Here is a 72,089-nt window from a genome sequence, read left to right as displayed (position 1 = left end):
AATTGACTTAGTCACCTAAAATTCGATATTTTTGTTGTATATATTCTATCCATCTATATTTTTGTTGTCTATATTCTATCCCTCGATATTTTTTTGTCTATATTCTGTCCCTCGATATTTCTGTTGTCTATATTCTGTCCATTCGATATTCTGTCCATTTTATATTTTTGATTCGATATTATTGTCCTTCTATTTGATATTTTTGTAGTCTATATTCTGTCTTATCTATATTCTGTCTACTCGATATTTTAAACTCGATATTTAACTACCTCGATATTTTTGTTGTCGATATTATGTCTGTATACCAATGTATGCAAGGGGGCGTATTGACGCAAGGAAGGGTCGTAGAAGTGACACAGTGAAATCTGTGAGATTTCCCTGCGTCACTTTTAGGACGCCGTTGCATCAAAATCTTGCGCCTGCCTCACAGCAGGCATAAGACTGACGCAGGCCCTTACACATGGGGCTTGCCCCATGTGAAAGGACGCCTTGCTGGAGTTGGGTCACTTTTGTGACACACTCCAGCAATGCGTCACTTTTGCACTTACAGATTCATCAGAAATACTGACGTATCTGTAACTCCTTGCGACATGATGTGTCATACATTAAATATGACGCATCAGGAATGTCACAAGGAGTGCGCAGCGATGCGTCATTTCTCATAAATAAGAACCTAGAAGTAGAAAAACCAAAGCAAATTTCAGAGATTGTGAATCAGGCCATCACGTTGTGCTCAGTATTGTGAATATACAAGTCTCCTTCTTAGGTTTAGCTTACATGGCCCTCTTATCCCAGAGGTACCTGCTTTCCTGCTCCCACTGTGGTCACAGCCCAGCCCACCGACATATGTGTTTACTGTTCTTTCAATGGCAAAGAGAATCGACTTGTTCTCAATGCAAAGTATGTTTCATGCAGGTTAGTACAGGCAAATGCCAAGGCACATATCCTGTTATTCTCTATGGGAAACATGCACCCCCTCTCTATTCTTCTTGGTCCAGCTCTTTAGAGAATAATGCAGCCTCTTTCTATTTCACTCTTTTCGTGTTCTATGGGGGATACTTTAGTGCTCTACTTTCCCAACATTTTGCTGCACTGGAGGGAATAATGCAGCCTCTTCTGTGAAACAGAAATAGATCATAGGAAAAAATCTTGGTATTGGCTCTGTTAAGCTATTCTTCATTTGTAAATATGATAGAAAAAACGAATCTAGTAATGTAACATCCCTTTAATATCTGCTCACAGTGTCTACCATTTATTTCAACTCAGTTAAAATCAACATCTATATAAGACCCATCATAATTATCGCTATGTTGGCTTAGCACCAATATTTTTATCGACGAGCTGCGGCGATTTTTATCGCTTAGGAACCTTGCTATTATCAAGGTTTATCTACTAAGCGATAAAAATCGGTCAAAATGCATAAATATCGCTGAAAAGTCAGAGATATTCATGCATTACCGAGCTAATGCTCCTAGCCATGTTATCCACCTACCATTGGATAACATGGCTAAGAACTGCTATGGGGCAGGTGTTAGCTTTTGGAGATATTCGCGCTTAGCGCGAATATCTCCAAAAGTTGGTAATAGGAGATAGCGATGTTAGCGACTGTTTCCAGTCGCTAACATCTTGGCACGCCCACTTTGCATGTCATTAGTGATAAATGTCACTGACATGCAAAGCGGGGCCCAAGATGGTCGCTATCTCCTACTAGCTGTCGCTAACTGGTGTTAGCGACAGCTAGGTAATGGGGAGATAATTTTATCTCCGCTTTCTTGGCTTTTAGAGCCAAAAAAGCGGAGATAAACCCCCTTGATAATATGCCCCTTAGATATTATCACTTGCATGGATAAAAACATATTTTATATCTGGATGTTTCATCATATCTTCATCGGTATAGAGCATACCTGGCATGGGCTAAAAAGAAGCAAGATACATTTAATGTCAATTTATTCTTACAGCTCACGGCCGAATGAAGAGAGGATATCGCAAAAGTAATCCGGTTAGTTGTAAAGTGGGCTTAAACAGTTTAACAAGTGGCAGAGCATTTGTGACAAAGATAATGAATCAGAACTGGTTAGAAAATCTTGGTCAGGAGAGAGAGCAGCTACATCGTCAGTAGACGGTAATTCATTGGGAGTATAAGAAGGAATCTGTGTACTGCAAAAGTAGTGCATAGAATAGGAAGAAGCTTTGGAAGTAGAAGGAAGGCACAAATTGAAAATGGATTAAATAAGATGGGAGAGAATTAAAGCAGGTGATATCGCAAATGCAATCAGGAAGAATGTTAAATCCAGTGTGCCCCTTGGATATGAGTAAGGGAAGAGAGTAATAAAGTCAGTTCAGGAGATTCAGTAAGAATTCAGAAAGGGAACATAGAGGCATCCTCAGTGAGATGGAGATTATCATAACTAAGAAAAAATAGAAGTATTGAGGAGATATATGATAACTGTAAGAAAGTGGGCTATAGGTTGAGGGAGTTGGAAGCCCCACTCAGGCAATAACCACAATTCTTGTTGGGGTGAACCAAAAAATGCACTATATTAACCTGTGTTTACACTGTGGTAGCTCAACGCAAAAGCAGTCTGGCTTAACTTATAGGCAAAATGTGAAATATTTATCCAGCACACCAACAATAATAAAGTGGAGATACATCAAATAAAAGCATAAATGAATTTTAAAAAATAGAGAACATTTTAATTTAAAAAAATGATACCAGAGCGACAAAAATCCAATTAGTAGAACCAGAGGTATGCAATTTCTGATTTTTAGGTAAATAAAGCATCTAAAAGCACAAAGTGCCAATTGCTATCATCTGGTCAGGCTAGATCAGGGGAAAGGCACAAGTTCAGGCCGCTTACAACAGGGAGCTAAGGGGATAAGGAACAGGTCGTTCTCCTCTCACCGTATCATATACAACTCGGGTCCTGTTCCTGCGGTGAATATACACCTCCTAATCCTTGCCAACGAATAACGTTATATAGATCGAGCGGCGGCTATTGAATTGCCGTCTCACTTTACTGGATCTGGGTCACCATTTCGCAAAAGGGATGCATTAAAAAACGGTTGCGCTGTTATCCAATATGATTCATCCTCTTCTCAACCCTCCCTTCCCTCAAAGAGTGACCTTAAGTGCTTGGAGAGGAAAAATAGGAAGAAAAAAGTGTGGAAGAGGAGTGGTGGAGCCTCACGGGAGTAACACCATGGAGGCTGGCAGGATGGTACTAGCCTGCTGCCTAGGTTCTCATCATCAGCGTCCACTACTCCAAACAAAAAAAGTGTGATAGCGCACAAAAGAATGAAAAGAGAAATGTGTGGTGCTAGAGTGTCAGATCCTGCCTGTACAACAATCTTGGTGTACCGCAGGTCTGGACCCAAACAAAGAAAGGGGGAATAATGTACCGGACCTTATGGCATATTTATCCCGTGTTATAAAACCGAGCTAGACCACACTGGCCCAAAAATCTTTATTCTGTGCTGTGTGTCTGCTCACTTTAAAAAGCCGACATGTTTTGTTGCCCCTAGATAACTTACGGCAACTTCTTCAGGGCATGGGTCTATCCCTCCACCCTGCACCAATTCTCATTTATGAACCTGTGAACAACATAAAAGGAAAACAACGCAACCTTGTCAGTGGGCACAAGTTCAGACCAACCATGATGGAGCCTGGGCCAGGTACAGGGACCAGGTTAGTCCTGCTGAAAAATTTACCTTCTCAAAGTTCGTTAGAGGAGGCTGCAATGTGGACCGAAGGCATCTTGGATGGTTGTATCTGTAGCGCAAAGAGCAAGCCAGGTGTTGTAGATGATCGTCTTTATAGTACAAAGATCCCGTCTGGCATTGAAGACAGTCATTTCTGTCACATTAGTGATGTTTGTTTTTTAATTAACAGCCCCGTTTAGGTCCTAAAGGATGAAACGTGGTGGCTGGGCTGAATGGAAAAAGTTGTTTTTGAAATCATAAATGAATAAAAGTTGGATTCTGAACTCATAGACAAGACTCCTGAAAATTGAATGTCTTCGAACTATCCATATTCGATATATTTTTGGACATTATAATGCTTTAACCTTGTCTGGAAAAAGTGTAAAAAAACCTTTGTGAAACAGTTGACGCTCCTTAACAATATGAATATTAATGATACACTAGTGCAACATTAGGACCCACACTGCTGTTGCTGTTTTTTGTACATGTAAAACCTAAACCCACATCCCCTACGTATTAAATACCATGCACCCTGCCCTTTAAGCCTATTGGACCTACCTTAGCGGAGGCTAATATGTATTCAAATAGAAGTTTAGACCTGGCAAACGGTTTCTTTTATCAGGTGAAAATGGCAAATTAAAACTGCTCTACAGGCAGCAAGGTCAGGACTGAGACATGTTTTTAAAAACTACTTCAGTGGGTGGTAAAATAAATGGTGCAGGCCCAAAGGTAGCATTTAATCAACAGGTTCTGGGTACATGTAGTACCATTTACTAGGAACTTACAATTAACCTCTTCGCCGCTAATGACAAGGGTAACTCGTCATGGACTTTCCATTGATTTCAATGGAAATTACATAAAAGAAGGAAAATAGCCTTAGCAGTAAAGGGGTTAAATTAAACTTGGCAGTTTAGTTTAGGTCAAACAGTAATGTGTTCAGGATCCTCAAAGAGTGAAGTACAAGGGTGATAAACAATTAAGAAAGAAAGTGGATAAAGTATGCTACAGTAGACAAACTGAAATACGGAAAAAAAGCTATACTTTTCTGACCATTTCTGATTCCAGAGTGTAAGGTCATAAGGGAAGATACAAAATAAGTCCAATATCTCTTCAAGTGTGAAAAAGACGAGGCACGTGAACAAAGGAGGAAGCTAAGGAATTAGGAGCAGCAACAACTGTGAGGTTCCTGGGGAAAAACAGGTTTCAGTAATGCAGAGACACTGTTGATTAGGAGACAGAAGTGTGTCAAGTGTGGTTAATGAGTTATTTTCATAAGGGTCTAGCATTCCATAAACTAAGAGAAAATAAAAAGGAAGAAGACCTACTAAACTTAGAAGAACAGAATGAAGAGACACAGTATCCTTGTTGCGATACATGAAATTACAACATTTAACATGATACTATGTATGCAGGGGATGTTCATAATAACAAACAGAAGAAAAAGTACTAAATAAAACATCACAAAGTAACTCATGACTGAGGGTTCACATAAGGAAATTTGTCAAATTAAATTAATGGACAGAGTTACAAGTCCTTGCCCAGATCTCACAGGAGCAGATAAGATATTACCCTTGTCTTGTGCCCTTTGCTAGGAAGCCTAGGCGAGATTGCCTTAGTGAGATACAAAAATGACAGAGCACATGCCACTGTGCAAGCACAGATCACCCCTGGGCTGCACTAGCAAGGGGGAGAATGCATCATAGACCAAACATGTAGAGATAGGCTGTGAGGCGGCACTGCAATGCAGGAGCGGGATGCAAACGTTCAATCTGGATTGATCAGTGGAAAAATCACATGGCCAGGAGTTTAAACCATTGGTTTAACACAGCACCCACAGACAATAAAATGTAGCCATCTGTGTGTTATTATTGAACATTTGATACTCATAATCAGATTAATTTATTAGCACATTATTAACACCTTTTCTGGGTAGTTTTGTTATAGCATGTGGTTTTACTTTCTGCAATCTTGTAAATTATGTTTTAATTTGATTTCTACGATTTTGTTTATCCATGGTACCATCTCTAAAAGAGTTCTAATCAGTCTCACTTATTTTTATAATATTCTGAGTGAAAACAGGCCTGAAATTCGATCCATTCTCCTTAATTTACTTTGGATCAATATCTCATTTTATTGCTTTTTTGAGAAGTGTTTTTTTTTCTTTGTTGGGAGAGCATACTTGTTTTATTCACTTTCAATAAATATTCTATGTTAAGACAAGAATGATCAGGCAACTTGGGCATTAGTTATTTGTTTGTAAAACATATGCAGTTTTCGGGCCTAATTCACAAATGGCCTTATCAGTCACAGCAGAGGCCTTGCAAGTCATGGCAGGGGTCATTTACTCGTGGCAGAACCTCGATATAGCAGTTTCCCATTGCGGAGGTACCGCCACGAGTGCGGGACCCCCACCGTGACTGCGAGTCCTCCACCATGGCTGTGGAGGCCACTTGTGAATTAGGCCCTCAGTATTTTACATTTGAATAGCTAAATGACGTTATAACCAAAAAACAGGCAGTGTTTGGAGGATATGACATGAAGAGTGGAGAGAGGTGGGAGCTGTTTTATTATAAACATAGAGGGGGGAGTAGTCAATCAGTGATCAAAAAAATACATTAGACTGGCAACAGGAGGCAAAAGTAATGTGGAAGGGTCAGGCAGGCCGGCATGCTAGAATAATGATGGCTGATGGTGGTTTTGTAAAGGCCATAACAATTAGCCTGCGGCAAAAACAATGCGAAAGGATTAAAAAACGGTAATTTCCAGGTGTAGTAGTTAGCTGCTTCCTAAAGACTGGGTATACATATCGGTGCCACAAATGTTTCTCCCTTCGTTTTGGTGTGGACTTTTCCTGGAGCTATGCTATATTTTGACAGTTTTTTTTGTTATTGTGTGTACGAAAGTGAATATTAATTGAAGTGGATGGAAGTCCACCACAAGTAATAAACAAAGGGGCATATTATTAAGGGGGGGCGATAGGCAATTTTCGCTGCTTTGTCGGCCGTTTTTGCCCGCTAAGCTGCGATAATACTATTGCCCTATTAGCAAGATGTCGCTAACGGCTGTTAGCGACAGCTTGTAGGCGATAGCGAGCGGTTTGGGGCCCGCTTTGCATGTCACCGATATTTATCGCTAATGACATGCAAAGTGGGTGTACCCAACCTGTTAGCGACTGAAAGCAGTCGCTAACATCGCTATCGCCTATTAGCAACACAGGCGTAGTGATGAAAATATTTGCGCTAAGCTCGAATATCTCCAAAAACTAACAACTGCTCAGACCAGTTCTTAGCCATTATATCCAATGGGAGGTTGATATAATGTCTAAGACCCTGTTAGCAATAATGCGTGAATATTGCTGTATTCTCAGCGATATTCATGGATTTTGCCGCTATCGCCGGGGATTGTATCGCTTTTGAGATAAACGTTGCTAATAGCACGTTATCTCAGCAATAAAATTCTGTGATGTGCGGCGATAAAAAAATTGCCGCTAACCCTACTTAGCTATAAATATTGCTATTTGTTGATAATATGCCCCAAAATTACAAAAACAGCACAAAAAAACACAAAGCACCAACTATGGTTATCTAGTTGTGCTAGACTAGGGCAAAGTAACAAGTTCAAGCCAACTGCGATGGAGTAGGGGCCAGTTGCAGGGACCCAGTTAGGCCAGATGAAAAAAGTACCTTAAATCTTGCCTGCAAAGCGATGCGGAGTTCCATGTCGAGAACCCATTTCACAGCAGAGGCACTGCTAGGTGCTTGCGTAGAGATGTGTTGTGCAGCGGTGGTTCTGGGAAGCTGCAATGGCAATACAATGTCTTTATATGGAGCTGCATCATGCAGTATCAGTTCCAATGTGCTGCGAGGCAGTCATGTGAGGTCTTAACTCGCAAAGTGGCTGTTCTGATGGTCTCCAGGGCTGCAAAGCGAAGTCCTGTGTTTGGGATGCATTGTGCAGCTGTTCCAAAGTATAGTTTTGCAATGTGATGTGTCTTCCAGTGTCGGTTCTGCTGGGACCACAGGGTGCAAGCATAGCAAATTCACGCCCACTTTCAAGGGTCCAGGACTGGGTGGCTCCAACTGGGAAGGCATGACTCACAATTGGCAGAGTACAGGTGCTGGGTTCAAGGTTGTTGGAGCATGGTTATTCCCTGAGGCTCTGATGAGGAGGTCAGTCAACTTGCCCTTGGAGTCATTCTGGTAGTTTTGGGTCCATGATGCAGGTCCAGTCCTTCTCACTCCGGCAGGAGGGCAGCAGGGAAACACAGCAAGCCAGCAGAGTGGCAGACCTTCTTTCAGCAAAACAGCTCAGTAGTCCCTCCTCTAATTCTTCCACAGGTCCAGATGTGGACTGAAGAGTTGGGTCTAAGGGTTTATTATTTATTTCTGGTGTCCACTTTAAAGTAGGAGAAGGCTCTGAAGGTTACCCCAATCCCTTTGTGTCAGGCATCACCTTCCTCCCTCACCTGGTTCCAGTTTGTCCGGGGACACACAAATTATGGATTCAACTCAGATCTGTGACTAGGGGTGAATGTTTTATTTGTTCAGCATTCTGGCCGTCATCTGTTCTTTTTGTATTTATCGCCCTAAGTGAGATTGGTATGCCCAGACGTGGGTTCTACGCTCGATATGCCATCGTATTCAAGCTAGCCTAGCTGATGAGGTGTGATGGCCCGAAACTGGCCCTAGGATGCTTGTTTCTGGTCTAGGGAGGATCTGGCCTGGCAGTTCGAGCTAGACTGTGTGAACAGGGTCAAGACTGAATTGCATATGGCTGAGTCTAAACTGAAATAACATGGCAGCAAAGCAAATGGATTTAACCCAGATCTGTGACCGGTGTTGATTGTTTGATTTATTCAACATTTCATCCTTCATGTGATTTTTGTGCATTTGCCACCCTAAGTGGGAAGGGTATGCCCCGAAGTGTGTCCTGTGCTCGTTGTGTCATGGGTTTCAAACTAGCCTGGCAGATGAGGGGTAATACTCAGAAACTGGTCCCAGTATGATTGTTTCTGGTCCAGGGAGGATCTGGCCTGGCAGTTCTGCTTGACTGTTCCCATAGGGAACACGATCAAGACTGATTTGCATATGACTGAGTCCAAACTGGATTGGCATGGCATGCAAACAAATATGGATATAACCCAGATCTGTGACTGGGGTTGAATATTTGATTTGTTCAGCCTTCCGTCCATCATATGCTCTTTTTGCAAATTTCTAAAAATGACATTTTCTGATTTGTAATCTATAATCGGTCTTCACCATAAATTGTGATTTTAAATTGTGATCCCAGAGACACCAAACTTGAATCAGTTATATATTTGAAAATTACTCATAAAATCAGGTAATCTCAATGTTATCCTATGTGTTGGATTGGGCACTTTCTTCGGGATTATCCTAAAAAAATTAGACTTCCTCCTCCCTTTCTTCTGACCTTCTTTTTATTGGCTTTAGGACTCTGAGCACTCTATCACTGCTAACCAGTTCTAATGTGCATGTGATCACTCACCTAAACTTGGTATAATTGGTTTACACCTGTTTTGCATATTTGATTTACTTGTAAGTCCTTTGTAAAATGGTATACCATATATACCATATGCCTAGGGACTGTAAATTACATGCTACTAGTAGGCCTGCAGTTCAAATAGTGGCACCCACAGAAGTAACTTTTCAAACCTGTTCAGGGCTGCCATTGTGTGTGCAATTTACTGCAACATCAACTTGCATTTAAAAATTCTTGCCAAGCCTTCAACTCCCCTTTTACTACACGTAGGTCACCCATAAGGTAATCCCTAAGTAGCCCTATAGCCAGAGTGCTGTGTATGTTAAAGTTAGGACATGTACTTTTCTGTTTTGCATGTCCTGGTAGTGACAAACAGCCTATTTCGTTTTCCACTACTGCGAGGCCTACTCCTCTCATAGTCTAGCATTGGGAGTTCCCTTATATACTTTTAAGTGGCAATTCCTTATCAGAAAGGAATAGCATTGCCATGTTTGGTATGTTTAGAATGGTAGTGATAAATCCTGATTATTGGTTAAGTTGTATTTCACAGTACTATTCTTGAAATGCCTGTTTTAGAAAGTATAACTGCAACAAATGATTGACGGAATGCTGAATGATTCAAACATTCTCCCCCATTCAAGAGATCTGGGTTAATTCATTGTTCTTTTGCAAACTACGCCAGCCCAGTTTGGACCTAACCATATGCTAATCAGTACTGAGCCTGTGCCTCATGGGAACAGTCCAGACCGCACTGCCAAGCCAGGTCCTCCCTGGACAGGAACCAAAATCCAGGCACCGGTTTTGCAGTATGTCACCCTTCATCAGCCAGGCTAGCTTGAATCTAGTGGCACAGTGTGCAAGAGACCCACGTCTGGGCATACCCATCCCACTTAAGGCAAAAGTGTAACTACAACAAATAATGGACAGAATGCTGAATCATTCAAACATTCTCCCCCAGTCAAGAATCCGGGTTAAATCTTTTACCCACTAAGCCATCCCAGTTTGGAGCTAGCCGTATACAAATCAGTCTTGACCTTGTGCCTCATGGGAACAGTCCAGACCGAACTACCTAGCCAGGACCTCCCGGGACCAGAAACAAGCATCCTTGGAATGGTTTTGGGGTACGTCACCCTTCATCAGCCAGGCCAGCTTGAATCAAGTGGCACAGTGATCAAGGGACCCACTTCTAGGCATACCCGTCCAACTTAGGGCAAAAAGTGTTACTGCAACAAATGATGAACGGAATGCTGAATAATTCAAACATTCTCCCCCAGTCAAAAGATCTGGGTTAAATCCATCACTCTTTGCCCACTATGCCACCCCAGTTTTGAGCCTGTGCCTCATGGGAACAGTCCAGACCAAACTGCCAAGTCAGGTGCTCCCAGGACAGGAAACAAGCATCCTGGGAGCTATTTCCGGATATGTCACCCTTCATCAGCCAGGCTAGCTTGAATTCTGTGGCACAGTGAGCAAGGGACCCACGTCAGGACATACCCAACCCACTTAGGGCAAAAAGTGTAACTGCAGTAAATGATGGACAGAATGCTGAATAATTCAAACATTTTCCCCCAGTCAAGAGATCTTGATAAATCCAGTGTTCTTTTGCCCACTACACCAAGCCAGTTTGGACCCAGCCATATTTGCAAATCAGTCTTGAGCCTGTGCTTCATGGGAACAGTGGAGACCGAACTGAAGAAAGTGGGCATTTCTCTGTGCTTATAGCTCTGGTTGTCTGACAGTCTGTCTCCAGAACACATGCTAAACTTTGTGCTGAAAGTCTGGAGCCAGGGCTGGGCTGAAAGGGATCCTTGTGTACTTTAGAGAGTTCCTTTGAAGTCACTCCCTACATCAAAGGCACTTTTGAGAAGAACTGCTGTGCTGCTTAGACTCAGCTGGACAGCTTTTCTGAATGTACTGCTGCCTGCTTGTTGCCCTGCTTCCTGCTGCTGTCTGACTGTGCTGAAGGGGAGCTGAACTCTGCCTTCCATCCAAGGTGATCTCCAAGAACTTGTTAGTTTGCCTCCTTTTTTCTGAAGTTTCAGGGACAGAAAAGACTTCCTGCAATTCTGCTGTTGCTGCTGGATTCATAAGGATGATGTCATCAGTGATGTCATCAGCGATGTAATTTGAGATGTCATCAGTGATGTCATGAGTGATGTCACTGACCATGTCATGAGTGATGTAATATGTGACGTCATCAGCATTGCATTGCGGGCGCGCGAGTTATAGTTAGCTGAACTAACTATAACGGGGGAATTTCAATGGTTTTGTATGAGTGAAATGTCAAGCTAACTATAACATGTATGAAACCTATGTTTTTTTCATTGAATTTCTAAGGTTCTTTTAAATGCTAATTCCTAACTATGACATGTGCGAAACCTATGTTTTTTTCAATGAATTTCCAAGGTTTTTTAAATGCTAACTCCTAACTATAACGTGACTGAAACCTATGGTTTTTTCAGTGAATTTCAAAGGTTTTGTAAATGATAAATTTTAAATGTATTAATTGTTATATTTTTTATACTGATTTACTATATTGTTTTAAAGTATGTATTTTTAGATTTTTTTAGAAAATTACATTACATATTTTAATATAAATTAAAAATATTAAAATTGTGATATTTATTTTATATGGCAGGCAATGATATCATATGTAAGGAAATTGAAGTTACTGGTAAGTAAGGTTAAAATTACTTTTCAGGATCAGTACAGGGCTGAAAGATACAGCACTGAGGTCTTTCCTGATAACTGGTGAGTAAATCAGAATTTGTAGTTCGGCTGATTTTTGAGGAATTTTTTAAAGTTCCAAAACTCCACACTTAGAAGAATTTCCAAGTGAAACCAGTCAATATTAGCCTATGGAAGGAAATTCAAGTTACTGTAAGTATGGTTAGAATTACGTTTCAGGATCAGTAGTGGGCTGAAAGATGCAGCACTGAAGTCTCTCCTGATAACAGGTGAGTAAATCAGAATTCATAGTTCGACTGATTTTGTCGGAATTTTTTAAAGTTCCAAAACTGCACTCTAAGAAGAATTTCCAAGTGAAACCAGACAATGATCTCCTATGGAAGCAAAATCAAGTTACTGTAAGTATGGTTAGAATTACTTTTCAGGATCAGTAGTGGACTGAAATTTGCAGCACTGAGAACCTCCTGATAACAGGTGAGTAAATCGGAATTCGGAGTCTGGCTGATTTTAGAGGAATTTTTTAAAGTTCCAAAACTCCACACTTAGAAGAATTTCCAAGTGAAACAGTCAATGTTAGCCTATGGAAGGAAATTCAAGTTACTGTAAGTACGGTTAGAATTCCTTTTCAGGATCAGTAGTGGGTTGAAAGATGCAGCACTGAGGTCTCTCCTGATAACAACTGAGTAAATCAGAATTCGTAGTTCGGCTGATTTTAGAGGAATTTTTCCAAAACTCCACACTTAGAAGAATTTCCAAGTGAAACCAGTCAATGTTAGCCTATGGAAGGAAATTCAAGTTACTGTTAGTATAGTTAGAATTACTTTTCAGGATCAGTAGTGGGCTGAAAGATGCAGCACTGAGGTCTCTCCTGATAACATACCACCCAAGATACTGACAAAACTCTACTTAAAACTAGTTGGAATTGTTTTTTAGTGAATGTTTGTTCTCTTCCTAAGCACGCAATCAATATCTGGGATCTCTTTTCTTCCTTCGCCCTGGGCATCGGGTTTTTAACGGAGACTTGGATAAAACCGTCCTCTACTATTGATATCGCGATTGCGGTACCGGATGGTTATCATATCCTAAAACTGGATAGGCCACTTAAAGTAGGTGGCGGAGTCGCTATAATCTATAAAGACCCAATAAAAGCTACTTTATTAGACAATTTTAGTACAGATAAAATTGAAATTCTTATTTTTAGACTTGATTTCCATTCACAGCTGAGTTGGAAGGGAGCTCTTGTCTACCGCCCCCCAGGACCTATTTCTAATTCTATTTCTAACCTATTAGATATATTGGCACCCCATGTTATATCATCGGATACATTTGTTCTTTTGGGACGTTTTAACATCCATAGTGACAATCAGGAAGACTCAGATGCCATTATTTTCTCTAAGGAAATGTTAGCCTTAAACCTCACGAAAAGGAATGGCGTCCCTACACATATTGCTGGTCATATTTTAGACCAGGTTCTTTCTAATTCACCTGATCTAACTTATACATCCACTGATCCGCTCATATGGTCAGACCACTTTATGGTTTCATTTGAGCTCATAAACTCAAGAAAACAGATAGTAAAGAAGGCCCCAACCAACAGGTCCTTCAGACACTGGCACAAACTATCCCCTAACAAATTTGGCGAATTGTTCACCTGGAATGAGCAGAAATCTGGACCAGACACAGTGGATAGCCACTATACGGCCTTTCACAACACCATGAAAACTACCTTGGATGCTTTAATTGCAGAAAAAACATCCAACACTGTTTCTAGCCGCATTTAGACCGCCTGGTATACATCTGATGTCAGGATGGAGAAGAGAATTCGTAAAAAACTTGAACGCAATTGGCGGCGCACTAAGGACTCCTCAAACAAAGAACAATATAAAATGGCTTTGGACAAATATCATAAAATCTTAAAATCTGCACGTAAACATCAAAGCACTTTGCTCAACTGGAACAATCAGGCAATTCTTCCAAAATACTCTTTCATATTCTTAATACCTTTGTCAATCCTAAAGTCCTTAATACAGAAGAGGAACCTACTCAACTTGTCTGTGATAAAATTGCAGACCACTTTTCTAAAAAAAATAGAGGATATATATAACAAAATAACTTCTTCTATCAATAATAAATGTGACTTTGTACAATCCCCCGACTTTCTTGGACAGTGTACTTTAAAAGAATTTCCATCGCTGACAGCCCAGGACATGGAACTCTTACTAAAATCTACAAAATCTGGCTCGCCAACTGATTTAATCCCTGCTAATATTGCCAAAAAATTAGCAGCTGAATTGTCGGAGCCTCGTAGTTCCATTCTCAACTATCCCATTAAAGAAGGCAAACTTCCTAAAGCATGGAAAGCTGCTCAGATTATGCCCATCTTAAAAAATACCAAAATGGCTTCGGACATTATAACTAACTAGCGTCCTATTTCCCTGTTACCTCTATACAGTAAACTGTTTGAGAAACATGTTGATACCCACCTTTCGGCCTATTTGGAATCTACCAACTGTTTGGACTATTCTCAGTCTGGTTTTTGTCCCAGACAAAGTATCGAACTTGCCCTGGTTAAGGTAACTGATTATATACGAATGCTGGCGGACGCAGGTCAGGCAGTAATTCTTGTACTGCTTGACCTGTCTGCTGCATTCAATACCATATCTCATCAAATCCTATTGGATAGATTACGCTCCATAGGTGTCCAGAACACTGCCTTGAACTAGATACGAGATTTTTTAACAAACAGGACAAAAATAGTGAACCTAAGTCCTTTTCAATCTAAGATCAGCCATGTTACTAAAGGGGTACCGCAGGGCTCTTGCCTTAGCCCGTCTTTATTTAATGTGTATGTCGCCCCCTTAGCAGCACTTCTTAGGAAAATTGGGTTTTTCCCAATCTCCTATGCGGATGACACACAACTGATTTTTACATATAATAAATACACCCGCAACATCCAGAACGTGTTTCCAGAAGGCATGAAAACGATTACCTCCTGGATGAGGAATAATTTCCTGCAGCTGAATGCAGGAAAAACGGAAATCATGCTCTTTAAGGATGCTATTACTAGGTGGTCTCCCAGATGGTGGCCAGAAGAACTGGGTTTAGCTCCAACACCTAAGACAGTTGTTAAAAACCTAGGGGTTCTAGTAAACAGATCTGAACTTGGAGGATCATATAACAACTATTAAAAAATACTGTTTCCATGGGCTGAGCTTGCTTCAAAAGATTTTCCATTTTCTTCCAATAAGAACACAAAAGACACTAATCCATGCTTTAGCTCTCAGTTGCTTGGATTATAGTAATGCTTTGTTAATCTCCGCCAAAGATTTTGACATACAAAGTTTGCAGGTGGTGCATTACACTGCAGCACGTCTGGTGACTAGTGCTCCATATCATGCCCCATCTATTTCCTTACTACACAACTTACACTGGTTTTCTATTTGGAAGAGAATTCATTTTAAAGTGTGCTGCCTTGTGTTCAAAGGCCTCAATCATATGGGCCCTACATATTTGGCTGAAAAACTAGTCAAATATACTCCATCTCGCACACTACGTTCTGAGGGAAAAGGCCTACTCATCGTTCCTCGAATCAAGCAAACCAGATTAGGAGGAAAATCATTCTCCTACATGGCTCCCATGCTATGGAACCAATTGCCTCTGGAACTTCGCCTAAATACCAACTATCTGGCATTTAGGAAAAAGCTTAAGACTCTGCTTTTTTAGTATTGTATGCTCTCAATGTGTTGTACTTCTTGTTATCCTTAGCGCGGAGATAACCCCATCTGGGGTGCGTCAGGCACTTTATAAATGCTATAAATAAAAATAAATAACAGGTGAGTAAATTGGAATTCGTAGTTCGGCTGATTTTAGAGGAATTTTTTAAAGTTCCACAAAGCCACACTTAGAAGAATTTCCAAGTGAAACCTGTCAATGTTAGCCTGTTGAACGAAAAAAGTTACTGTAAGTATGGTCAGAATTACTTTTCAGGATCAGTAGTGGACTGAAAGATGCAGCACTGAGGTCTCTCCTGATAACAGGTGAGTAAATTGGAATTCGTAGTTTGCCTGATTTAGAGGAATATTTTGCTCAATAGTGAAGGAAGGGGGCGGGGCCTGAGGTGACATGTGTGCAAACACATTGATTCCTCTTCAATCCTGAGGTCCCCTGTAGGCCAACTAGCCCATCAGGTACCTCCAGTATGGGCCAGGGAGCTGCGTTGCAGAGAGGTGTTCAGACCAACGCCCCCCTTTTACAACACTCCGTGGCCCTTACTGGTACCTGGTAGGCTAGTTGGCCCTTAGGGGACCTCTGGATTGATGAGGAATTATTCCCCCAACTTAAAACGTGCCACAGGGCATGTTTGCACACATATCACCTCAAGCCCCGGCCCCTGCCTTCACCACTGTGCAAAAGCGTCCCGTAGCGCGTTCTCATTGGGGCTTTAAGCCCCCTTGCATACTGGGAGTCCCTTGGGGCCAACTTTCCCACCAGGAACCTCCAGTATGCGCCAGTGGGCTGCGTTGCAGAGAGGTGTAAAAAAGGGACTGGCCTAATTACATATCTCTGCAAGGCAGCCCCCTGGCGCATTTGCAGAGGGGGAACTAATTCCCCTTGAATACTGGGGGTCCCTTGGGGCCAACTAGCCCCCCAGGAACCTCCAGTATGCACCAGGGAGCTGGGTTGCAGGGAGGTGTAAAAAGGGGTGTGGCCTCTTTACACGACTCTGCAAGGCAGCCCCCTGGCGCATACTGGAGGTTCCTGGTGGGCTACATGGCCCCCAGGGACCTCCAGTATTCAAAGGGAATTATTTACCCCTCTGCAAATGCGCCAGGGGGCGCGTTTGCAGAGTGGTGACTTCATTTTTTTGGGGGTATGGGTAGGGTACGCGTACCCTATGCATATCCCGTGATTTTTTCACCCCCCCCCCCATTTTTTGGGGGGCCTTGGGGGTCCTTGTGGGACCCCCTGAGCAGGCCTAAGGGTCAGGAACCTCCAGTATGTGCCAGGGGTCTGCCTTGCAGAGCGGTGTAAAAAGGGCAGTGGCCTCATTATCCCTCTCTGCAACGCAGCCCCCTGGCATGTTTGCAGAGGGGGAACTAATTCTCCTTGAATACTGGGGGTCCCTGGGGGGCAACTAACCCACCAGGAACGTCCAATATGCACCAGGGCGCTGCATTGCAGAGAGGTGTAAAAAGGGGTGTGGCCTCCTTACACTTCTCTGCAAGGCAGCCCCCTGGCGCATTTGCAGAGGGGAACTAATTCCCCTTGAATACTGGGGGCCCCTGGGGTTCAAACTAGCCCACCAGGAACCTCCACTATGTGCCAGGGGGCTGCATCGCAGAGAGGTGTAAAAAGGGGCATGGCCTCTTTAAACGTCTCTGCAAGGCAGCCCCCTGGCGCGTTTGCAGAGGGGGAACAAACTAATTTCCCTTGAATACTGGGGGTCCCTGGGGTTCCAACTAGCCCACCAGGAACCTCCAGTATGTGCCAGGGGGCTACATCGCAGAGAGGTGTAAAAAGGGGCGTGGCCTCTTTACACGTCTCTGCAAGGCAGCCCCCTGGCGCATAATGGAGGATCCTGGTGGGCTACTTGGCACCCTACTCGTGTAACTGGCTACATGGGTTTGTGAATAGCTACATGAGTGTCTATATGTGGTATTGATTGGTTGTCTGAGTATCTCTATGGGTGCCTGAGTGTTTATGTTGGTGGTGTGTGTGTGACTCTGCATAGATGTATGAGTGGGTGATTCACTGGGTACATGGTTTCAAGAGTGCACCTGTGATGGACTGTATGGGTGGGTGACTGTGTGTATGGCCATGTAAGTGAGTGCATTTATATCTCACTGGTACATGTGTGAGTAACTACATATGTGAAAGGCAGTACATATGTGTGTTGGAGTATATATTTGGCTAAAAGTGAAAGTGTGTGATTCTGAGAGTGGCTGTATCAGTGATTGTATAAGAGCATAGGAATGTGATAGTATTTGTATGAGTATTTGAGCTGGTGTGTGTATAACTGTATAGGTGAGTAAATGGCAGTGTGATTCATTATTTGCATGACTGACTAGGTGTGTGAGTATCTCTATAGATGAGTGGTGGTGTGTGAGTGTTTATATAGGTGTATGAGTGCATATGATAGTCCTGTACTAAGTGACCATAAGTACAAGTGACTGTACAGGTGAGTGAGTGGATGTGTGTGTAAACCTTAGAATCAGTGAGTGGGTATGTAGTTATTGGTGTTGGAGTGTCTATGGTTTGGAGACAGGAGGGATTTGCAAGTCTTGGCGGCCAGGTAGAAGAAGGACCTTCCTCCTGTGGGGGCTCTTCGGATGCGGGGGACGGCGGCGAGGGCGTGGCCGATCGATCGAAGCTGGCGTGTGGGAGCGTAGAAGTTGAGGCGGCTGTTGAGGTATCCTGGGCCTTGGTTGTGTAGGGCTTTGTGTGCGTGGGTGAGGAGATGGAAGGTGATTCTCTTGTTGACCGGGAGCCAGTGCAGATCTCTCAGGTGTCCGGAGATGTGGCTGCGACGGGGGATGTCCAGGATGAGTTGTGCTGAGGCGTTCTGAATCCGCTGGAGTCTCTTCTGGAGTTTGGCGGTGGTTCCGGCGTAGAGGGAGTTGCTGTAGTCCAGACGGCTGGTGACGAGGGCCTGGGTGGCCGTCTTCCTGGTCTCGGTGGGGATCCACCCACCGGAAGATCTTACGTAGCATGCGCAGGATGTTGAAGCACGACGAGGAGACGGCGTTGACTTGTCTGGTCATGGAGAGGGAGGAGTCCAGGATGAAGCACAGGTTGCGTGCGTGGTCTGTTGGTTTGGGTGCGCTGCCCAGGGCGGGGGGCCACCAGGAGTCATCCCAGGCGAAGGGTGAAGATCCCAGGATGTGGACTTCCGTCTTGTCTGAGTTCAGTTTCAGGCGGCTGTTCATCATCCACTTGGCTACATCAGTCATCCCTTTGTGTAGTTTGGCTCTGGGGGTGGCGGGGTCGTTGGTGAGGGAGAGGATCAGCTGGGTGTCGTCGGTGTAGGAGATGATGTCGAGGTTGTGTTGGCGTGCGATGGCTGCGAGGGGGCTCATGTAGAGGTTGAAGAGGGTTGGGCTGAGCGAGGAGCCTTGAGGAATGCCACAGATGACTTTGGTGGCTTCTGATCTGAACGGGGGGAGGCGGACTCTCTGTGTCCTTCCGGCGAGGAACGAGATGATCCATTCCAGTGCCTTCTCCTGGATTCCGACGTTGCTGAGGAGCTGCACTAGGGTACGGTGGAAGACAGTGTCGAAGGCCGCGGAGAGGTCTAGACGGAGAAGGGCCGCTGTTTCTCCGTTGTCGAGCAGGGCTCAGATGTCATCAGTGGCTGCGATCAGGGCAGTCTCGGTGCTGTGGTTAGCCCGGAAGCCAGACTGCGAGAGGTCGAGGGATCCGTTCGTCTCGAGGAACGCGGCCAGCTGCTTGGTAACGGTCTTCTCGATGACTTTTGCGGGAAACGGGAGCAGCGAGATGGGGCGGTAGTTTTTGAGGTCGGTGGGGTCGGCTGATGGCTTCTTTAGTAGAGCGCTGAGTTCAGCGTGCTTCCAGCTCTCTGTGAAGGTAGCGGTGTCGAAGGAGGTGTTGATGATGTCCCGCAGGTGGGGTGCGATGAAAGTGTCGGCCTTGTTGAAGACATGGTGAGGGCAGGGGTCGGTTGGAGATCCGGAATGGATGGAGTTCATCGTGCGGACGCTGTCTTCGGTGCTGATCGGGGTCCAGGCGCGGGGGTGGTGGTGGGGGGTGGTGGTTCAGTCGTGGCGTGCGTCGGTTGAGTGCTGAAGCTGTTGTGTATGTCCGCGATCTTGTTGTGGAAGTAGGAGGCGAGGGAGTTGCAGAGGTCTTGCAAAGGGGTGATGTCGTTGTTTCCAGCGTTGGGGTTGGAGAGCTCTTTAATGATGTTGAAGAGTTCCTTGCTGTTGTGGGCGTTGTTGTCCAGTTGTTCCTTGAATGCAGTTTTCTTGGTGGCGTGGATCAGTTCGTGGTGTTTTTGGGTGGCGAGTTTGAGGGCAGTCATGTTGTTCGGTGTTGGGTCTCTGCGCCAGGCTTTCTCGAGGGCTCAGCAGTTCTTCTTGGAGCTCTTGAGTTCGTCGGTGAACCATGGGGCTTTCTTGCTGCCGGGTCTGCTAGGTGGGGTCTTCAGAGGGGCGAGGTCATCTGCGCAGTTGCGGATCCACTTCGCGAGGTTGGTGGCTGCCTGGCTTGGGTTCGTTGCGCTGGTGGGAGGGTTCATGCTCAGGGAAGTCGCAAGTTGGCCGGCTGTGATCTTGTTCCGGCTTCTGCGTGCAACTTGTTGCTGGTGGTGGTGGGTCGTGGTTCTTCTGAAGCTGAAGTGGATGCAGCTGTGGTCCGTCCAGTGGAGTCCGGTGGCGTGGCTGAAGGTGATGTCCTTGGTGGATGAAAACACGGGGTCGAGTGTGTGACCGGCGAAGTGGGTGGGGGTGGTCACCAGCTGCTTGAGACCGAGGTTGGCGAGGTTGTCCAGCAGGGTGATGGTGTTGCGGTCGTTGTTGTTCTCCAGGTGGAAGTTGAGGTCCCCGAGGAGGATGTAGTCAGCGGAGAGGAGGGCGTGCGGGCTGATGAAGTCGGCGATGTCTTCGCTGAATTGTGTGCGTGGTCCCGGGGTCTGTAGATGAGGGTGCCTCTGAGGGTGGTCTTGGGGTTGATGTGAATCTGGAAATGCAGGTGTTCGGCGGGAGCGAGGGTGTCGTCTGTGTTGGTCGTGATGCGGATGGTGCTCCTGTGGACGATGGCGATGCCTCCCCCTGTCTGGTTGACGCAGTCCCTCCGGGTGATCTTGTAGCCGTCCGGGATGGCGATGGCGATGTTGGGCGCTGAGGAGGCGTTCATCCAGGTTTCCGTGAGGAAGGCGACGTCTGGGGCTGTGGTGTCGAGCAGGTTCCAGAGCTTGACGGCGTGTCTGTGGATGGAGCGGGTGTTGAGCAGGATGCATTTGAGGAGGTTGCTGCTGGTGCTTGGCTTGGTCGGTGCTGGTGTGGTGCAGGTCCGGATGCAGGTGAACTTGCAGGAGTGGCAGCAGAAGGGTCCGTGGGTGCGTCTCGGGGTGGCTCGATAGCAGCCCGGGATTCGGCTGGCGTTGAGTGCGTAGAGTTCGGTGGCGTCGTAGGTACGGCGGGTGGGCTGGTGACAGCAGGATCCAGGGGTCCTGGTGCTGGGCGCGGTCCGGTTACGGACGGGCGCAGACGGGCTTACCTTTTGCGCGCCTTCGGCGCACAATCGGCGCGCCCGCTGCGTGTCAACGCTGCGCGTGTGCACGTTCGCCATTCATGGCGAAGTGCAGGGAGGGAGGAGCAGCTGGGAGGCGGGAGCGGGGAGGGTACAGAAGCACTTATACCCTGAGGCGTCTTGGCGCTGTACGCATACCGCTGTGGAACCCTTCCTGGCTATTCTCTGTGAGATGCCCACTCCTGGGCACCCCCAAGGTGAAGCCAGGTATCCCAACGCTGTTGGGGCCGTCTTGGAGATTAAGCAAACTATTGCCCAGAGCTGCAGAGTGGGACCCATGATTAGAATAGGCACCTGGGCGAGAATTATCAGGTCCGAGGAAATTGAGCCCAAGACCCGCCGAGGCGGGAATAGAACCCTGGTCCAGGGCCAGACCTCTGCATCAGGGTCCGCCACTCTAACCATTGAGCCACCCTGCCTGGTGGGCAGTTGACACCTAGGGGCCCCTCAGGATTGAAGGGGAATTAATTTCCCAACTTAAAAGATGCCACAGGGCGTGTTTGCACACATCACCTCAGGCCCGCCCCCTCCCTTCACCACTGTGGACACACGCCCCATGGCACGTTTTAAGTTGGGGGATTAAGTCCCTTTGAATCCTGATAGTCCCTGGGGTCCAACTAGCCCACCAGGTACCTCCAGTAAGCGCCACAGAGCTGTGTTGCAGAGAGGTGTAACTGGTGCAACTGAGGGTTCTGGCGCTTTCTGGAGGTACCTGGTGGGCTAGTTGACACCCAGGGGCCCTCAGGATTGAATAGGAATGAATTACCCAACTTAAAACGCGCCACAGGGCGTGTTTTCACAAATGTCACTTCAGGCCAGCCCCTTTTTTCACCACTGTGCAAAAAAGCTGTGGTGCGTTTTAAGTTGGCCAAATAAGTCCCCTTAACACTATGGCTGCTAAGGCAATTCCCCTCCTGTGCTGGGAATTGCCATTTTGCTGGTGTCATGACGAGCTCAGCTCGTCATGAGCACAGCTCCAGGCTACCTCATGACGAGCTGAGCTTGTCATGAGCATGGAAGGGGTTAAATCTTCAGGGTCCCTGGAGTCCATCTAGCCTACCAGGTACCTCCAGTAAGCGCCACAGAGCTGCTTTGCAGAGAGGTGGTTCGAGACTACGCCCCTTTTTCACACCTGCCTTACCGTTTAAGTGGGGAGCAATCTATCAGAGTTCGACTCTGCTATTGCTTAGCATGTTCTGAATCATTTCTACATTTGCACAAACTGCCTGCAGAAATATCGGTGACAAACCTTTGAAAAAGGACTGAGGCACTTTCATAGGTCTGAATGGAGGGCTCAATTATGTGACATCGCTCTAGTGAAATACAATTCCTCAGTCTAGTGGCACAGAAACAAACTATGCTAAAAGTGAAACAGTGAAACTGCAAACAGACATGTTTGTAAAGGAGGATACAAAACGAGGCCCTGCATAAATTCCTCATCATGTAGGGGGTCGTGCTGGGGTAGTGTTTAGGATTTAGGGTAGTGCAGTGGTATTTGTGTAGTGTAGGGGGTCGTCCTGGGGTAGTTTTTTAGGGTTTAGGATAGCGCAGTGGTGTTTGGGTGTTGTAGGGGGGTCATACTGGGGTAGTGTTTTAGGTGTTGGGATAGCGCAGTGGTATTTGTGTAGTGTAGGGGGTCATGCTGGAGGTAGTGTTTTAGGGTTTAGGCTAGTGCAGTGGTGTTTGTGAAGTATAGTGGTAGTGTTATAGGATGTAGGGTAGTCGAGTGGTGTTTGGGTAGTGTAGGGGGTCATGCTGGGGTAGATTTAAGGTTTAGGGTGGTGCAATGGTTTTTGTATAGTGTAGGGGGTCGTGCTGGGGGTAGGGTTTTAGAGTTTAGGGTAGTGCAGTGGTGTTTGTGTAGTGTAGGGGTAGTGTTTTAGGGTTTAGGGTAGAGCAGTGGTGTTTATGTAGGGTAGGGGTCGTGCTGGGGTAGTGTTTTAGGCTTTAGGGTAGTGTGGCCGTGTTTAGGTAGTGTAGGGGCTTGTGCTGGGTATAGTGTTTTAGGGTAGTATAGTGGTGTTTGTGAGGTGTAGGGGTCATGCTGGGGGTAGTGTTTTAGTGTTTAGGATAGTGTAACGGTGTTTGTGTAGTGTAGGGGTTGTGCTGGGGGTAGATTTAGGATTTAGGGTAGTGCAGTGGTGTTTGGGTAGTGTAGGGGGTCATGCTGGGGTAGATTTAAGGTTTAGGGTATTGCAATTGTGTTTGGGTAGTGTAGGGGGTCGTGCTGGGTTAGTGTTTGAGGGTTTAGGGTATTGCAGTGGTGAATGGGTAGTGTAGGGGGTCGTGCTGGGGATAGATTTAGGGTTTAGGGTACTCCATTGGTGTTTGAGTAGTGAAGGGGGTCATGCTGGGGGTAGTGTTTTAGGGTTTAGGCTATTGCAGTGGTGTTTGTGTAGTGTATGGGGTAGTGTTTTAGGGTTTATGGTAGTGGAGTGGTGTTTGTGTAGTGTAGGGGTTGTGCTGGGGTAGTGTTTTAGGCTTTAGGGTAGTGCAGCAGTGTTTAGGTAGTGTAGGGGCTTGTGCTGGGTGTGGTGTTTTAGGGTAGTATAGTGGTGTTTGTGTAGTGTAGGGGTCGTGCTGGGGTAGTGTTTTAGGCTCTAGGGTAGTGCAGCAGTGTTTAGGTAGTGTAGGGGCTTGTGCTGGGTGTAGTGTTTTAGGGTAGTATAGTGGTGTTTGTGTAGTGTAGGGGTCATGCTGGGGGTAGTGTTTTAGGGTTTAGGATAGTGTAGCGGTGTTTGTGTAGTGTAGGGGTTGTGCTGGGGGTAGATTTAGGATTTAGGGTAGTGCAGTGGTGTTTGGGTAGTGTAGGGGGTCATGCTGGGGTAGATTTAAGGTTTAGGGTATTGCAATTGTGTTTGGGTAGTGTAGGGGGTCGTGCTGGGTTAGTGTTTGAGGGTTTAGGGTATTGCAGTGGTGAATGGGTAGTGTAGGGGGTCGTGCTGGGGATAGATTTAGGGGTTAGGGTACTCCATTGGTGTTTGGGTAGTGAAGGGGGTCATGCTGGGGGTAGTGTTTTAGGGTTTAGGCTATTGCAGTGGTTTTTGTGTAGTGTATGGGGTAGTGTTTTAGGGTTTATGGTAGTGGAGTGGTGTTTGGGTAGTGTAGGGGTTCGTGCTGGGGTAGATTTAGGGTTTAGGGTAGCGCAGTAGTTTTTGGGTATTGTAGGGCGTCATGCTGGGGGTAGATTATGAGTTTAGGGTACTCCAATGGTGTTTGTGTACTGTAGGGGTAGTGTTTTAGTGTTTAGGGTAGCACAGTGGTGTTTGGGTAGTGTAGGTGGTCATGCTGGGTGTAGTTTATGGGTTTAGGGTACTCCAGTGGTATTTGTGTAGTTTTGTGGGTTTGTGGTTGGGTTAGTGCTGTAGGGGTTTCAGGTAGTACAGTGCTGTTTGTGTAGTGTAGAGGGTCAAGTGGGGGTAGTGTTTTAGGGTTTAGGGTAGTGCAGTGGTGTTTTGTGTAGTGTAGGGGGTAGTGTTTTAGGGTTTATGGTAGCGCAGTGGTGTTTGGGTAGTGTAGGGGATCGTGCTGGAGGTAGATTTAGGAATTAGGGTAGTGCAGTGGTGTTTGGGTAGTATAGGAGGTCGTGCTTGGGTAGTGTTTTAGGGCTTAGGGTAGTACAGAGGTGTTTGGGTGGTGTAGGGAGTCGTGCTAAGGTAGTGTTTTAGGGCTTAGGGTAGTACAGATGTGTTTGGGTAGTGTAGGGAGTCGTGCTGGGGTTGTGTTTTAGTGTTTAAAGAAGGGCAGTGGTGTTTGGGTAGTGTAGAGGGTCATGCTGGGGGTAGGGTTTTAGGGTTTGGGAAGCGCAGTGGTGTTTGTGTACTGTAGGGGTAGTGTTTTAGTGTTTAGGGTAGCGCAGTGGTGTTTGGTAAGTGTAGGGGTTCATGCTGGTGGTAGTGTTTTATGGTTTAGGGTAGCGCAGTGGTGTTTGGGTAGTGTAGGGGGTCGTGTTTTAGGGTCATGCAGAGGTGTTTGTGTAGTGTAGAGGTCGTGCTGGGGTAGTGTTTTAGGGTTTAGGGTAGTGCAACGGTGTTTGTTAAGTGTAGGGGGTCATGCTGGGGGTAGCGTTTTAGGGTTTAGGGTAGCGCAGTGGTGTTTGGGTAGTGTAGGGGGTCGTGCTGGGGTTAGTGTTTTAGTGTTTTTGATAGCGCAGTGGTGTTTGGGTAGTTTAGGGGGTCGTGCGGGGAATAGGGTTTTAGGGTTTAGGGTAGCACAGTGGTGTTTGGGTAGTGTAGGGGGTCGTGCTGGAGGTAGATTTAGGGTTTAGGGTAGTGCAATGATGTTTGGGTAGTATAGGAGGTTGTGCTGGGGTAGTGTTTTAGGGTTAGGGCATTACAGATGTGTTTGGGTACTGTAGGGAGTCATGCTGGGGTAGTGTTTTAGTGTTTAGGGTAGCGCAGTGGTGTTTGGGTAGTGTAGCGGGTCGTGCTGGGGGTAGTGTTTAAGGTTTGGAAAGCGCAGTGGTGTTTGTGTACTGTAGGGGTAGTGTTTTAGGGTTTAGGGTAGCGCAGTGCTGTTTGGGTAGTGTAGGGGGTGATGCTGGGTGTAGTGTTTTAGGGTTTAGTTTAGCGCAGTGCTGTTTGGGTAGTGTAGGGAGACGTGCTGGGGGTAGTGTTTTAGGGTTTAGGGTAGCACAGTGGTGTTTGGGTAGTGTAGCGGGTCGTGCTGGGGGTAGTGTTTTTGGATTTGGGGTAGTGAAGTGGTGTTTGGGTAGTGTAGGAGGTCGTGCTGGGGTTAGTGTTTTAGTATTTTTGGTAGCGCAGTGGTGTTTGGGTAGTGTAGGAGGTCGTGCAGGGAATATTGTTTTAGGGTTTCTGGTAGCATAGTGGTGTTTGGGTAGTGTAGCGGGTCATGCTGGAGGTAGATTTAGGGTGTAGGGTAGTGCAATGATGTTTGGGTAGTATAGGAGGTTGTGCTGGGGTAGTGTTTTAGGGTTTAGGGTAGCACAGTGGCATTTGGGTAGTGTAGGGGTCATGCTGGGGGTAGTGTTTTAGGGTTTGGGAAGCGCAGAGGTGTTTGTGTACTGTAGGGGTAGTGTTTTAGTGTTTAGAGTAGCGCAGTGGTGTTTGGGTAGTGTAGGGGGTAATGTTGGGGGTAGTGTTTTAGGGTTTGGGAAGCTCAGTGGTGTTTGTGTACTGTAGGGGTAGTGTTTTAGGGTTTAGGGTAGCGCAGTGGTGTTTGGGTAGTGTAGGGGGTCATGTTTTAGGTTCATGCAGTGGTGTTTGTGTAGTGTAGGGGTCATGCTGGGGGTAGTGTTTTAGGGTTTAGGGTAGTGAAGCGGTGTTTGTGTAGTGTTGGGGGTTGTGCTGGGGGTAGCGTTTTAGGGTTGGGTAGCGCAGTGCTGTTTGGGTAGTGTAGGGGGTCGTGCTGGGGGTAGGGTTTTAGGATTTACGGTAGCGCAGTGTTGTTTGGGTAGTGTAGGGGGCCGTGCTGGGGGTAGTGTTTTAGGGTTTAGGGTAGCACAGTGGTGTTTGGGTAGTGTAGCGGGTCATGCTGGGGGTAGTGTTTTAGTGCTTATAGTAGCACAGTGGTGTTTGGGTAGTGTAGGGGGTAGTGCGGATGTAGTGTTTTAGGGTTTAGGAAGTGCAGTGGTGTTTGTGTAAAGTAGGGGTCATGCTGGGGGTTGTGCTATGGTTTAAGGTAGTGTAATGGTATTTGTGTAGTGTAGGGGGTCGTGCTGCGGTATATTAAGGGTTTAGGGTAGTGCAGGGGGGTTTATGTAGTGTAGGGGATCGTGCTGGGGGAGATTTAGAGTTTAGGGTAGTGCAGTGGTGTTTGTTTAGTGTCAGGGGTTGTGCTGGGGTAGTGTTTGAGGGTAGTGCAGTGGTGTTTGGGTAGTGTAGGGGGTTATGCTGGGGTAGATTTAAGGTTTAGGGTAGTGCAATGGTGTTTGGGTAGTGTAGGGGGTCGTGCTGGGGTAGTGTAGGGGGTCGTGCTGGGGTAGTGTTTTAGGGTTTAGGGTATTGCAATGGTGAATGGGTAGTGTACGGGGTCGTGTTGGGGGTAGATTTAGGGTGTAAGGTAGTGTATTGGTGTTTGTGTAGTGTAGGGGGTCTTCCCGGGGGTAGTATTTTAGGGTTTAGGGTATTTCAGCACTGTTTGTGTTGTGTATGGGATAGTGTTTTAGGGTTTATGGTAGTGCAGTGGTGTTTGGGTGTTGTAGGGGTTCATGCTGGGGTAGACGTATGGTTTAGGATAGTGCAGTAGTGTTTGGGTATTGTAGGGGGTCGTGCTGGGGGTAAATTATGGGTTTAGGGTAGTCCAGTGGTATTTTTGTAGTTTTGCGGGTTCGTGGTTGGGGTTAGTGCTTTAGCGTTTTCAGGTAGTACAGTGGTGTTTGTGTAGTGTAGAGGGTCATGCGGGGGTAGTGTTTTAAGGTTTAGGGTAGTGCAGTGGTATTTGTCTAGTGTAGGGGGTAGTGTTTTAGGGTTTAGGGTAGTGCAGTGGTGTTTGTGTAGTGTAGGGGGTAGTGTTTTAGTGTTTAGGGTAGTGCAGTGGTGTTTGTGTAGTGTAGGGGATCGTGGTGGGGGTAGGGTTTTAGGGTTAAGTATAGTGCAGTGGTGTTTGTGTAGTGTAGAGGGTAGTGTTTTAGGGTTTAGGGTAGCACAGTGGTGTTGGGTAGTGTAGGGGGTCGTGCTAGAGGTAGATTTAGGGTTTAGGGTAGTGCAGTGGTGTTTGGGTAGTATAGGAGGTCGTGCTGGGGTAGTGACATAGGGCTTAGGGTAGTACAGAGGTGTTTGGGTAGTGTAGAGATTCGTGCTGGGGTAGTGTTTTAGTGTTTAGGGTAGTGCAGTGGTGTTTGGGTAGTGTAGGGGGTCGTGCTGGGGTAGTGTTTTAGGATTTGGGAAGCGCAGTGGTGTTTGTGTACTGTACGGGTTGTGTTTTAGGGTTTAGGGTAGCGCCGTGGTTTTTGGGTAGTGAAGGGGGTCTTGCTGTGGGTCGTGTTTTAGGGTCATGCAGTGGTGTTTGTGTTTGTGTAGTGTATGGGTCGTGCTGGGGGTAGTGTTTTAGGGTTTAGAGTAGTGCAGCGGTGTTTGTGTAGTGTAGGGGGTCGATTTAGGGTTTAGGATAGTGCAGTGGTGTTTGTGTAGTGTAGGCGTTTGTGGTGGGGTAGATTTAGAGTTTAGGGTGGGGCATTGGTGTTTGTGCAGTGTTTGTCGGTTTGTGCTGGGGGTAGTGTTTTAGGGCCCGATTCACAGAACTAACTTAAGACAAAATCCTAAACTTACTACTTTTGGTATTCACAGAAGTTAGGATCTTGTCTTAAGTTTGTCTTAAGACAGACTTAAGACAGACTTAAGACAAAATCCTAACTTAAGTCTGTCTTAAGTCTGTCTTAAGACAAACTTAAGACAAAATCCTAACTTCTGTGAATACAAAAAGTAGTAAGTTTAGGATTTTGTCTTAAGTTAGTTCTGTGAATCGGCCCCTTAGGGTTTAGGGTAGTACAGTGGTGTGTGTGTAGTGTAGAGGGTCATGCTGGGGGTACTGTGTTTTAGGGTTTAGGGTAGTGCAGTGGCAATATTGTAGTGTAGGGGTAGTATTTTAGGGTTTAAGGTAGTGCAGTAGTGTTTGTGTAGTGTAGGGGTTTGTGCTTGGGGCAGTGTTTTAGGGTTAAGGGTAGTGCATTGGTGTTTATGTCGTGTAGGGGGTAGTGTTTTAGGGTTTAGTGTAGTGCAGTGGTGTTTGTGTAGTGTAGGGGCTCATGCTGGGGGTAGTGTTTTAGGGTTTAGGGTAGTGCAGTGGTGTTTGGGTAGTGTAGGATGTCGTGCTTTGGAAGTGTATTAGGATTTAGAGTAGTACAGATATGTTTGGGTAGTGTAGGGGGTTGTGCTGGGGTAGTATTTTACTGTTTAGGGTAACGCCGTGGTGTTTGGGTAATATAGGGGGTTATTCTGGGGGTAGTGTTTTAAGTTTTAGGGAAGCGCAGTGCTGTTTGTGTACTGTAGGGGGTAGTGCTCACCAGGAAGTTAACCGGAAGTCTACTGCTGGTATTGAAAGTGATTGTTCAGTCTGCATGTCAGAATTTTCAAATTTAATAGAAGAGGATTTGAGATGTCTCTTAAAACATGCCATAATTTTTCTTTCCACAGCACTAACCATAATTTCTAGGACAAAAGTAACCTCCTCATTGTATTCCATTTTACATTAAATGTTTTAAGTGTTACCAGTTTATTTCAATCAAGATGGCTTCAGGTGTGCCATACCTTTGTCATTAGTAAGGCTGTTAGTGCTCTAGTTGTTCTTTAGAACACTCTGGGAAGCTGCAGTAGAACACAAAGCAATCAACTGACAGGCTGGTCCTGTTAAAATATAACAGGAAGATATTTGAGATCTCACTTCAAACATGTCCTAATTTTTCTTTCTACAGCACTAATCATAATTTTTATGACAAAATTACCCCCTTATGTTGTTCCTTTTTAAATTAAATATTTTAAATGTTACCAGCTTATTCCAATCAAGATGGCTTCAGGTGTGCCATAATTGTGTCAATAGTAAGGCTGTTAGTGCTCTAGTTGTTGTGTAGACCACTCTGGGAAGCTGCAGTAGAACACAAAGGTATAAATTGACTGTCTCTGCCCTTGTTGGATGTACATGTTTTACTGACAATGTCAGACTTCATTATCAAATGACTAAGAAAGATAATGTGAATCTACAGAAAATATGCTCTCATTTTAACTTCTGGAGTACCTTCCAAACCTCTATGGGACAAGCATGAGAAAATAGTTTTCTCTCAAACATGATTCATGATATCCCAGCAGAAGGCATTTTCACATGGTCAAATCACCTTAGAACACACCACAATTCCTAAAATGAGTATGGTACCTAAAACAAATGATTTATAATGTAACTAAAGTGTTAAAATCTTCTACTAACTGCAATGCTTTTTAATGAGATGCTATCATGTATATTGGTCCCAAGATGGCTGCCAACACTTCTTGGATGAAGTCCTGACAGCCAATCAGATCTCACGATGAGATGTGTTGTTAGGCTCCGCCCAGATATGTATGTACATTTTTGAATAATTATCTAAAAAACTACTGAACAGATTTACACAATTAAAGGAGAAGACACGAGTCTGAACTAAGGACTACCTCTTTGCCAAATTTGATGTAAATCCATTCCGCAGTTCAGGCTGTAGCTGAGACTAAAGGTTCCTATGGAAAATTGCATGGGGAAAACACGTTTTGGTAACCCCCTTTTTTCTCGGCCCCCGCTTCACGAATTACCCTGATACTATCAGGATAGGAGCGCTGCGGACCTGGTCATTAGTTTTGAAAATTTCGTTAATATTCGTAAACGGGCGCCAAAGTTAATCCAAATAGAATGTTGCGGGTTTCCTATGGAAAATAGGTTCTAACTATAACTACCTACTGGCGACCGGCAGGAGGTACTATATATATATATGTTACCTACTGATGGTCGCCAGTAGGTAGTTATAGTTAGAACCTAGGGGCATATTACCAAGCAATAGCGATAATTATCGCTATTGCTTGGTTAGAGACAAAAATTTACCGCTGAGCTGAGGCAATTTTTATCGCAGATAAACCTTGGTATTACCAAGGTTTATCGCAAATGCAATAAAAATCGGCCGCAACGCATGAGTATCGCTGAAAAGTCAGCGATATTCATGCATTACCAAGCTAATGCTCTTAGCCATGTTTTCTACCTCCCATTGGATAACATGGCTAAGAACTGCTCAGGGCAGGTGTTAGCTTTTGGAGATATTCACGCTTAGCGCGAATATCTCAAAAAGCTGGTAATAGGAGAAAGCGATGTTAGCGACTGTTTCCAGTCGCTAACATCTTGGCACGCCCACTTTGCATGTCATTAGTGATAAATATCACTGACATGCAAAGTGGGGCCCAAGATGGTCGCTATCTCCTACTAGCTGTCGCTAACTGGTGTTAGCGACAGCTGCGTAATAGGGAGATCATTTTATCTCCGCTTTCTTGGCTTTTAAAGCCAAAAAAGCAGAGATAAACCCCCTTGATAATAAGCCCCCTAGTCATTTTTTGATTTGCCAATAACTTTGGCGCTGTTTGACTAATCATCATAAAATTTTCAAAACAAATTGTTCACTTAGGTCAGCTCCTGTCATGAAAGGGGTTCTGAGAAAAAAGGGGGGTTCCAAACATGTTTTCTCCATATTAATTTTGATGGGAAACCTTAGACTTGGCTACATCCTTAACTGCTGAACAGAATTACACCAAATTAAGCAGAGAGATAGCTCGTGGCCCAGAAAGCAGTATTTTTTTTTAAATGGTGTAAATCCGTTCAGTAGTTTTTCAGATGTTTAAAGATTTACAGATTTCAGGACACAAGTGGACTTCATCCTCTGAGCATGTCATGAGTGATGTAATATGTGATGTCATCAGTAGTGCATTGCGGGGGCGCGAGTTATAGTTAGCTCTACTAGCTATAACAGCCGAATTTCTCTGGTTTTATACGGGTGAAATGTCCACCTAACTATAACGTCCCTGAAAGCTATGTTTTTTTCCAGTAAATTTCAAAGGTTTTTTTAAATGCTAATCGCTAAATTTAACCTCCATAAAACCTATGGTTTTTACAGTGAAAAAAAAAATAATATATATATATATATATATATATATATATATATATATATATATATATATATATATATATATATATTTATATACATACATACATACATACATATATATATATATATATATATATATATATATATATATATATATATATATATATATATATATATATATTCACACAAAAAACCATAGGTTATAGACCATATATAGTTAGGAATTTGCATTTACAAAACCTTGAAAATTCACTGAAAAAAACATAGGTTATAGACCATATATAGTTAGGGATTAGCATTTAAAAAACCTTATTTTATTTGCACAAAACCATTGAAATTCCATATATAGTTAGTTGCACTAACTATATATCGCGGACCCGCAATCCACTGCTAATGATGTCACATATTACATCATTCATGACATGGTCAGTGACATCACTGATGACATCACTGATGACATCTCAAATGACATCACTGATGACATCACTGATGACATCTCAAATGACATCACTGATGACATCACTGACATCTCATTTGACATTACTGATTACATCACTGATGATATCATTTATGTGATAATACATCTTCAGACTCTAATATAACCTTAGATACACTAAGTGTAAACAGGCACTCACAGACTGTCACACATCCATGGAGTTACTCACACACCTAGTCAGTCATGCAAAGAATCAATCACATCTCCATTTCCTCAACTATACAGTTATACACACCTTACTTATTCAAACATATAGTAACACATATTTACTCTCTTATACAATCCTTGATACAAGTTCACAATGATTCATACAGCCACTCACACATTGCCGAACCCCCCCCCAAATTTTCAGGGGCTGCTCAGAAACAAAATGTGCCATTTTCCTGAAAATTTCAGCCGATTCCGTCCACAAACGCCAAAGTTATTAGACATAGAATTTTCAGAAACCCCATAGGGAAAAAATCCTAACTATATATACCTACTGGCGACCGCCAGTAGGTAATATATATATATTTATATATATATATTACCTACTGGCGATAGCCAGTAGGTATATATAGTAAGGACCTAGTTACCATAGGAAATTCCGAACATTCTATTGGGAATAACTTTGGCGTCGATTGAGGGATCTGCCTGTAATTTTTCTTAAATTTGCCTCGCTGCGCTCCGCTCCTTCCCTGAAAGTTTCGGGGGGATTTGTCAAGAGGGAGCTGAGAAAAAAAGGGGGGTCCCAAATCGTGTTTTCCCCATGTTAATTTCCATTGGGACATTCTGACAAGGCTACAGCTCGAACGGCTGATTAGAATTACACCAGATTTGGCAAAATGGTAGCGACTGGTATGCAGCAGTGCCTTTTGTATGTTTGGTGAAAATCCCTCCAGTACTTCTTGAGTAAATTGAATTTGAAATTTTTTAAATGGCATTTTCTATAGGACCTTTAGACACTACTACAGCCCGAACGGCTGAACGGATTTACACCAAACTTGGCAGAATGGTAGGAAGAGGTATGCAGTAGTGCCTTTTCTATATTTGGTGAAAACCCCTCCAGTAGTTGTTGAGAAATTGAATTTGAGCAAATTATATATCTATATGCGCTCAACATTCTATTGAGAATAACTTTTGCGCCGATTGAGGAATCTGTGTGTAATTTTCCAGAATTTTGTCCTGCTCCGCTACGCTCCATCCCTGAAAGTTTCGCGGGGATTCGTCAAGCGGGGGCTGAAAGGGGGGTCCCAAAACATGTTTTAATCATGTTAATTTCCATAGGGACCTTTAGACATGGCTACAGCCCGAACAGCTGAATGGAATTACACCAAACTTGGAAAAATGGTAGGGCCTTGTATGCAGATGTGCCTTTGCTATGTTTGGTGAAAATCCCTCAAGTAGTTCTTGAGAAAATTGAATTTGAAATTTTTCAAATGGCATTTTCTATGGTACCTTCAGACACGGCTACAGCCCGAACGGCTGAACGGAATTACACCAAACTTGGCAAAAATGGTAGGGACAGGTATGCAGTAGTGCCTTTTCTATATTTGGTGAAAATCCCTGCAGTAGTTGTTGAGAAAATTAAATTTGAGCAAATCATAAATCTATATGCGCTCACCGTACGCGTACCGTACACTTACGTGCGCGTACCCTTACGCGCGCGAGCGAGTTTCTGATTAGCTGGCAGTCAACTGTCAACATTCCAAACTGTCCAAACCAGGAAGTGTTGGCCACCATCTTGTTTTTCAGGAGAACTGAGGCACAAGAGAGCCCAAAACAAGAGTGGAAAACACAAAAAGGGGGCAGAGTAGAGACCCCCCAACCCTCTAGCCCTTCTCCGGGGGTCCCAAAAGGAACCCCAAAGGCAAAAAAAAAAAAAAATTGAAACATTTGCGGGGTACGGAAAACATGCGCGTACGGTACGCATACCGTGCGCATACCCCGCGATTTTTAAAAAATATATATTTTTTTGCACTTGGTGGTCCTTTTGGGACCCCCTGAGAAGGGCTAGGGGTCAGGGGGTCTCAACCCTGCCCCCTTTTTGCGTGTTCCACTCTTGTTTTGTGCTCTCTTGTGCCTCACTTCTCCTGAGAAACAAGGTGGCTGCACAGGTGGTCCCAGACGGATAATAACATATATAAACGTTATCCACTAATAGAATCAGCATTTACAAAACCTTTGAAATTTATTGAAAAAAAATATAGGTTTCACGCCTGATATAGTTAGGAATTAGCATTTAAAAATCCTTGCAAATTCACTGAAAAAACCATAGGTTTCAAGCCTTATATAGTTAGGAATTAGCATTTAAAAAACCTTGCAAATTCACTTAAAAAAACCATAGGTTTCAGACTTTATATAGTTAGGAATTAGCATTTAAAAAACCTTGCAAATTCACTTAAAAACTATAGGTTTCAGGCCTTATTTAGTTGGGAATTTGCATTTTAAAAACCTTGCAAATTCACTTAAAAAACCATAGGTTTCAGGCCTTATATAGTTAGGAATTAGCATTTAAAAAAACATTGAAATTGCTCCTATATAGTTAGTTGTACTAACTATATTTCGCGCACCCGCAATCCACTGCTGATGATGTCACATATTACATCATCCATGACATGGTCAGTGACATCACTGATGACATCACTGGTAACATCTCAAATGATATCACTGATGGCATCACTGATGACGTCTCATTTGACATCACTGATCACATCACTGATGATATCCTTCAGGTGATAATACCATGCACCTCCTCACACTCTAATATAACCTTTGATACACCCACTGTTAAATACAGACTACCATTCTTGAAACAATTGACACACCAATACCAGTTACTACATACGTACTCACTGATTCCTAGGTCTACACACACATTAACTCATTCACCCGTAGAATCACTTATACATACAGTCACTCATCAATACAACACTATCATATGCACTCATACACCTATACGGTCACTCACACACTGCCACTCATCCATGGAGTTACTCACACACCTAGTTAGTCATGCAAAGAATCAATCACACTTCCACTTCCTCAACTATACTGTTATACACACAACACCTTACTTATTCAAACATATACTAACACATACTTACTCAATTATACAATCACTGATATAAGTACACAATGATCCATACAGCCACTCGCACATTCACTGGCTCTCATGTATAGTCATTTATATATGCCAACTCTCACATGCACTGTGTTTTACATATGTACTTACTTGGACATGTAGCACTGAGATATCCATTTACTCACCAACACACCCATGCACACATTCAACCGCCCATATAGCTGGTTCAACATGCACTCTTGAACTCATACACCTAGTGAATCAACTGCTCACACATCTATGCACAGAGTCACACACCACCTAGCCACCCACACACACACTCAGTCTTCCATTCAAATACTTGGGCAACCAATCAACAACCCATATAACCACTCATATAGCTACTGATCAACACATGCAGCAGCTTACACAACAACAGACATACTGATTAAGCATGGGCGAATTTTGCGGATCTCGCGTTCGCGAATTTTGCGGATTTGCGGATTCGCAATCCGCAAAATCCGCGAATTCCCGCGAATTTGCGGATTTTTTTGTGTTCGCCCGTGTTTCTGCCAGTTCGCGAGGGTTTTTACAATTTCCCAATTTGCGAACTTACCTGTCGGGTCGCAATTTTTGCGAACTTGTTGTTTCTACATGTCCAGCCTGTTTGGGACACTCTTCTTCATCACTGCCACTCTCTGTCACCACTGCCACTCTCTGACTACTCATGCCACCCTCTGGCCCACCCATGCCACCCTCTGTTTCATCACCACACCCTCTGGTTGTCCAGTGTACATTATTTTCGGCAAAGCAAAGCACACCTTCCCTGCCTCAAGTGACCTGAATTAATTTGGGGCTGATTAATGTGTCACAGAATATTTTTTTAGCTGGCACCTGCTTCCTTAGTGCGCCCTGATTAGTGATCTTTTGCACTTGCTAAGTGCTTTCATTGTTGCAAAATTAGTTACAACACCTGCCCTGCCCCAACTGACAATAATGAATTAGGGGCTAATTAATGTGTCACTGAAAGAATTTAAAGTTCCAGCCTGGCACCTGCTTGTCTGCTCCTTTAGCTGTAAATCAGGACCTTTGTGGCATACAGTTAAGGTCAGAGCAGGGTCACACAAAATAGTTGCAAGCAGGCAACCGAATTCTGGAGGGCCCCCTCAGGAAGCACTACAAAGAATCGTTACAAATCATGAGGTTGACCTTTTGCACCTGCTCATTGCTTTTGCTTTTGCTGAAATCGTTTTTCGGTTTTTTTCGCGCTATTCGCGGGGCGCGGCGTCGTGCGAAACCGACCGCGGAAGCCGCCAATTCGTGCGAATGAGCATTTTATTTTTTTGCGGCTTGTTGTTTCGCGAGTTTTTTTGCAGTATTCGCGAGCCGCTTGCAGCGCAACACGCGAATTTACCCCAAGGTCGAGTACGGGCGCGGCCATTTTGTTTCCGTGACGTATTTCCGTTTCCGCCCGCTATGTATAATCTCGCGCACTAAGCGCATTGCGAGTAGAGGTTCGCACGAGATCGCGCGGGAAATCTACAGGTTCGCACGAGATCGCGAGGAAAATCTCGCGCGAACTTTCTTTCGCGCTCGTGAACGGGCGCCGGCCATCTTATTTTTCATTCATTTCCTGTGTCTGGGCATGGTGTTTAATCCTCTTGGTATCTTTGCCATCCTTTGCTTGTTTTCAGTTTTTTTTTTTACGATTTTGCTTCTTATCTATCCCTCTCTTTTCCTAGCTGTATATTTTTGTCTTTTCTGCTTTTTTTCTTTACTTTTAAACTACTTTTTTAAACTCTTTTCTTTTCTTCTTCCCTATCCTATTCTTTCTTAATTTTCTACTTCTTCCTACCTTACCTGCCCAGACCATGGTCAAGCCAGGCGCCGTGAAGCTGCCCAGGCACTTGAGGGCCGCAGCGGCGGCGGGGAGTAGTGCTGGACCCAGTGGCAGGACAGCATGCGGGAGATTGAGGGGGGAGCAGGTGACGCGACGGGAGATCTTCAGCCCGGAGGAAGTGGGCGCGCTGGTCTACTTCGTCCAGCGCCGCCTGCCCAGGACCATCGCGGGAGGCGGCAGGATCGCGGCCGGCGGCTACAACATGCGGGAGCGCCGGAAGCGGTGGGAGAAGGTGTGCTGGGCCATATCCCACCTCTACGGGGTCCAGCGCACCTACAGCCAGGTCACCCATCGCTGGACGGACCTCCTGGACCGCGAGCGCGACCTGCTGGACCAGCTCGGCTTGGAGATCCCCGGGCTTGGTGAGTAGTAGTAGCCATTTAATCACTCACTACTATGATGTTTTCTCCTGCTCTGTGTTGTTGTATTGCAAATATTTGTTTTTTACATGGAGCAAGCCAATAATGCCGCTGATGACGATTACATTGTAGTTAAATTATATTTCAAAATCTTCTGTGCATTTCAGGTGCACTGCTCTCCTTCTCAGTGGCGTTGCTACTATGCTTATTTGTTTTCTATTTCGTGGTCTCATTGGCCTGAGTAACTATTATGTATGAGTGTACTTTACAGAACTGCGTAATGCTAGACACTAGGGGGCAGATTACATTTACAAGCCCCTTGCGCCACGTTTACGTTGCCTTGCGTGACGCAACAGCGGCGTAAACGTGCCGCATCCCTGCGAGTCATTTACAGCATGACGCATCTAGGGAGATGCGTCATGTTATAAAGCCATGGGCCTGCACCACAATGGGTGCGTTCCTAGTACGCAGGGTGGGCGCCGCGGTCCAGCGGCTGTGCGCCTCGCAAAATTGCCTGCGTGAAATGTACAAGATTTAACGCAGGCACTTCTGCGACGCTGCTACGTCAATTCAATTCCTTATGTCTGCTCGAAGCAGGCGAAAGGACTGACACAGCATGTTAAGTATTGGGTGGCCCTGAGCATTACTGGAGTTGCATTGCGTTGGCGACGTGACTCCAGCGATGCGCCGCTCTTACGTGACGAGATGCCTCACGCAAGTGCCTACCCTTGCGCCAGGGCGCGCCGCATTGTAAATGAGGCACATCTGCCGTGTCGCAAGGGTAGTTTTGCGTGACGCATTTGATCTGGCGCATCTCTGGAGATGCGCTAGAACGCGTAAGTAAGTATGCCCCTAAGGGGCAGAATTGCAATTACCGTCGCATCCCTGCAAAGTAGCAGGGATGCGCCATTAATTGTGCGGCCCGCTACCACCACCAAACATGGTGCGCCGTATTTGCAATGCGGCGCACCATGGGCCCAAAACGTCACCGAAGCTTTACTGCTGGAGTTGCGTCGCAACGATGGCGCAGCTCCATCAATGCTCTGGGGTACCCTATCTCCCCAATGCTGGGTCAAGCCGTACGTCTGCTTCAAGCAGGTGCAGGGTTTGTGTGACGCATCATTGTCCTAAAGGTGACTGATTGATATTTTGTAGATTTCCCTCAGCCACTATTAGGATGTGTTCCAGCGCAGGAATGCCCTCCCTTGCGCCGGAACGCCCCCTGATGGCGCAGGGCTTTATAACGGGATGCATCTCCCAAACGCGTCACGTTGTTATAATATTATACGCCGCACCATGGCGCCCTTTTTTGTTTAGCTGCTGCGTCACAAAAGTCACGCAAGAACGGCGCAAAAGAGCCGCAAGGGCTTAAATCTGCCCCTTCCTTTGTAACCCTGACAATAAGAAAAATAGTGGCGGTGGATTGATAGTTTGACTATTTAAATGACTGGTAATGTAGCAGGCAACTGTTAGTGTTGTCACTGATCTGACTGAAATCACAATGGAGTTTGTCTGTCACTTTGCGTCTTGCCTGCGGACTGCTGCCTGCCAGTCCTAGGTGAACGTTTCAGTACTTTGTTTAGTGAGTTACGTGACTTTCGAAGTCACAGGTCCGCAAATAAATGAAAAGTAACCATAATCAATATAATTTCGCAGAAATATTTTGTTATTGTTCTTTTGAAATGTTTGATTTGGTTGACATTGACAAGCAACAATCATCCATGTTTTCTGTTCTTTCTTTCATGTTGTACGTCAGCTCCCCCCAGGGGCAAGAGGAGGACACAGGAGCAGCAGGCGGCGGATGCTGTTCATCAACAGGGCCAGGATCGGGCAGGCGAGGGCTCCTCTGCTGGCCCCAGTAAGTTTTCATTTTAGACTAGTACCCATTTTTCCTAGCGTTCCTCATTTGACTTTTTTCAAAATTGTCTTTGCTCTTCTTGTAGACTGTATCTAAATTCTTATCCTGCCTCTACTATGACTCCCTGTGGTATTACTAGATTATTCTTATTAGTCTGTCTGTGTAGCTAACTAAGATTGCACGGTTGGCGAAACTCCCATGATTCTAGTCAGCAATAGCTCTATCAACTTAGTGCAGTCCTCTGGGATTGTCCATAATGTCTTTTGAACTGTTCTATCTGGACTCATGCTTGCAAAAATTGCAAAACCTTTCGCTCAGTCACTCTAGTCTGGACCAAAAAACACAGATTGTATTTAAGTTTAAAAGCTTTATTAAAAGTAAACACATTTATTAAAATGAAGTCATAATAAAACTAAACGTTTAACTGATAATGGAAAAGTGGTTAGTGCTGACGATTAATTGAAGACATTTCTTGTGGTCGAGCCGAGCTCTCACCTGGTTTCAACTTGATCTTGTTGTTAGAAGTCCATCTTCTGTCTGTGTGGAGAAAAATGGTGCGTGTTAAAAAAACAGATTTCATCAGTTGTGCCTAAAAGTGCAGCAAGACAACCTTCCCTGGAAAAAGGGACATTTTTTTTAAGTTTAACGTAGACAGTCACAAATTACATTGTTTTCACATGTCTTCATTCCTAGACCAAATACTAGTGACTAGTGAGTGCTTCATTCTAACATTCCTAAATGTACTTTGTAGGTGGAACATCTGGTGGCGGGGCCAGTGTGGAGGTGGTGGTGCTTGACACGGAGGCGGAGGGCGATTCTTCAGGGGAGGAGGCGGCGGCGGCAGCTGTGAGAGTTGAGACGGTGGTGGTGGCGGCCAGAGGTAAGCTCTTATATATTCCTTACTTATTGAGATTGAAGACTAGCTGGGAAGGCAAGAATATGAGATGCATGGCTGGGTGAATGATGAAGCAATGATGGGTGGAAGGACAACAGCCTGGGTGGGTGACACAGAAACTGTATGTGTCCATATACCTGGATCATGCTACTATCTGACTCTTAGATAGCATATGTGTATCTAGAGCAGGGGTACTCCTAGTACGGCCCGCGGGCCGGTGGTGGCCCGGCAAGCCTTCGTTGGCGGTGCGCAGACCTTGCAGACAATCACTGCTCCCCCGGCCCCCACAGAGCAGAGGCTTTTTTGTATTTCACCTGTTAGCGCCCCTGCATCTCCACTCTGACAATCACTGCTCCCCCGGCCCCCACAGAGCAGAGTGGAGATGCAAGGCCACAAAGAGGTGAAATAGAACAAAGCCTCTGCTCTGTGGGGCCGGGCAAGCAGTGATTGTCAGGGTGGAGAAGCAGGGGCGCTAAAACAAACAAAGCCTCAATAATATGTTAATGGTCTTTTAAAGACCTGTTAAGTACTTTGGTGTTGTTGTCTGTGTGTGCGCGTTGAGGAAGCGGTCTCAACCCGGGCTGAAGGCTGACACAGATAGACACACACACAGTGAGATGACAGAGGGGGAGGGAGAGGGAGGGCAGGAGGGAGAGAGAGATGGAGGGAGGGCAGGAGGGAGAGCAGGAGGGAGAGAGATGTATGTAAATGCTGGGTCTGGTGGCTCAGTGGATGAGGGCATCTGCTGCAGGGACCTGTGTGCAACCTCATGGTCACAAGTTATCGTTTTGCTTTAGCCCCGCCCCCTCTGACTCCGCCCCCACCAGTGCGGCCCTCGGCCCCAAACTACACTGTAAATGTAGCCCCTGAGAGAAAGTTTGTGAGTACCCATGATCTAGAGAGAGTAGATGGTCAGTGGATGAACTAAGTGTAACTTTGAAGAGCATGTAACACTGCACCCGCACGTCCGTTCCAGTGTAGGAAAGGCAAGGAAAAGAACTTTTAATTTTGTCCAAATACTACCATAAATAGTAGCAGTAGTTTGTATTGCAAGCACTGCATAGATCCGGTTATTATGGTGGCCACTCCCTACCTCTCTTAATAAGTTTAGTAGTACTCAGTCATTCATGTGTGGATGTATCACTGGTCACTCAATAAAAAGCAAAGCACCTAAAGTCATCCCATATATAAGCAAAAACATCCCATGTGAAGTGATAGATAATCAGATTATTTATCTTCTTCAATTTTCCATTTCTAGTACTCATTTCCACTGTAGGGTGAAAGTTAAATTAATTAAGCAGTAGCCCTTGAGTTGTAACAGAGTATTCTCAGTGCCACCCGTAATAGAAAAGTAAGAGATTCACCACCTGCATGTACTGGACGGGTACAGTAACGCAACGGCAACGCAAGTCTAGGTCACTCCTCATGGCGTGCGTCTCTTTTTCTCGGGTGCAAGTTTACCGCGCTGGCATTATGCCGGCTTGCAGAAAATAACGTACCAATTTTCCAAAACAAGAGATAAGAAGAAGAATAAGACTGGTGTACTTTCATAGTCGACTCCAATGGAAGTCCACAGTGCTCATAGAATTTGTTCCTTAAACTCCCACTAATGTTAGAGCAAGGATGAAGAAGTGTGAGGTTAGATAGATACTGGCCTCAATAGTTATGTAATGCGCTTGCAAGTTGCTAGTTGTACTGCAGCACAAATTTCTGCTGAATGATTGAGTTAATCTTAAAGAGCATTGGTTACAGACTATGTCTTTCTTTCTTCATATAGGTTCTCCTTCCAAACGAACAAGGAGGAAGGAGCTGGCTAGAGCGGCCCGGCAACGGAGGATCGAGGCCACTGTTGCGGAATATCGGCGGCTGGTGGCCCTGGAGGACGTGGAAAGTGTGCAGTCGACAACTACGACAACGTCGTCTGCATCGGCCTCCGTGGCCCCACGGGCTGCCACCCAGCACAGTGGTCCACCGAGACTGAGCCGGGCTGCCAAAGGCAAACGCCACCGCCGAGCAGCAAGGCCAACAGCTGCTTCTCACAGGCCTTGCACCTGCAAGGCAGTGAAGGCACGCCTGCGCCGCACTACCCTGATGGTGTCCCGCCTTCAGCAGGAGCTCGCCTTGCTCCGCGAGGAGCATGATGCCCTGGCCCAAAAAGTTAACAGCATCCACCCATAGTGTCCCTTGCCCCTTTTTTAGAGACTTTTGGGGGGTGGGAATTGGGAGTTGGGTTTTTGGGGACTTTTGAAGGACAATCGTTGGGGTTAGGGAGGGTCTTGCGGGAGATTATTTTGTTAGGGATATAAATATACTTTTTCAAACTTTATCTGAGCATACCTGTTTTTTACTGCTTGCCTGGTGGGTGGGGGTTTAACGTTGACTGTTTTCCTGAAAGTTTAGTTCCATTTTCTTCCTTTAAGTGTAAATGCCCAAATGTTTTCAACACTAAGTGCCTCTCACAGACTAAGTGAAGTGAATCCAAGAGTCCTAGGACTTTAGTAGTACTACCTTCAGTCTCTCGTCTCTCGTACTAATACTCCATTATACCCCCAAACCACCAAACGCTTATCTTACCTGTAATTTGTGTTTGAAAGTAGGGCTAGGCCCAGGGCTGGCTCCACGGGAAACACCGAATAACGTTGGCAATCTTGGTCGGATAAAATTTCCTCATAGCGGTGGTACTAGTGGTGTGACACAGTGGCAGTTGCATGCCTATGAAAAAAAAGAAAATGAAATCTGGTTTGTCCTCCTGAGCAATTCAACGGTACAACTGAGAATATAGCAGGTGACAGAAGTACAGTAGAGCAGTGCCACATTGTAGCCTAACAAATGGTAAAGTATAACTACTAATTCGGTTGAAGTTCTTTCACATTAGCAATGGTTCTTTGTCAAGCAGAGTAAGAATATATCATCGACAACTGTGGAAAGAAAGAATGCGACAGTACAGGGCCTGTGTGGAATTATTGATAACGATATTCAACATAAGGTCTCTGTAGCCAGATACCCGAGAGCCTTGCTGGTCACTATAAATCCATTCACAACAACACTCAATGGGGTTGGTCTGGAAGGTGTCAGGTTTACTCCCCGTGATCCAGTCGATGCAAATATGGTTCCACCTCCAAATGTCACCAACACCCAGAAGTGTAAACACAGGGTGTTCGAGGCATTAGGCGGGGGAGAAAAATAACAAACTAAAATAAAAAATGTGGGATGGGTAAAGGTAGGGTCAGCAGGGAAAGGATACCTGTAAGAGAAGACAAGACAGGCATCAGTGAAGTGATGTCCTAACATACAAGGGTACTCTCATATAGTCTCACTAAATAGTCTGCAAGTCTCCCGCCTACTCATGGGAAATGTAGTTTCATAGTACGGTAGGCGCTTAGGGGCTGCGTAACCTGACAGAAGGTATAGTAGATAGAAAAGGAGAAATTGCTTTTTTTCTAGGTGTCCCCTCACTCACCAGGGTTGCCCCTTGGTGACATGCTTCATCATTGGGGCCATCCCAGTCCTCTACGGCCTGGGGCGTGCTGCGACTTGCGAATTACGTAGGAGCACTTACAAATGACTATGTGTGGTGCAGATAGTGGAGTGGACTAAGTGATGTGTTAAGGGATCAATGTAGAAGCCGAGAGAGAGCCAAGAAATGCAGTCACAGTCAGAGAAAAAGGCAAGGGATACTGTATCTATGTGGTTGTAGTGGTCCTGTTGGAAGTGGTAAGTAAGTTGCCCGCAGAAAAAAAATCCTCCTATTAGCGGCACTCCTCCATTGCAGCCGACGCTTCGTCCACCGATGTTGGTCACCAGAAGACACCCTGTCCACTGCCTGCCTGATGCTGAATTGTGGCTCGCTACTGTGAAGCCTGACTCCATCCTTTTTTCCCCATTGCAGAGACTGAAACCCGGCCTGTAATTATTCAACGAAAAACAGGAAGTGATATAATATTACAACACCACTGATAAATAAATATAAGGTATGTAGGCTGTGGAGTGCAAAAAGTCACAATTTGTTTTTCCTAGTAGACAGTACAATGTTTTTGAAAGTGCGTACTCTGAGTCACCTTTTGAAGGATAAATAAGTATGGGCAAATTAATGTAGCGGATCTTGCCCCTCAAGCTAGGTGTACTGTAAACTGTGTTTTAGAACAAAAATAGATCTTCCTAGCAGTGCTCCCACCCAGACCCTTACTAAAGCCAGTCGCAAAAATGTAGAAGACCCCCAATCAAATCTCAAAAAACGAGGCCTAGCAGAAAACTGGTGACAAAACTTACTGTGAAAGTAAAAGTAGGCCGAAGTACCCTAATTACCCATTACCCACCGTGGATTGCATTCAAACCACTTGCAAGCAACCAAGCAAAAGTAGCCATAGCCAGCATCGCTCCAAGACTCGAAATCCCCCCCACTCAAACACATGCAATAGAAATACTGCTAACCCTAACGAACCCTAAGTTAAGAATAGTGGCAAAGGCTTTCTTTAACTATGCCAAATCCCCCCTTTCCCACCATGGATTTTCTTCAAATGACTTGCAACCAAAATTACACATTCTCACGAGTGCTCTAAGACCCCAGAACTCAGTTTGAAAAATCTAGAACACCCCGATACACATGCAATCCTGCTGCTAGGGCTAACCCTAACGAACCCTAAGTTACAAAAAGTGCCAAAACTAAAGGCTTTTCCGCGCGGATTTTGTCCCAACCACTTCTACCCGGTATTAGACCTTCCCAGGAATGCCCCAAGACCCGGCAACCCACCCGCCAAGAAGCGTAACACCCCCAAACAGGCCAAAAGCAAAATCTCATACTTGCAATATTTCTGGGCCTTCGGTCCAAACGCGCTGCGTAGCTAGGCCATAAGTCGGGGTTGGCACGACGGATTTCCTGAAAAGCAAATGCAATCAAGATTAGAGTGTCCCAGCAGTGCTCCCAGACCACGAAACTCACCCGCAAACAGACGGAACCCCCCCTAAGAGCACCTCAAAGGCAAGCAAGTCATCAAAAACACAAAAAAAATTCCGCCTGGGATTTGGTCCAAAACACTTTTATCCGGTATTAGAGCTTCCCAGCAATGGCCCCAGAGCCGTCAACCCAGGAGAAGACGAGTAGAAGACCCCCAAACAGCCAAAGAGCAAAAGTACAAAAATGGGGACTTTTTCACAAATTTCCCAAATCACTCCGCGCGCGCTCTGCAGCTAGGCCCTAAGTCCCCTCTGCCACCATGGATTTGCTTCAAACCTCTTGCAAAGTAAAGTATATATAGCCAGCAGTGCTCCCAGACCACGAAACTCACCCACAAACACCAGGAAGCCCCCCAAACAGGCCCCCGAAAACGCTACATAGAGCAAAATGTGAGAAATAGCCAAAAAAAAATCGGCCTGGATTTTGTCCCAACCACTTCTACCCGGTATTAGACCTTCCCAGGAATGCCCCAAGACCCGTCAACCCACCCGCCAAGAAGCATAACACCCCCAAACAGGCCAAAAGCAAAATCTCATACTTGCAATATTTCTGGGCCTTCGGTCCAAACGCGCTGCGTAGCTAGGCCATAAGTCGGGGTTGGCACGACGGATTTCCTGAAAAGCAAATGCAATCAAGATTAGAGTGTCCCAGCAGTGCTCCCAGACCACGAAACTCACCCACAAACACCAGGAAGCCCCCCAAACAGGCCCCCGAAAACGCTACATAGAGCAAAATGTCAGAAATAGCCCAAAAAAAATCGGCCTGGATTTTGTCCCAACCACTTCTACCCGGTATTAGACCTTCCCAGGAATGCCCCAAGACCCGTCAACCCACCCGCCAAGAAGCATAACACCCCCAAACAGGCCAAAAGCAAAATCTCATACTTGCAATATTTCTGGGCCTTCGGTCCAAACGCGCTGCGTAGCTAGGCCATAAGTCGGGGTTGGCACGACGGATTTCCTGAAAAGCAAATGCAATCAAGATTAGAGTGTCCCAGCAATGCTCTCAGACCACAAAACTCACCCACAAACAGACGGAACCCCCCCTAAGAGCACCTCAAAGGCAAGCAAGTCATCAAAAACACAAAAAATTTTCCGCCTCGGATTTGGTCCAAACCACTTTTAGTGCTTCCCAGCAATGGCCCCAGACCCGTCAACTCACCTGCAAAGAGGTAGAACAACACCCCCACAAGTGCTGAGTCTTTCTTCATTGGGCGTAAACCAGCCCTCTGCTTTGATGGAAATAGGAGTCTGGAGGAGGAGGATAGAGGAGCATGTTCTTCTGAACTTGTGAACCTGAGGAATGCAGACTGCGGCACCTTCAAATAAATTAGCAAACAAGTGAAGACAGTTCTGCTGATGGGCTTGTTTTTGTGATTATCTGATTAAAGTTTGAATTATATTAACTGTGCACAACAAAGAAAGACAGACACACAGGAATAAAAGTGAATAAGGATGAAAAAGAAAGTTATTGATTCGTTGTCTCATTTTCAGGGCTCGAAGTCGGTATCACGGTCCAGGAATAAGAATAAGGCTTCGTCATCATACTCTGCGAATTCAGCCAGGGTGAGGTCAGTGCCACCTGACAGAGTAGAAATTCCCTCATCTATGTTGCTGGCCACCTCCTCTTCATCCGGCACGCTCTCTCGTACTCTTATATCTGGTGGTATGAGGTGCTGATTCATCTTGATCATTGTTAACCTCTCCACATTTTTGGGCGAGAGGCGGCTCCGTTTGGGAGTTACAATCCCACCAGCCGCACTGAAAACCCGTTCAGAAGACACACTTGCGAGTGGGCAAGACAAGTAGTTTAAAGCCAGGTTGGTGAGCTGTGGCCACAATTCTTTTTTCCCATGCCAATACGCCAATGGGTCAGAATTAACATAGACCTCTGTGGAGTCATTCAGATAGTCCTTCACCATCGACTCAAGGTCCTCCTCCAAGGTTCCTCCACTTTGCGTAGCTCTTGCTGTGCCTCTGACCTTTTGAGAACCAAACCCACGCAGAGCTAGCCAATCCTCTTCAGCCTCCAATGTTTCTGTTGTCTTTCGTGCAGATGATCCGGTTGCCGGTGTCTTTAACGGCTGAGAGGTCACTTGTGCCACAGCCACAGGTGCAGAAGTGGATTGTTTTGACTGGGGATGGCCTGCTGATGTACTGCCATTTCCTTCAATTTCCAGCCGTTCTGTTTCAAACTTCTTGGCTGACAAGGCTAGCCAACGTTTGTACTTTGTAACATCTTCATCACCAAAAGCAAAGAATGCTCTGCCTGCCAGCGCCTTTTTGTAGCGTGGATCCAGAATAGTAGCACAAATGTAATGCTGTTCTGAGTGGATCTTTTTAAGACGTTCATCACCTTGTAGGAGCTCTAATAATTGCTCAGCCAGAAGCAAAGAGTCTTTCTTTTTGTCTTCTTTTCCAAACACAGAACACACCTCCTTCAGTTGGTCCTCCAGCATGTACAACAATGGGATAGCTTTTCCCAAATTAGAGTCCTCCTTGCTGACTGCACGCGTGAAGACCTCAAAAGGACGAAGCATGCGTGTTAGGCTTTCAACTATGTTCCATTGCGGCCCACCCATCCTCAGCTCCTCTATACCCTCTTTCAAGAAATATTGATCGAGTTGCGTATACTGCTCATACAGACGCTCAAGCATGTAGAAGGTTGAGTTCCAACGTGTTACCACCTCCTGGATGAGTGCTTTCACTGGCATTTGACATTGATATAGCATGCTCCTCAGCTGCTTCCGGGCCTTAAAAGAATGCCTGAAATGCTTGCAAATTTTTCGGCAGTTCTCCAATACACTGTACGCTGCACTGCGTTTATTACCCAAGAATTTTTGGACAACCAGGTTTATACAGTGCGCCAAACACGGCACTCTGAAATAGTAACCGTCCCTCATGGCCTTAACTATATTGGAGCCATTGTCCGTGGAAACATAACCAACCTTGCGTTTTAGTGGGGACAGACAGTTAAGGACCTTTGTGTTAAAGACATCCAAAATGTTTTCTGCTGTGTGACGTTTCTCCAAACCAAACATGGCTAGTGTTGCATGTTTCCAAGCACCTTTAAAAACAATGTTAGTGTCAACACCTGAGTTTAGCTTTGCTTTAGCCCCTGAAAAAGAGACCCAGTGTGCAGTGATGCACATGTAATCAGCGCCTGCGCCACTGGTCCACATGTCTGTTGTCAGATGTATAGTGTGAACAGCACTCTTCTGCAAAGCTGCCCCAATCACCTTCAGAACATCTTCATGTAGTGCTGGAACCGCAACTCGGGCAAAATAGAACCGGCTAGGAACCTTCCATTTAGGGCAGAGCGCTGTCACTAATTCTAGAAAACCAACCCCTTCTACAAAAGAAAAAGGGAGAAGGTCCAGAGCTAGCATTTTAGCCAGCTTAGTGTTATACAGACGGGTCATTGGGTGGTTGCGTTCATATTGCGCTTCTGTAAACAACATCTTTTTAATGTTGCCCTGGACCAATGATTTACGGGATGATGATGATCTCTTCGACCCAGTTACGCTCGCTGATGAACTTTTCCACATTGATGTCTCACTCTCTCCCACACTCTTAGTGTGGCTCCCATGGGGTGTGCTGCTGACATGGGAACTGGGTGTAAGTGAAGTGTTTGAATCGTCTTCTTCTACCTCCTCGTCATCAGCAGATGACAAATCAACGTTTTCATTACGTGCAATTCCGGCTTGCTTGACCGCCTCTAGGTGCGGAAACCATTGGACAGCGTGCCTTCTCTCAAGATGACCTCTCTGGCCTCCGGTACCATAGTTAGAACCAAGCTTACCACGACTAAATCGAAGCTTACAAAGGCTACAAATGGCTACGTTTTCCTTTTTTGGGCAAACACTAAAGAAGTCCCAAACTGGGGACTTGAAATGTCTTCGGGGGCCGGAGGAGGCGGCGATACTGGTGGTGGTGGTCCTGCTGCTAATGACAGATGAAGTGGAGGATGTGGATTGCCGAACTTCAGTACGTTTTGCACTTTCACCACCACGAATTGAGGTCGAGGACGAGGTGGGTACCTTCTTGCGGAGAAATATGGAAGCGGTAGGTTTTGGTGTACTACTTAACTCCAAATCTAATGATTCCATTTCCATTGCCTCCTCGCCGACATCATCATCACGCTCAGCAGCTTCTCGGGATAGGGTCAAAATGTCTCTTTGCTGCATGCCCGGTGGGGCTGCAGTGACCTTTGTGATGACTGGCTCGTCGTCATCGTGAGAGGCTTCATCACCAGCAGTATCTGTCACTTCTTGTTGAGCCTCATCACACTCCATAGGTTTGAGTTTTTGGACGACCTTCCTTTTACGCTTAGGTACCGGTGTCAGATCATGGTGTGCCTCACTGTCAGACCGCAGTTGTGTTTCCCAAGACAGATCACTTTCATCAGAACGAGGTGGGCTTGAAGAAGATGTAGACACCCCCCTTGATCTTTTCCTTGCTAGGGATGTGGAAGACAATGAATGATCATCAGGAGGAGTGGCTTCCAATGATACCTCAGCTTCATTGTCGATTTCCAAATGTGCCCCTACTTCGGGAGGAACAACTATTGTGGGCACTTGTGAACCTCCATGCACCTTTGCTTGCGCATCTCCTTTTGCTGCCTCTCCTTCCACATGTACTTGGGCGTGTACTTGCACATGGTGTTGTTGTTGCGGCTGTGGTTGTTCAACACTTGTCAGATGAGTTACAACAACCTGTGTTGATTCAGGGACATTGCTGCTACTTTCTTGCGATGAGCCAACATCACTGGTCGATGGTGATTGGAGAAGTACACTGACTGCCTCTGAAGCACTCAAGGGCTTTGACTTAAGTTGGCGTGGTGGTGGAGGCACTGAACCCAATGGAGCAGGGGTGCTGCTCTCAGCTTGGTCCCCAGCAGATCCTGCTGCTGCAGGCGTACTTTTTTTTTTGCTCCCAAAAAAAGTGGCGGGTGGCACACCAGCCTCCTTGGTAACTTGCTTCTTCTGCTCCTTACTAGCAACTTTCTTGCTAGAGGAGCTACGGAGAACTTTCTTTGGGGCCATCTTCTTCAGAGCAGGTCAGACAGCAGGCCGCAGTTGCACGAATTGTAGAGTTGTCTGAGGCCAGACGTGACGTCGCGTGACGTTATGCTGCACACACACACCGCTGCAGGACTTCTTCCTGGCACTGGTGGTTCTCTTGAGTCTTGTGCACCTAAAAAAAATGGAAGACAGAGGAACATCAGTTCAGTTATAGAGCACAAAAAAATCGAAAAACACTGCAAAATCAGCACAATCCCAATCCATCCATGCCCTCCATAATGTTTAAATTCAAGACAACCCACAGAAAGACTAGGCCCATGCAAGACTCACTACCCCTGGGCATAAATAAAGGTTGAAAAGTAGGCAAAATGGTTGGAGGCCTAACAACAAAGCCTGCATTTAAAATGGCCACTTGCCTGCCAGCACATGGCCAGTGCCTGTAGCTGCACTCAAAATGGCCACCAGCCACATGGCATGTCCCTCCCCATGAACAACCCCAAAAATCGAAAAACACTGCAAAATCAGCACAATCCCATTCCATCCATGGCCTCCATGATGTTTAGATTCAAGACAGCCCACAGAAAGACTAGGCCCATGCTAGACTCAAATACCCCTGGTGAAAAGGCCACAAGTACAGGCCCAAAAATCGAAAAACACTGCAAAATAAGCACAATGCCATTCCATCCATGGCCTCCATGATGTTTAAATTCAAGACAGCCCACAGAAAGACTAGGCCCATGCACCACTCACTACCCCTGGTCAAGGCCCCAACAACAGGTCAAAAATCGAAAAACACAAAATTTTACAAAAAAAAATAATCGAAAAACACAGAAAAATCAGTACAATCCCATTCCATCCATGGCCTCCATGATGTTTAAATTCAAGACAGCCCACAGAAAGACTAGGCCCATGCTAGACTCAAATACCCCTGGTGAAAAGGCCACAAGTACAGGCCCAAAAATCGAAAAACACTGCAAAATCAGCACAATCCCATTCAATCCATGGCCTCCATGATGTTTAAATTCAAGACAACCCACAGAAATACTAGGCCCATGCAAGACTCACTACCCCTGGGCATAAATAAAGGTTGAAAAGTAGGCAAAATGGTTGGAGGCCTAACAACAAAGCCTGCATTCAAAATGGCCACTTGCCTGCCAGCACATGGCCAGTGCCTGTAGCTGCACTCAAAATGGCCACCAGCCACATGGCATGTCCCTCCCCATGAACACCCCCAAAAATCGAAAAACACTGCAAAATCAGCACAATCCCATTCCATCCATGGCCTCCATGATGTTTAAATTCAAGACAGCCCACAGAAAGACTAGGCCCATGCTAGACTCAAATACCCCTGGTGAAAAGGCCACAAGTACAGGCCCAAAAATCGAAAAACACTGCAAAATCAGCACAATCCCATTCCATCCATGGCCTCCATGATGTTTAAATTCAAGACAGCCCACAGAAAGACTAGGCCCATGCTAGACTCAAATACCCCTGGTGAAAAGGCCACAAGTACAGGCCCAAAAATCGAAAAACACTGCAAAATCAGCACAATCCCATTCCATCCATGGCCTCCATGATGTTTAAATTCAAGACAGCCCACAGAAAGACTAGGCCCATGCTAGACTCAAATACCCCTGGTGAAAAGGCCACAAGTACAGGCCCAAAAATCGAAAAACACTGCAAAATCAGCACAATCCCATTCAATCCATGGCCTCCATGATGTTTAAATTCAAGACAACCCACAGAAATACTAGGCCCATGCAAGACTCACTACCCCTGGGCATAAATAAAGGTTGAAAAGTAGGCAAAATGGTTGGAGGCCTAACAACAAAGCCTGCATTCAAAATGGCCACTTGCCTGCCAGCACATGGCCAGTGCCTGTAGCTGCACTCAAAATGGCCACCAGCCACATGGCATGTCCCTCCCCATGAACACCCCCAAAAATCGAAAAACACTGCAAAATCAGCACAATCCCATTCCATCCATGGCCTCCATGATGTTTAAATTCAAGACAGCCCACAGAAAGACTAGGCCCATGCTAGACTCAAATACCCCTGGTGAAAAGGCCACAAGTACAGGCCCAAAAATCGAAAAACACTGCAAAATCAGCACAATCCCATTCCATCCATGGCCTCCATGATGTTTAAATTCAAGACAGCCCACAGAAAGACTAGGCCCATGCTAGACTCAAATACCCCTGGTGAAAAGGCCACAAGTACAGGCCCAAAAATCGAAAAACACTGCAAAATCAGCACAATCCCATTCCATCCATGGCCTCCATGATGTTTAAATTCAAGACAGCCCACAGAAAGACTAGGCCCATGCTAGACTCATATACCCCTGGTGAAAAGGCCACAAGTACAGGCCCAAAAATCGAAAAACACTGCAAAATCAGCACAATCCCATTCCATCCATGGCCTCCATGATGTTTAAATTCAAGACAGCCCTCAGAAAGACTAGGCCCATGCACCACTCACTACCCCTGGTCAAGGCCCCAACAACAGGTCAAAAATCGAAAAACACAAAATTTTACAACAAAAAAAAATCGAAAAACACAGAAAAATCAGCAGAATCCCAATTCATCTATGGCCTCCATGATGTTTAAGTTCAAGACAACCCACAGAAAGAATCAGTCCACCCACCACTGAGTACCCCTGGGGAAAAGGCCCCAAAACAGCCCAAAAATCGAAAATCCCAAAATTTTAGTTGCAGCAACTGTAATGCCCCAAACAAACTTACTTGTAAAATTTCTAATCCAACAGTGATCCAAAGAAAGTCAAAAAGGCCTCAAATCCAAAGATCCAGCAGCATCCACAAAAAGTAATCCTTCCAGGTCCACATCCGAATGAAAAGTGACCAGGAGATGGACAAAGCACTGGGAGGAGCCTGCTGAACAGGAACAGGAAGTTGAAGACTATGGGGCACTTCCTTCCTCCCACCCCCCTGCCCCCCTCCCCAAAATGGACTCCTCGCTAAAAAAGTGCAGGCAAATGTCAAACTAAGGAGTTATTCACATAAAAATCATCATTTCTAGAAGGTTTATGCTGCTTGCTGGTGGATTTCTTGTGCAGAATTGCAAATTTATATTTTCGCTCGCCGCATCTCAAATCTCGCAATTGCGAAGTACCGCGAGACGTGATCTCGTCGTACTCGCGTTGACAAACTATCGCTGGCAAGCCGCGATGACGTAAACGCGCTCGCCAATTCCCGCGGGATCACACAGCAAGATCCAAAATGGCGCAGCACTCGCAAACTATCGAAAAAAACAACTCGGCAAACGATGATAAACGCCGCGCGCCGCAAAAATTGTATCACCAACGCCGCGCGCCGCCAAAAAAATCCGCTGCGTGCGAATTTGCGGATTTTGCGGGAAATCCGCAAATCTCGCGGATTGCGGATTTCCCGAAAATCCGCAAAATCCGCGAGCGGAACGGATTTTCCGCCCACGCTTAATACTGATGCACACATTCAGACAGGGTAGTCACTAACCCATGCATTTAGTAAGACACATTTAATCACTCACTCATACAGTCAGTCACGCACCTACTGAATCCTTCATCCAGACACTTATAGATCCACTCATTCTTCAATATGTAAAACATATTTAAACTTTACAGAAACACACAGTCACTGGATGATGTCATCAGTGATGTCAAATGAGATGTCATCAGTGATGTCATCAGTGATGTCATTTGAGATGTCATCAGTGATGTCATCAGTGATGTCACTGACCAGGTCATGAATGATGTAATATGTGACATCATCAGCAGTGGATTGCGGGTGCGCAAAATATAGTTAGTACAACTAACTATATAGGAGCAATTTCAATGTTATAAGGCCTGAAACCTATGTTTTTTTTAAGTGAATATATATATACAGATATATATATATATTACCTACTGGCGGTCGCCAGTAGGTATATATAGTTAGGATTGTTTTGAATAGGGATTTCACAACATTCTATGTTGAATAACTTTGCCGTTGATGGACAGAATTGGCTGAAATTTTCCTTAAAATGGCACATTTACGCTCTACTCCTTCCCTGAAAGTGAAGCGGGGGCCAAGAAAAAAGGGGGGTCCCAAAACGCGCCATAAGACGCATCACGCAGCTACGCGATACGTCACGCATATGCGACGCATCACAATGTTGTTTTCGATCGCGGCAATAGCGCTAACGAGGTGCTCACCGGAGCGCGCTCCGGGACGCTCCACGAAATTGCGCTTACCGGTGCACTCCCCAGTGCGCGCACCGGGAGCGCACCGGGGCAAAAAAAAATAATAATAATATTAAATATAAAAAAATGTATTACATACATAGAAAATATAGTATACATTATAAAGAAGAATATATATTACAGCTATAGATATTTGCTATTAAAAAACCTTTGAAATTCACTGAAAAAACCATAGGTTTGAGACCATATATAGTTAGAAATTAGCATTTACAAAACCTTGAAAATTCACTGAAAAAACCATAGGTTTGAGACCATATATAGTTAAGAATTAGCATTTACAAAACCTTATTTTACTCATACAAAACCATTGAAATTCGCATATATAGTTAGTTGGACTAACTATATTTCGCGCACCCGCAATCCACTGCTGACGATGTCACATATTACATCATTCATGACATGGTCTGTGACATCACTGATGACATCTCAAATGACATCACTGATGCTAATTTCTAACTATATATGATCTCAAACCTATGGTTTTTTCAGTGAATATATATATATATATATATATATATATATATATATATATATATATATATATATATATATATATATATATATATATATATATATATATATATATATATATATATCACTGAAAAAAACATAGGTTTCAGGGCTGTTATAGTTAGCTGGAAATTTCACTCGTACAAAACCACTGAAATTCCTCCGTAATAGTTAGTTGTACTCACTATAACTTGCGCACCCGCAATCCACTGCTGATGATGTCACATATTACATCATTCATGACATGCTCAGTGACATCACTGATGACATCTCTGATATCTCAAATGACATCTCCGATGACATCATTCACGTGACAAGCAGATACACCTCATCATACACTAGTATAACCTTTCACAAATCACTGTAAAATACAGAGTACCATATTTTAATACATTGACACACCAATACAAGTTTCTAAAAACCCACTCAGTAATTCCTAGATCTACACACACATCTAATCACTTTACCTATAGATTCACTCATACATGCTGTAAATGATCAATAGAGCACTATCAAATATGCTTATAGACCTATATCAACATTACACACCAGCACAGATCCTATTCACTTATGCAGTCATCCTACTCATTTATGTAAACAATGAATCATACTTACATTTAGTAAGTTACACACTTATACAAACACCACTTCATTTATCCATATAGATAGTAACTCAAACTTAGTGTGTTATAAAATCACTATTACACATATACAGTTATCCATATAGTCACTCATACAATCACTTAGTCTTATGTATACTTATTTATATACAACAACTGTCACATACACTGCCTTTTATTTTTCTAGTTTGTTGGACATGTACCATTGAGAGATATATTTGCTCATTACCACCCCCATAAAGATATTCACTCACACAAACAACTGTTATAACATGTAGTCTTAACCTCATATACCTACTGAATCAACTATTCACACATCTTTTGCAGTCACACACGCCCCACTGAACCACACACACATTTACTCTCCCATACAAATACTCATTTAACTAATCAATAACTAATATAGACGTTCACATAGCTAGTAACCAACAGGTACAGCAGTTTATACAAAAACTGACAAATTGATACAGATATTCTCACAGTTTAGTCACTATGCAATATATTTAGTGAGACACTATAAATTAGTCAAGTATACAGTCAATCATACTGCTACTAAATCCTCCAACAGATATTTATATCCACTTAATCTTCAATGCAAATTGCTATATATAATACATATTTAACTAACAAACCAAACCACACTCACTGAATGATGGCATCGGTGATGTCATTTGAGATGTCATCAGTGATGTCATCAGTGATGTCACTCACCATTTCATGAATTATGTAATATGTGACATCATCAGCAGTGGAGTGCGGGCGAGCGAGGTATAGTGAGTACAACTAACTATATCGGAGAAATTTCAATGGTTTTGTACGAGTGAAATGTCCAGCTAACTATAACAGCCCTGAAACCTATGGTTATTAAGCATGGGCGAATTTTGCGAATCTGGCATTCGAGAATTTTGCGAATTTGCAAACTCACAATCCGCAAAATCCGCGAATTCTCACGAAATTTTAATTTTTTTGTGTTCGCAAGGATTTCTGCCAGTTCGCGAGGGTTTTGTACCAGTTCGCAATTGCGAACTTACATGTCAGCTCGCAACGGTCGCGATTATGTTGTTTCTACGTCTGGTTCATCATCACAGGTTCCCAGAACCCTCTGTTTCACCCCTGCCACCCTCTGTTTCACCCATGCCACCCTCTGGTACATCAATGCCACCCTCTGGTTCATCATCACTGTAGATTATGGGGGGGAAAGCAAGCACACCTGCCCTGCTTCAACTGACCTGAATTAATTTGGGGTTGATTTATTAATGTGTTACTGTTTTAAAATTCCAGTCTGGCACCTACTTCCTTATCTGTAATTTGCTTTCTGTTGCAGTGCAATTTTTTTTCCCAGGACCTTTGTGGCCTACTTGTAGCTATTCTATGAGCCTGCTGTGAGGGTCAGAGCAGGGTCATACTATTGTTGCAACTAGCAACTGAACTGCGAATTTGCGGATTTTTTTTTGTGTGTTTGCAAGGATTTCTGCCAGTTTGCGAGGGTTTTGTACCAGTTCGCAATTGCGAACTTACATGTCGGCTAGCAACGGTCGCGAGTATGTTGTTTCTACGTCTGGTTCATCATCACAGGTTCCCAGCACCCTCTGTTTCACCCCTGCCACCCTCTGTTTCACCCATGCCACCCTCTGGTACATCAATGCCACCCTCTGGTTCATCATCACTGTAGATTATGGGGGGAAAAAGCAAGCACACCTGCCCTGCTTCAACTGACATGACTTAATTTGGGGTTGATTTATTAATGTGTCACTGTTTTAAAATTCCAGTCTGGCACCTGCTTCCTTATCTGTAATTTGCTTTCTGTTGCAGTGCAATTTTTTTCCCAGGACCTTTGTGGCCTACTTGTAGCTATTCTATGAGCCTGCTGTGAGGGTCAGAGCAGGGTCATACAATTGTTGCAACTAGCAACTGAACTCTGGAGGGGCCCCAGTCAGGAAGCACTACAGGGAATGGTTACTAATGATGAGTTTGAACTTTTGCACCTGCTGAATGCTTTCACTTTTGCAAAACTCGTTTTTCTGCAGAACAGCATTACCGCAACTGTAATGCCCCAAACAAGCTTACTTGTGAAACTTGATTTCTAATCCAAAAGTGATCAAAAGAAAGTCAAAAGGCCTCAAATCCAAAAAAGTGCAGGCAAATGTCAACCTCAGGAGTTATTCTGATAAACATCATCATTTTCAGAAGGTCTATGCTGCTTGCTAGTGGATTTCTTGTGCCGAATTGCAATTTTTGTAATTTTGCGAGTGCGAGATTGTTGCTGCCCGCCGCACCTACATGTTCGCAATTGCGAACTTACACCACATGCCGCAAAATTGTATCACCCAAAAAAAAAAATCCACTGCGTGCGAATTTTCGGATTTTCGGTAAATTCGCGAGCGTTCGCGGATTGCGAATTTACCGAAAATCCGCAAAATCCGCGAGCGGAACGGATTTTCCGCCCATGCTTAATGGTTATGTTCTACATATACATATATAAAAAATATTTATTTTTCAGAAATACACATATTCACTGGATGATGTCATCAGTGATGTCATTTGAGATGTCATCAGTGATGTCATGAGTGATGTCACTGACCATGTCATGAGTGATGTAATATGTGACATCATCAGCAGTGCATTGCGGGCACTCGAGTTATAGTTAGCTGAAGTAACTATAACGGGGAAATTTCAATGGTTTTGTATGAGTGAAATGTCCAGCTAACTATAACATGTGTGAAACCTTTTCAGTGAACTTCCAAGGTTTTTTAAATGCTAATTCCTAACTATAATGTGGCTGAAACCTATTGTTTTTTCTGTGAATTTTTAAGGTTTTTTAAATGCTAATTCCTAACAACAATGATTTTGAAACGTATAGTTTTTTTCTGTGAATTTCAAATGCTTTGTAAATGATCATTTTTAAATGTATTAAGTGTTATATTATTTTATACTGATTTACTACATTGTTTTAAAGTATTTATTTTTAGATATTTTATTTTTTAAATTACATTACATATTTTTAATATAAATTGAATTTTTTTTTTTAAAAATATTGAAATTGTAATATTATTTTTTTATTTTATATTTTTTTAATTTAAATATATTTTATATAGCAGGCAATGATATACTATGGAAGGAAATTCAAGTTATTGGTAAGTACAGTTAAAATTACTTTTCAGGAACAGTAGTGAGCTCAAAGATGCAGCACTGAGGTCTCTCCATATAACAGGTGAGTAAATTGAAATTCGTAGTTCTGCTGATTTTAGAGGAATTTTTTAAAGTTCCAAAACTCCACACTTAGAAAAATTTCCAAATGAAACCAGTCAATGTTAGCCTATAGAAGGAAATTCAAGTTACTGTAACTACGATTAGAATTACTTTTCAGGATCAGTAGTGGGCTAAAAGATGCAGTACTGAAGTCTCTCCTGATAACAGGTGAGTAAATCGGAATTTGTACTATAACCAGTAAGCGCCACAGAGCTGCGTAGCAGAGAGATGTAAAAAGGGGCACGGCATGCACCACCTCTCTGCAACGCAGTGCAGTGGCGCTTCCTGGAAGCACCTGGTGGACTACTTGGCCCACATGGTCCCTCAGGTTTGAAGTTGATTTTTTTCCCCAACTTAAAACGCGCCAAAGGACGTGTTTGCACACATCACGTCAGGCCCCGTCCCCTCCCTTCACCACTGTGTAAACGCTCCCTGTCACCGTTTTAAGTTGAGCGATTAAGTCCCCTTCAATCCTAAGGATCCCTAGGGTCAAGCTAGCCCACCAGGTACCTCCAGTAAGCATCACAGAGCTGCTTGCAGAGAGGTGTAAAAAGGGGCATGGCCTCTGAACACCTGTCTGCAATGCAGCTCCCTGGCGCATACTGGAGATACCTGTTGGGCTATTTGGCCATCAGGGACCCTCAGTATTGAAAGATAATTAATTCCCCAACTTAAAATGCACCACTGGAGCGTTTGCACACTGATAAAGGAAGGGGGCATGGCCTAAGGTGACATGTCTGCAAACACACCCTGTAGTGCGTTTTAAGTTAGAGAATTAATTCCTCTTCATTTCTGAGGTCCCCTGTAGACCAACTAGCCCACCAGGTACCTCCAGTATGTGCCAGGGAGCTGCGTTGCAGAGAGGTGTTCAGAGGTCACGCCCCTTTTTACAACACTCCGCAAAGCAGCTCCGTGGCACCTAATGGAGGTACCTGGTGGGCTAGTTGGCCCCTAGGGGACCTCTGGATTGAAAATGTATTAATTTCCTGAGGGGGCGTGGCCTCCTCCCGATCCTACTTTATTTACATTGACTTTTAAGAAGGGGGGCTGTGTAGCCCACCTTCTTTTTCTATTTTCTTTGGCCATGGGGGCCCCATTCCAAGGGCCTGCCCCCAAGTTTTAATATTTATTTATTTTTAAATCGGGAAGGGGGCCACCTGGCCCCCCTCCCAAGGCCATAGTGTGACCCGGGGGACCCCATCCCCCGGGGCATTGGCCTTTTTTTAAATGTTATTTTCAATTAGGAGGGGGGCTACTTTGCCCCCCTCCTGTGGCCACTTTTGGTCCCAAGGACCCCATCCCCCAGGGCCGGTCATTTAATTCATTCATGGGGTGGCGGTCCCCGGGGCTGCGGGGGGCTGTGAGCCCCCGCATATATAACGTGAAAGCCCTGGCCCCCCAATTAAAATAAACAAAAATGCCCCCGGGATTTTGCCCCCCGGGGGTTAAAAAAAAATATATGCAATAGTAGTTTTTTTTATCGCAGTATCCTGTGATTTAAAAAAAAACTTTTGTTTTGGGCCTTGGGGGTCCTTGTGTGACTCCCTAAGCAGGCCCAGGGGGTCAGGGTGTTTCTACCCTGCCTCCTTTTCGCGTTTTTCGCGTTTCTTTTTCTGTTTTCTTGTGCCTCGGTTCTACCGAGGCACAAGATGGCTGTCAACACTTCCTGGTTTGGAGTGTTGACAGCCAATTAGCATAAAGCTCCTGCTCGGGAAGGTATGCTTACTGTACGCGTAGTGTACTTCGTCTATAGATATATCTATGATTTTACTTTTGATTTTCTAAGGAACTACTGAACTGATTAACACCATTTAACAAAAAGCGTAATCTGCGAACCAAACTCTACCTTTATGCCAAATTTGGTGTAATTCCGTTCAGCAGTTCGGGCTGTAGCCTCACTTAAAGGTCCCTATGGAAAATTGCATGGGGAAAACACGTTTTCGGACCCCCCTTTTTTCTCCGCCCCGCTTTACGAATCACCCCAAAACTTTCAGGGAAGAAGCGGAGCAGGCCATTTTCTTGGAGAATTTTGCATGTATTCGTCGACCGGCGCAAAAGTTATTCCAGATACAATGTTGTGGATTTCCTATGGAAACTAGGTCCTAACTATAACTACCTACATATATATATTTTTTTTTTTTTCACTGAAAAACCATAGGTTTCATGGCTGTTATAGTTAGCTGGAGATTTCACTTGTACAAAACTACTGAAATTCCTCCTTTATAGTTAGTTGTACTCACTATAACTCTCGCGCCCAGTATCCACTGCTGATGATGTCACATATTACATCATTCATGTCATGGTGAGTGACATCACTGGCATTGTGATAAATGCAGTTTCAGTTACTTGCTTGCTTCAAGAGTGTTCAAGTGTTTCTCCACAGTTGGCGCAGATAGTGTTGATCTCTAGACACGTGTTTCTGGTTCTTTAACCTTCATTAGTAGAGATAACAGTCTTTCAAATGTGGGGTTTGCTGAGTAGGCTACCAACATCTTTCTCAGGTAAGGAACCTTTCACAGGCATGCGGGTGCTTCAGGCACGAGCTCGCCAGCTCAATGACTCACAGGAGTACTATTAAACAGGAACAGAGGTGGGAGTATACTGCTTCACCTCCCAGCAAGTTCGCCCCTGGCTTTGTGGTAAATGCAATTTCAGTTACTTGCTTGCTTCTAGAGTGTTCAGGTGTTTTGCCACAGTTGGCGCAGATAGTGCAGATCTCTAGACATGTGTTTCTGGTTCTTTAACCATCATCAGAAGAGATTACAGACTTTCAAATTTGGTGTTTGCTGAGTAGGCTGCCAACATCTTTCTCAGGTTAGGTACCTTTCACAGGCATGCGGGTGCTTCATCCACGAGCTGGTCAGCTCAATGACTCACTGGAGAACTATTAAACAGGAACAGGGGTGGGAGCACACGGCTTCACCTCCCAGCAAGGTTCGCCCCTGGCATTGTGTTAAATACAGTTTCAGTTCCTTGCTTGCTTTAAGAGTGTTCGAGTGTTTTGGCACAGTTGGAGCAGATAGTGCTGATCTCTAGACATGTGTTTCTGGTTCTTTAACCGTCACCAGTAGAGATTACAGTCTTTGAAATTTGGGGTTTGCTGAGTAGGCTCCCAACATCTTTCCTAGGTCAGGTACCTCTCACAGGCATTCGGGTGCTTCATCCACGAGCTTGTCAGCTCAATGACTCATAGGAGTACATTAAGCAGGAACAGGGGTGGGAGCACACCGCTTCACCTCCTAGCAAGGTTCACCCCTGGCATTTTAATAAATGCAGTTTCAGTTACTTGCTTGCTTCAAGAGTGTTCAAGTGTTTCGCTACAGTTGGCGCAGATAGTGCTGATCTCTAGACACGTGTTTCTGGTTCTTTAACCGTCATCAGTAGAGATTACAGTCTTCCAAATTTGGGGTTTGCTGAGTAGGTTGCCAACATCTTTCCCAGGTCAGGTAACTCTCACAGGCATGCCGATGCTTCATCCACAAATTCGTCAGCTCAATGACTCACTGGAGTACTATTAAACTATTAAACAGGAACAGGGGTAGGAGGCAATTATATCCTATGGAAGGAAATTAAAGTTACTGGTTAGTGCGGATAGAATTATTTTTCATTACCAGTACTGAGCTCAAAGATGTGGCACTGAGGTCTCTCCTGATAAGAGGTGAGTATATCGGAATTTGTAGTTCGGCTGATTTAAAGGAATATTTGTACGTTTCAAATATCGACACTTAGAAACTTTTTCAGCAAAAAGCAAGCAATGATATCCCATGGCAGGAAATTCAAGCTAGTGGTAAGTACGGTTAGAATTACTTTTCAGGATCAGTACTGTGAGGTCTCTCTTGATAACAGGTGAGTAAATTGCAATTCGTAGTTCGGCTGATTTTACTTCGGTCCAGTATATATAGAGCCACTTTCCTACACCATCCTCTCCCTTCATCACTGTGCAAACACGCCCTGTGGTGCATTTTAAGTTGGAGAAATAATTCAACTAGCCCACTAGGTACATTCAGTATGCGCCACAGAGCTGCATAGCAGAGAGATGTAAAAAGGCACACGGCCTGCACCACCTCTCTGCAACGAGCGCAGTGGTACTTCCTGGAAGCACTTGGTGGGCTACTTGGACCCCAGGGTCCCTCAGGATTGAAGAGGATTTTTTCCCCAACTTAAAATGCGCCACAGGGCGTGTTGGCACATGTCACCTCAGGCCCCGTCCCCTCCCTTCACTAGTGTGATAACGTCCCCCATGGCGCGTTTTAAGTTGGGACATTAAGTCCCCATGAATCCTGAGGGTTCCTAGGGTCACACTAGCCCACTAGGTACATCCAGTAAGCATCATGGATCTGCATTGCAGAGAGGTGTAAAAAGGGGCATGGCCTCTGAACACCTCTCTGCAACGGAGCTCCCTGGCGCGTACTGGAGGTAGCTGGTGTGCTAGTTGGCTCCCAGGGACCCTCAAGATTGAAGAGGAATTAATTTGTCAACTTAAAATGCACCACAGGGTGCATTTGCACAATGGTGATGGAAGGGGGAGTGCCTGAGGTGACATGTCTGCAAACACGCCCTGTTGCACGTTTTAAGTTGGGGAATTGATTCCTCTTCAATCCTGAGGTCCCCTGGGGGCCAACTAGCCCACCAGCTACCTCCAGTATGCGCGAGGGAGCTGCCTTGCAGAGAGGTATTCAGAGGCTACGCTCCTTTTTACAACACTCTGCAACACAGCTCCGTGGTGTTTACTGGAGGTACCTGGTGGGCTAGTTGGCCCATAGGGGACTTCAGGATTGAAGAGGTCCCCAACTTAAAATGTGCCACAGGGCATGTTTACACACATATCACCTCAGGCCCCGCCCCCTACCTACACCACTGTGCAAACGCGCCCCGTGGTGCATTTTAAGTTGGGAAACTAAGTCCCTTTGAATCCTGAGGGTGCATGGGGTCCAACTACTCCACCAGGTACCTCCAGTAAGCGCCACAAGGCTGCGTTGCAGAGATGTGGTCTCAGGCCATGCCCTATTTTACACCTCTCTGCAATGCAACTCTGTGGCACTTACTGGACATACCTGGTCTGTTAGTTGGCCCCAGGGACACTCAGGATTCCAGGGGAATTAATTCCCCAACTTAAAATATGCACCACAGGGTGTGTTTCCACACTTGAGACATCAGGCCACGCCTCCTCCTTGCACCACTGCGCAAACGCACCCCTAGTGTGTTATAAATTGAGGGATTAAATCCCCTTGAGTCCTGACGGTCCCTGGGTGCCAACTAGCCCACTACTTACCTCCAGTAAGCCCCACAGAGCTGCGTTGCAGGGAGGTGGTCCGCGGCCATGCCCCATTTTACACCTCTATGCAATGCAACTCTGTGGCACTTACTGGACATACCTGGTTGGTTAGTTGGCCCCCAGGGACCCTCAGAATTCAAAGGGACTTAATTCCCCAACTTAAAAAATGCGCCACATGGTGTGTTTCCACACTTGTGAAATCAGGCCACGCCCCCTCCTTGCACCACTATGCAAGCGCACCCATAGTGCTTTGTAAATTGAGGGATTAAATCCCCTTGAGTCCTGATGGTCCCTGGGTGCTGACTAGCCCACCACTTACCTCCAGTAAGCCCCACAGAGCTGCATTGCAGAGTGGTGTAAAAAGGGGCATGGCCTGGGTCACCTTTCTACAACTCAGAGGCGCTTACTGGAGGTAAGTGGTGGGCTAGTTGGCCCCCAGGGACCATCACGATAGAAGGGGAATTAATTCATCAACTTAAAACGCGCCACATTGTGTGTTTGTACACATTTCACCTCAGGCCCGCCCCTCACTTCACCCCTGTGTAAGCACACCCCATGGCACGTTTTAAGTTAGGGGATTAAGTCCCCATGAGTAATGAGGGTCTCTGGGGGACAACTAGCCCACCAAGTACCTCCAGTAAGCGCCACGGAGATGTGTTGCAGAGAGGTGTAAAAAGGGGCGTGGCCTCTGAACACCTCTATGCATGCAGCTCCCTGGTGCATACTGGAAATACCTGATACCTGGTGGGCTAGTTGGCCCCTAGGGATCCTCCCGCCCTGCCATAGCAAACAGCAGTGACCCGGGGGTGGGTACCCCGGGACACTGCAGGAGCCGGCCCTGGGGAGTGGCGGTCCCCAGGGCCATCACAGGCTCCAATATCTACACAGCCCGGGGGAGGTGGTGGTCCCCGGGGCTCGGGGTCCTTAACGGACCCCCAAATTTACATATTAGTGCCCCAGGAAGGTGGTGGTCCCCAGGGCGTGTGAAGAGGCTATGTGCCCCCGCAAATATTTATAGAAAGCCCTGAGGGTGGCTGTACCCGGGGCTGCGGAGGGTCTCCCTGCGCCCCCGCAAATACTTTTTGAATTGCCCCGGGGACTTGGCTCGCCCAGGGGCTAATTAATAATGAAGCGCGGAAGCCCATGCTTCATTTGTATATTTTCGCGGCAGGTTCTGCAGATCCTCTGCGCATCTTGCGATTTGTAAAAAAAATTTTTTTTTTGGGCCCTGATGGTCCTTGTGGAACCCCCTAAGCAGCCTTATAGGGTCAGGGTGTTTCTACCCTGACCCCTTTTCTTGTTTTTTGCCTTTGTTTCCCTGTTTTCTTGTGCCTCGATTTCCAAGGCACAAGATGGCTGACAACACTTCCTGGTTTGGAGTGTTGTCAGCGAATTAAAATACAGCTCATGGTCGGGAGGGTCCGCGGATCCTCTGTGCCTCTAAATATCAAAACTTTTTAAGGGGGTTTTCTCAATAACTGCTGGACCGATTTACACCATTTAAGAAAAAGAGTTCTTTGTGAGGCAAGGACTAACTTTATGCCAAATTTGGTGTAATTCCGTTCAGCAGTTCGAGCTGTAGCTGTGTCTTAAGTTTCCTATGGGAATTGCATTTTTTCCCCTCTTTTTCAAATATCTCATGAACTACTGAACGGATTTACACCATTTAACAAAAAGAGTTCTTTCGGAAACAAGGGCTACCTTTTTGCAAAATGTGGTGTAATTCCTTTCAGCAGTTCGTGCTGTAGCCTTGTCTAAAGTTTCCTATGGCACATAACATGGAGAAAACACATTTTGGGACCCCCCTTTTGTCTCAGCTCGCTTGCAGAATCACCCTGACATTCTCAACATAGGAGCTGACCAGAGCAGGCCATGAGTTTTAAAAATCTCGCGAAGATTCATCAACCGGCGCCAACGTTATTGGGAAAAGAATGTTACGATTTTCTCTAGATAATAGGTCCTAACTATAGCTACCTACTGGTGATCATAAGTAGGTATTATATATATATATATATATATATATATATATATATATATATATATATATATATATATATATATATATATATATATATATAACTGAAAAAACATAGGTTTCAGGCCTTATATAGTTAGGAATTAGATTAAAAAAACCTTTGAAATTCACTCCAAAAAAGTTTTAGGGGTGTTATAGTTTGCTGGACATTTCACTCATACAAAACCATTGAAATTGCTCCTATATAGTTAGTTGGACTAACTATATTTCGTGCACCCGCAATACACTGCTGATGATGTCACATATTAGATCATTCATGACATGGTCAGTGACATCACTGATGACATCTCAAATGACATCACTGATGACATCATCCAGTGAATTTGGTTTACTTCTTTATTTAAATATGCATTATATATATAGCACTTTGCATTGAAGAATGAGTGGATATACATAAATAAATAATTTGATGGAGGATTTAGTAGCAGTGTAATTGACTGTTTACTTGACCAATTTATAGTGTCTCACTAAATACAGTGGATAGGGACTAAACTGTGCGAATATCTGTATCCCTTTGTCAGTTGTTGTATAAACTGGTTCTCCAGTTGCTTACTAGCTATGTGAAAGTCTATATTAGTTATATATTAGATAACTGAGTATTTGTATGGGAGAGTGAAAGTGTGTGTGGTTCGTTGGGGGGTGTGTGACTGTCCAAAGATGTGTGAATAGATGATTCAGTAGATGTATGAAGTTAAAATTACATGTTCTAACAGTTTGGGTTGAGCGAATCTCTTTAAGGGTGTGGTGATGAGCAAATATATTTCTCAATGGTACATGTCCAACAAACTAGAAAAATAAAAGACAGTGTATATGTCAGTTGTTGTATATAAATAGGTATCCATAAGACTCAATGATTGTGTGAGTGACTGTATGGATAACTATATACTTGTAACAATGGTTTTATAATTCACTAAGTATGACTTACTATCTAAAGGTATAGATGAAGTGGTGTTTGTATAAGTGTGTAGCTAAGTAAATATGTAAGTATGATCCATTGTTTGCCTAAGTGAGTAGGATGACTTCATATGTGAATAAGATGTGTGCTGCTGTGTAATGTTGATATAGGTGTATAAGTATTTTTGATAGTGTTCTATTGTTCATTGACAGCATGTATGAGTGAATCTGCAGGTAATTGATTAGATGTGTGCATACATCTATGAATCACTGAGTGGGTTTTTAGATACTTGTATTGCAGTGACAATGGATTCAAATATGATACTCTGTATTTTACATTGAGTGATGAAAGATTTTACTAGTGTATGAAAAGGGGTATGTGATTGTCACATGGATGATGTCATCAGTGAAGTCATCAGTGATGTCATTTGAGATGTCATCAGTGATGTCACTGACCAGGTCATGAATGATGTAATATGTGACATCATCAGCAGTGGATTGCGGGTGCGCAAAATATAGTTAGTACAACTAACTATATAGGAGCAATTTCAATGTTATAAGGCCTGAAACCTATGGTTTTTTTAAGTGAATATATATATACATATATATATATATATTACCTACTGGCGGTCGCCAGTAGGTATATATAGTTAGGATTGTTTTGAATAGGGATTTCACAACATTCTATGTTGAATAACTTTGCCGTTGATGGACAGAATTGGCTGAAATTTTCCTTAAAATGGCACATTTACGCTCTACTCCTTCCCTGAAAGTGAAGCGGGGGCCAAGAAAAAAGGGGGGTCCCAAAACGCGCCATAAGACGCATCACGCAGCTACGCGATACGTCACGCATATGCGACGCATCACAATGTTGTTTTCGATCGCGGCAATAGCGCTAACGAGGTGCTCACCGGAGCGCGCACCGGGACGCTCCACGAAATTGCGCTTACCGGTGCACTCCCCAGTGCGCGCACCGGGAGCGCACCGGGGCAAAAAAAAATAATAATAATATTAAATATAAAAAAATGTATTACATACATAGAAAATATAGTATACATTATAAAGAAGAATATATATTACAGCTATAGATATTTGCTATTAAAAAACCTTTGAAATTCACTGAAAAAACCATAGGTTTGAGACCATATATAGTTAGAAATTAGCATTTACAAAACCTTGAAAATTCACTGAAAAAACCATAGGTTTGAGACCATATATAGTTAAGAATTAGCATTTACAAAACCTTATTTTACTCATACAAAACCATTGAAATTCGCATATATAGTTAGTTGGACTAACTATATTTCGCGCACCCGCAATCCACTGCTGATGATGTCACATATTACATCATTCATGACATGGTCTGTGACATCACTGATGACATCTCAAATGACATCACTGATGCTAATTTCTAACTATATATGATCTCAAACCTATGGTTTTTTCAGTGAATATATATATATATATATATATATATATATATATATATATATATATAATCACTGAAAAAAACATAGGTTTCAGGGCTGTTATAGTTAGCTGGAAATTTCACTCGTACAAAACCACTGAAATTCCTCCGTAATAGTTAGTTGTACTCACTATAACTTGCGCACCCGCAATCCACTGCTGATGATGTCACATATTACATCATTCATGACATGCTCAGTGACATCACTGATGACATCTCTGATATCTCAAATGACATCTCCGATGACATCATTCACGTGACAAGCAGATACACCTCATCATACACTAGTATAACCTTTCACAAATCACTGTAAAATACAGAGTACCATATTTTAATACATTGACACACCAATACAAGTTTCTAAAAACCCACTCAGTAATTCCTAGATCTACACACACATCTAATCACTTTACCTATAGATTCACTCATACATGCTGTAAATGATCAATAGAGCACTATCAAATATGCTTATAGACCTATATCAACATTACACACCAGCACAGATCCTATTCACTTATGCAGTCATCCTACTCATTTATGTAAACAATGAATCATACTTACATTTAGTAAGTTACACACTTATACAAACACCACTTCATTTATCCATATAGATAGTAACTCAAACTTAGTGTGTTATAAAATCACTATTACACATATACAGTTATCCATATAGTCACTCATACAATCACTTAGTCTTATGTATACTTATTTATATACAACAACTGTCACATACACTGCCTTTTATTTTTCTAGTTTGTTGGACATGTACCATTGAGAGATATATTTGCTCATTACCACCCCCATAAAGATATTCACTCACACAAACAACTGTTATAACATGTAGTCTTAACCTCATATACCTACTGAATCAACTATTCACACATCTTTTGCAGTCACACACGCCCCACTGAACCACACACACATTTACTCTCCCATACAAATACTCATTTAACTAATCAATAACTAATATAGACGTTCACATAGCTAGTAACCAACAGGTACAGCAGTTTATACAAAAACTGACAAATTGATACAGATATTCTCACAGTTTAGTCACTATGCAATATATTTAGTGAGACACTATAAATTAGTCAAGTATACAGTCAATCATACTGCTACTAAATCCTCCAACAGATATTTATATCCACTTAATCTTCAATGCAAATTGCTATATATAATACATATTTAACTAACAAACCAAACCACACTCACTGAATGATGGCATCGGTGATGTCATTTGAGATGTCATCAGTGATGTCATCAGTGATGTCACTCACCATTTCATGAATTATGTAATATGTGACATCATCAGCAGTGGAGTGCGGGCGAGCGAGGTATAGTGAGTACAACTAACTATATCGGAGAAATTTCAATGGTTTTGTACGAGTGAAATGTCCAGCTAACTATAACAGCCCTGAAACCTATGGTTATTAAGCATGGGCGAATTTTGCGAATCTGGCATTCGAGAATTTTGCGAATTTGCAAACTCACAATCCGCAAAATCCGCGAATTCTCACGAAATTTTAATTTTTTTGTGTTCGCAAGGATTTCTGCCAGTTCGCGAGGGTTTTGTACCAGTTCGCAATTGCGAACTTACATGTCAGCTCGCAACGGTCGCGATTATGTTGTTTCTACGTCTGGTTCATCATCACAGGTTCCCAGAACCCTCTGTTTCACCCCTGCCACCCTCTGTTTCACCCATGCCACCCTCTGGTACATCAATGCCACCCTCTGGTTCATCATCACTGTAGATTATGGGGGGGAAAGCAAGCACATCTGCCCTGCTTCAACTGACCTGAATTAATTTGGGGTTGATTTATTAATGTGTTACTGTTTTAAAATTCCAGTCTGGCACCTACTTCCTTATCTGTAATTTGCTTTCTGTTGCAGTGCAATTTTTTTTCCCAGGACCTTTGTGGCCTACTTGTAGCTATTCTATGAGCCTGCTGTGAGGGTCAGAGCAGGGTCATACTATTGTTGCAACTAGCAACTGAACTGCGAATTTGCGGATTTTTTTTTGTGTGTTTGCAAGGATTTCTGCCAGTTTGCGAGGGTTTTGTACCAGTTCGCAATTGCGAACTTACATGTCGGCTAGCAACGGTCGCGAGTATGTTGTTTCTACGTCTGGTTCATCATCACAGGTTCCCAGCACCCTCTGTTTCACCCCTGCCACCCTCTGTTTCACCCATGCCACCCTCTGGTACATCAATGCCACCCTCTGGTTCATCATCACTGTAGATTATGGGGGGAAAAAGCAAGCACACCTGCCCTGCTTCAACTGACATGACTTAATTTGGGGTTGATTTATTAATGTGTCACTGTTTTAAAATTCCAGTCTGGCACCTGCTTCCTTATCTGTAATTTGCTTTCTGTTGCAGTGCAATTTTTTTCCCAGGACCTTTGTGGCCTACTTGTAGCTATTCTATGAGCCTGCTGTGAGGGTCAGAGCAGGGTCATACAATTGTTGCAACTAGCAACTGAACTCTGGAGGGGCCCCAGTCAGGAAGCACTACAGGGAATGGTTACTAATGATGAGTTTGAACTTTTGCACCTGCTGAATGCTTTCACTTTTGCAAAACTCGTTTTTCTGCAGAACAGCATTACCGCAACTGTAATGCCCCAAACAAGCTTACTTGTGAAACTTGATTTCTAATCCAAAAGTGATCAAAAGAAAGTCAAAAGGCCTCAAAGCCAAAAAAGTGCAGGCAAATGTCAACCTCAGGAGTTATTCTGATAAACATCATCATTTTCAGAAGGTCTATGCTGCTTGCTAGTGGATTTCTTGTGCCGAATTGCAATTTTTGTAATTTTGCGAGTGCGAGATTGTTGCTGCCCACCGCACCTACATGTTCGCAATTGCGAACTTACACCACATGCCGCAAAATTGTATCACCCAAAAAAAAAAATCCACTGCGTGCGAATTTTCGGATTTTCGGTAAATTCGCGAGCGTTCGCGGATTGCGAATTTACCGAAAATCCGCAAAATCCGCGAGCGGAACGGATTTTCCGCCCATGCTTAATGGTTATGTTCTACATATACATATATAAAAAATATTTATTTTTCAGAAATACACATATTCACTGGATGATGTCATCAGTGATGTCATTTGAGATGTCATCAGTGATGTCATGAGTGATGTCACTGACCATGTCATGAGTGATGTAATATGTGACATCATCAGCAGTGCATTGCGGGCACTCGAGTTATAGTTAGCTGAAGTAACTATAACGGGGAAATTTCAATGGTTTTGTATGAGTGAAATGTCCAGCTAACTATAACATGTGTGAAACCTTTTCAGTGAACTTCCAAGGTTTTTTAAATGCTAATTCCTAACTATAATGTGGCTGAAACCTATTGTTTTTTCTGTGAATTTTTAAGGTTTTTTAAATGCTAATTCCTAACAACAATGATTTTGAAACGTATAGTTTTTTTCTGTGAATTTCAAATGCTTTGTAAATGATCATTTTTAAATGTATTAAGTGTTATATTATTTTATACTGATTTACTACATTGTTTTAAAGTATTTATTTTTAGATATTTTATTTTTTAAATTACAT

The 72,089-nt window shown here is 44.3% G+C and overlaps 1 long non-coding RNA gene across 1 annotated transcript; it reads left to right on the top strand.

The window, feature by feature from the left end:
* The first annotated feature begins 39,289 nt into the window (after positions 1 to 39,289).
* LOC147698322 (uncharacterized) lies at positions 39,290 to 42,371 on the top strand. The gene is made up of 3 exons (XR_015299197.1): positions 39,290 to 39,373; positions 40,125 to 40,253; positions 42,046 to 42,371. It is a non-coding gene; the product is annotated as an uncharacterized LOC147698322 (long non-coding RNA).
* Positions 42,372 to 72,089: the final 29,718 nt, after the last annotated feature.

The sequence above is a fragment of the Lissotriton vulgaris genome, chromosome 8, assembly GCF_964263255.1.
Source record: "Lissotriton vulgaris chromosome 8, aLisVul1.2, whole genome shotgun sequence".
Taxonomy (NCBI): domain Eukaryota; kingdom Metazoa; phylum Chordata; class Amphibia; order Caudata; family Salamandridae; genus Lissotriton; species Lissotriton vulgaris.
The sequence above is the reverse complement of the archived record's forward strand: the minus strand, read 5'-3'. Positions and strand labels throughout refer to the sequence as shown.